General features: G+C 41.0%; 4 protein-coding genes and 3 long non-coding RNA genes across 12 annotated transcripts in view; 3 read left to right on the forward strand and 4 right to left on the reverse strand.

Annotated features, from left to right (window-relative positions):
• Positions 1 to 8377: 8377 nt before the first annotated feature.
• Positions 8378 to 14511, reverse strand: LOC148644203 (uncharacterized). Of its 2 annotated transcripts, none has more exons than XR_015928710.1 (4): positions 14240 to 14511; positions 13754 to 13844; positions 12709 to 12917; positions 8378 to 11076 (listed from the first exon to the last, which is right to left on the reverse strand). It is a non-coding gene; the product is annotated as an uncharacterized LOC148644203 (long non-coding RNA). The 2 variants fall into 2 exon arrangements; XR_015928709.1 differs by having other exon boundaries at positions 13754 to 13858.
• A 1985-nt stretch (positions 14512 to 16496) lies between these two features.
• On the reverse strand, positions 16497 to 36476 carry LOC148644204 (uncharacterized). Of its 4 annotated transcripts, none has more exons than XR_015928648.1 (5): positions 35662 to 36476; positions 22240 to 22296; positions 20502 to 20673; positions 19700 to 19805; positions 16497 to 18633 (listed from the first exon to the last, which is right to left on the reverse strand). It is a non-coding gene; the product is annotated as an uncharacterized LOC148644204 (long non-coding RNA). The 4 variants fall into 4 exon arrangements; XR_015928646.1 differs by adding an exon at positions 21445 to 21535 and having other exon boundaries at positions 19700 to 20673; XR_015928647.1 differs by lacking the exon at positions 20502 to 20673.
• Positions 36477 to 36628: 152 nt separating this feature from the next.
• foxf1 (forkhead box F1) lies at positions 36629 to 42110 on the forward strand. The gene is made up of 2 exons (XM_088613682.1): positions 36629 to 37957; positions 40790 to 42110. Exons 1-2 carry the CDS (start codon positions 36973 to 36975, stop codon positions 40948 to 40950), a joined length of 1146 nt encoding a protein of 381 aa, XP_088469808.1. The 5' UTR covers positions 36629 to 36972; the 3' UTR covers positions 40951 to 42110.
• Positions 42111 to 46398: 4288 nt separating this feature from the next.
• mthfsd (methenyltetrahydrofolate synthetase domain containing) lies at positions 46399 to 51329 on the reverse strand. Of its 2 annotated transcripts, none has more exons than XM_088613742.1 (8): positions 51189 to 51329; positions 50932 to 51035; positions 50484 to 50597; positions 49810 to 49923; positions 49139 to 49229; positions 48763 to 48875; positions 48247 to 48372; positions 46399 to 48027 (listed from the first exon to the last, which is right to left on the reverse strand). In XM_088613742.1, the coding sequence occupies exons 1-8, from the start codon at positions 51214 to 51216 to the stop codon at positions 46915 to 46917; spliced, it is 1803 nt and encodes a 600-aa protein (XP_088469868.1). In that variant the 5' UTR covers positions 51217 to 51329; the 3' UTR covers positions 46399 to 46914. The 2 variants fall into 2 exon arrangements, with proteins under 2 accessions (XP_088469868.1, XP_088469869.1); XM_088613743.1 differs by lacking the exon at positions 50484 to 50597 and adding an exon at positions 50635 to 50748.
• Positions 50640 to 52177, forward strand: LOC148644207 (uncharacterized). Its single transcript, XR_015928660.1, has 2 exons — positions 50640 to 50778; positions 51113 to 52177. It is a non-coding gene; the product is annotated as an uncharacterized LOC148644207 (long non-coding RNA).
• A 400-nt stretch (positions 52178 to 52577) lies between these two features.
• Positions 52578 to 60089, reverse strand: drc4 (dynein regulatory complex subunit 4). The gene is made up of 11 exons (XM_088613744.1): positions 59961 to 60089; positions 59455 to 59553; positions 58740 to 58937; positions 57493 to 57699; positions 57295 to 57349; positions 56388 to 56593; positions 55735 to 55902; positions 54667 to 54753; positions 54019 to 54228; positions 53694 to 53759; positions 52578 to 53197 (listed from the first exon to the last, which is right to left on the reverse strand). The coding sequence occupies exons 1-11, from the start codon at positions 59961 to 59963 to the stop codon at positions 53048 to 53050; spliced, it is 1449 nt and encodes a 482-aa protein (XP_088469870.1). The 5' UTR covers positions 59964 to 60089; the 3' UTR covers positions 52578 to 53047.
• Positions 60090 to 63017: 2928 nt separating this feature from the next.
• The window catches only part of dbndd1 (dysbindin domain containing 1), a 25226-nt gene continuing 17019 nt past the window's right edge, over positions 63018 to 71224 (forward strand). The window contains exons 1-2 of the mRNA XM_088614320.1: positions 63018 to 63391; positions 68823 to 68963. Of these exons, the coding sequence (XP_088470446.1) occupies positions 63361 to 63391; positions 68823 to 68963 (172 nt within the window). The 5' untranslated portion in view covers positions 63018 to 63360. The remainder of the gene's footprint in view (positions 63392 to 68822; positions 68964 to 71224) is intronic.

Genomic DNA, 71224 nt, shown 5'->3' on the forward strand with positions numbered 1-71224 from the left:
GCTGATTGTGAAGAAATGACTGAAGTCCTTTCAAATTCCATAAATAGAGTGTTGGGTAATGAAGTCTGTTCGCCTGTGGTGTGATCTGGGCCAGGTCTTTTAACAGAGTGATCTGAAACATCTGAACTGTGCAGGTGTTCCCAGATCTCCTTTCCGTGCCTCCTTCTGTCATCTGTTTGGGGAAATTGAGAGTGAATTACAGAATTCACAGGATGTTTAGCCTCACAGAGCCAGCAACTTGGCTTTTAGGGGAAAAAAAAGATGGCAGAAACGGTGAGCTCTGAATTCTCCTTCAAAGAAATGCAGGGTGTATTTAGCAAAGCATGTACAGTTGTTCTTCATCTTCACTTATAATGAATAATGGATGTTTGAAACACTATTTGTCATTTGAATGCATTTTGTCTGCAATGTGTTAATTGTACTTGTGTGGGACCTGGTGGAAGAATGCTTTCTTGCTAGACTTTCTCAGCAGGCGTAGCTTTGTAAGTCTTGAGGGAAATTCAGCTTCATTTTCTAATGCAATTAGCCCTTTAAGTCTCATTCCAGAGATCCCAAACAAGACATGGAGAAAGATTGTGAATTCCTGTCTAATGCAATTAAATGCCTTATCCTAGCATAGGACTATGTGTTGGTGCTACCCTTGCACTGTGGATTGAAGTTTAAAAGGGCAAAATAAATATATATATATCTTTTAAACTTATGAGATGGAGTTTTTTAAACAAATTTAAAAGTATCATTGCAGTTTACGTCTAATTTCAACCTAAACATTTGACTGGCTTTCATAACCACTTTTCTACATTTTATCATTAACTGCATGGATATTTTTTTCTTTTAATTTTTATTTTTTAATAAAAGAAAGAAGTCACTGTTGACTTTTTATCTGATAATCTAAATCTGTTATTTATATCTATAGTATATCTATCTATATAAGAATTAGATAATCAGAGGCTACAGACTTCATGCAGAGCCCAGGAAAATCTGATTGTTAAGAAGGCCTGTAGTGCAAATTTCATGAGCTTCTTTTTTTCTTTCATAAGCGATAATGCCAATTGATTTGGATTAATGTTTGAACTGAGAAATACACAAATATCAGGCACATCTGCACTCCATAACACAGTTTTCTGGGCCAAAACCAACTTAAATTAATTCATATGAAGCACAAAAGAGGACATTAAAATCAATTGTTTGAAATGAAAGCAAGGGTCAAAACCAAAGATGCTTAACTGATGCCCCTGAGAAGGTTGTTTTAGTTCAGATCTGTCGGAGGAGTTGTAAAGAGGCCAGAGCCGACCTCCCTCAGCTACTCTCGCTGTGCTGTGCGTTGCATCTACAGCTCACCCCTGTCAGTGGATTTCACATCTGGTTTTACAACGCCATTCGGGCCTGAGCCGACAAATGGAATTTAGCAGTGAATTCATTTACAGTTCCCCTAAGTAACATTAACTTGTTAAAGGTATTAACCCTAAGACTTTACAGTTAAAAAAGGAGTTTGGTTTATTGTTTTCATCCTAGGGAGAAAACCTGCAGAAAGACACTCAGGAGGAAAGCAGGGGGTCAAAGGTCATGCAAACATTGATTTTCAAGATGGCTGCACACGTCAGGGGAGTCCAAGCCTATTATGAGAACCAGACAGCTCAGATCTACCTGGTGTTGCTCACTTGCTTTATGAGCAGGAACCCTATTGTTTTCAATTATACAGTATCTGAGGCATGCAGTGCCAAATAAAACTTTATAGCCTGACATTTACACATTCTCGACTGGGTTTATGTTGGGAGTTTTTTTACTGAATTACAAAATCACAGAAGAAGTTCGTGCTGCAGCTCACTGTGTGATCCTGGTTTGCTGTCCAGAATGGTAAACAGAGTAAAGCTCTTTGATTTATTTCTTACAGTGTACCCTGACATGTCAAAATGAAGGAAGGCCTTTTCACCTTTTTCTTTCCTGTGATCAGTTAAGGAGCAGACATGGGGCTGAACACAGACCAAGGATTTGTTTTTAAGTGTGAAACAAACTCAATTGGTCTTGTTTGCCAAACTATTAATCTGAAAGCAGTGCATTCAGTATTGGGAGTTACTATTAAACTGTATCACAATACAGACTCTGGGCTTCTGGCTTTTGTCTCTGCACAGATATAAAAATACTTCTAAAAACAGGGAAAACTCCGTTTAAAGACACTCCAGTCTGGATTAAGGCTAACAACTACAAAAAAATAAACATTTTGGTTATGTGTTGGTTATAAAAATCTAGATATTTTTATAGAAATGCATAGAACATAGAATATATCTTATTTAAAGTAAAGTAAAGCAATAAGGACCTTCTAAAGATAATTAAGGATAAGAACTCCAAAAGAATAATTCAGTTGCATGTGAATCTCCAAAGTAAAGACTCCTATGAAATGTTTTATGATTATTTCCACATGTTCAAAATGTCAAGATTATTCAGCACCCTTTGGCACATGAACACAAATTATTTAATACTTTGTGCTGCGTAAACCTAGATCTTGTGCTTTTATATAAAAAAGGAAAATTCTGTAGTATGCTGCTGAGCAATACATACTAAATGTGGCATGCACCCTTGTATAAATAAACTCAATATATACATTTAGTCTAATAATCTCATTAAGTTACAGAAAAGAGCCAAGTGTGTAACCCTAAGATCCAAGTGGTACTCATCTCTCGATACACATGGGTGCTATTCTGGGGAACTGATTGCTACTGCATTAAGGACACAATTAATGGTTTCCAAGATGTCCCACTGAAATCAGCCTCAGGCTCAGCGAGCCACCCATTCCAGGATTCCAGCTCCAGCACATGTCGAACACTGCAGCCTGCGTGCTGACTCCCATCCTTTCCTTTGACCTCATTATCACACCTGCCAATCTCAGGCTTCTTAAACCCACAATTAATATTTCCTTTCTTTTATCGGCCGTGTCCAGCAAGAAGTGGGAAATATCATCTTAGTCAGACATTTAAAAAAAATCACAAGAATGTAATATGAAACACAAAGAGAAACGGACGTCAAGGACTACATTAAACTCAGGCCAGAAAAAAGAACCTCTCGGAGAGGAAAAAACCCCAAACAAACTTTACACTGAGACCTAACAATGATATCTGTATTATGTGTAACATTAGAGAGATTATTCATAAACTCTGCTGGCTGTACTCCAGCAGTCCTGGAAATACAGTAGTGACTCATGTGTTTGACACAAACTCATTATATTTATTTTATAAAAATTACACTGTTTTGCATTGCATTTAAAAGAAATACACCTGTTGTGGGACCATTCTGACTGCGGGAACTATACATTAAAGCATTAAAAGTAAATTAAATATTAAATATTTTAAGAATCTGGGAAAAGAGAAAGCACGGTCTATTTCACAAAATGGGAGAGAAAACAGAGAATCACTAGTTAGACGATCTTTGTTATCTCCAGGTATAGAGAAGCCCGGCTACACCAAATTCTCACATTCCCCAAAGATTAGTATCCTATCTCATCAAAGACTCAGCCTATGGGATACTGTCAGACAGTGTGTATTCCTGATTCTTTTTTATTTTGAATGTATGAGTAGTTGAGGTGCATATTAATAACCATGACTTTTAACATACTCTGAGTGTTGGAGGCATTACTGTGAATTATTATCTACAATGTTATTTTTTAAAAACCTGCCACAAAGTGGTTTATTCCCTTTACTGTTCTTTAAAGATACAATGCCACTGAGTACCTACTATTCTAGAAATATATTTTCCATTTTTGGGGGTCCCATACTTAAAGATGTGTTATCCAGTAAACATGGAAGTATTTTCCTGAAGGAATCCTCCCATGTCTCATGCAGAGAAGAAAACTAGAATATCTTTTTGTCACTTCTGTCTCCTGGGCCTTGTTGAAAAGCTCTGTTCTCAACTAATTTCATTGTGAAACTTAATCTAATATTAACCACTCCTTTGTATTATTAGCTCTAACATCCCGGGCAATTTGACTTCTCATATTAAAGCGTAGTACTGAAATCCCCCAGAATCCAAAGCTTGCTGAAGGTGCCTTTGCGTTGCTCACCTCTCAACACAGAGAAACAAGGTGAGAAAAGTACAGGACATGAACAAAGGGCTCTGCAATGAGATTTCATATTGCAATTTCAATTTCAAACTTTATTTAATCCAAAAACAAAATGCATTTGTTTAACCGTGGCCTGGACAATTTCAAAATCTCAACTCACTGCCAACAGGAAATCCTACATGTGTCACTCAGCACTGGAAGCTTCCTGCACCCAAAGAATGGAAAGTGGACATCGGGGCTCAGTTTTAGAAATCTGTTATTGTTGAACTGGTGAATTTTTTTATTTTAACCTGGGCCAGGGTCTTTGCATTACTGGACTAAGAAAATGTTTTTGCTGACATTTACTACACTAATCTTACCCTTAGAAGTCTTCAGTTTGAGGATTCGAGTTTTGAATAAAATATTAAAGTTAAAAAATACACATACATTATTTTCTATGAAATACAGTGAAAAGTGTTGAATTGACTGTAAATCAAACTGCAAGTCTACATGCACTACTACAATCTCATTAAGAATATGGTGTATGGTTTTGGTTGTGATGTTTGAAAAAGACACATTGCTACTCTGGCTTTAATTTAACTAAGAGAAGAAGTTAAAGAACTGCCAGACAGAGACAGCTTAAATGAACTAAATATCTTTAGTCTAGAGCTAAGCACATCACAAGCATTACAAGGGGACCTGAAACAAGTTTTAGACTCTCACAAGCTGTGGACAAAGGGAGTCCAGAGAACTGCTTCGGGATCAACAGTTAAATAATGCATAAAGGACAGAAATGAAAATAAGAAGTTACTGAAGTGAAAACAGGAGGCACTATTGTCTCAGGGACATCTTAGCCAAACTAAGAACCCAGTTCCTAGAATCCTTTAGGAAACAGCTGAGGTCATTTAACTACCAGCAGCTAAACAAGCAAGATGCTCTAATGGCCTCCTCTGGTTTGGAATCTTTAGGTTCTTAAGAAATCAGAAATGAATTGGTGTTTGGTGAACAACAGGAATGCCACTCTCCTGTATCAATGACGAGAGAATCTATGGATCCGCTTCAGCTCTGCTATTTTACAAATACCCTAATTACTGGAGTAATTAGAACACTTGGGCTTTCGTTTCCCGGCTACAGTGAATTAATTGACCTGCATGAGAGGCACATGATCTATGAAGCTGGGCACAAATGCAGGCCTTGCCTGCTTCACAGCTACAAGATAAACTCTAAAAGACATAAAACCCCCCAGGGTAAATCTCGGACTTTCCCTGTCTAAAGGCTCTATTTCCTGGCTAGAAATTCGAATGAGCTGCTGGCATTTCTGTGAGGGCACCGGGCTCACTCCAGGGCCACTGGACCCACCAGCGTGTCTCTGGACAGCGAGAGGAAACCGGAGCACCTGGAGGACACCCACTCAAACACAGGGAGAACATGCAGACTCCACACACAGAGCGCCCCAGGTCTGGATGTGAACCCGGGGCTCCAGCACTGTGCAGCAGTAACACTGGCCACTGCGCCACCGGGCTGCCAAGCCACAGCGATTATACAAAACTGACCACCGCCTCTCTGCATCCATGCACGTACAGTCGCGTGGGTCGCATGACCCCCGAGTGAAACAAACTCATCAGCTGATGATGTCACGAAAAGGTTTGTCTGTGGAGACAGGTGTTTATCTTGTCCTGGCTGTTTTGTTTATGCAACCTTTGGCCCCAAGTGGAAACCACTAGGCAAAAAAAAGACCCAAGAAACTCAAACTCCATTCTGGTAAACAGACACAGGGTATATTAAACATTCATATGAAAGGTCAGGGGATGAGTCATTAAGGAAATATTTGCCTGTACAGTCTGAGCCAGCATGACTTCTCCCACTCTCACTCTCTCTCCATCAGCATATTTGCTCTGTCACTGCAGTTTTAAAGCTTCAATACCACAGGGGTTAGAAAAGGGAGCACTGTTTCTCCACCAATACTAAATTATAAGCATCAGGTTCCCAGTGGGCTAGCCCTGCAACGTGTGGGGTCTTGCGTGCAGTGCTGGGCTGACTATCGATTTTCAAGCAGAAAGCAGGAATATTGTCCAGGTTTTGTTGTAAAGCTCGCCAAATTATTCCCTTTTTTTCTCTTTTCTTTTCTTTTTCCCATCCAGATGTGGGAAGGCTGATCACGGAGAGGCATGACCTTTTGAAATGACAGTGCTGGAGCCAGTGTGAGAGCCTGGACAGGTACTCCTGTCGTGAGCCGATATGGTGAAGAGATTCACTTCCAGGTGGAGGTGAAGACAGGTGTGATTAGTAAAGGTCAGGGAAGATTGCAATCCTTACGAATCTTGAGGAATTAAATATTCCAATGCTCATAATATATATTTAATGGCTTAAAAAAAACAAATTCAGCATAGTAAACCTATTCAATATTTTTAACCTTTCTATGTATTTCTGTTAGAAAATATTCCATTAACCTTCACTTTTTCCTTGGCTTTTTTTTCAAATAACAGATCTTTAACGAATCGAAAGTTAACATAAAAGTAAAGAACACTCAAACAATTTCTTTTAATAATTCAAGCCTCTTCTAGCACCAAATGTTAAAAATGAATGTGTTTATTTGTTTATAGTATTGCATACACCCTTTGAGAAATTGTTTTAATGAAAACATCACTCTGATCAAAGTAAGTGTAAAAAAAACAAAAGTGAATGCAGATGTGAAAAACTGCTCAAAGAGCTTTGATACAGAACTGGTAGGCTAGTTTGAGAGACGTTTACTTGTAATGAGGAAAACCCGAGTCTTTGGAACTTAAAATGTTCTGTTAGAAAGTACAAGAGTGGAATGCAGAGTTACAAATTACAAACCAAACAGAGAGACTAAGAAACCTTTCAATAATTCTTTCATCCACCAGATAAGTCAGTTGATAAAAAGATTCTCATCTGCAATATGGCCTGGTGCTTATTTCATTGCTGTAAGAAGAGATCATCGCAATGAAAAGTAAATAAGACAACAGGATGTGCCAGGTTTTACAGGAGGGCTCAACAGAGTAATGTAATAAGTTACGACTGGAAGAAGTTGCCATTTCAAGAGCTGTAAATGAACTTAAACCAGTGAAATCAGGAGTCAATTTAAAGCTCCTCCGACCTTTTATTGTCATCTCAGTGTCTTGATGTTTTATAGCTAAAAAAGTCACAGACATCAAATGTAGACTGAAGCCAATCAGCAAAAATGTTTTTAAATTCCCAGCTGAGCGTTAACTAATGGTTGCACTACACATACACATGCTGGACACAGAAAATATTGAAAGGTCCAAATTGTTTCAGACAAAACTAAGTTTCACCTGCAATGTGAAACACGTTAGGGTGCATCACCTTCCACTCATCAAGCATGGTAACTCATTTCACTGTTTTCTCACTCCTACACTATTAATGCAACTGTGTTGTGTAGCAGTAGCCCTGTGTGTTATTTAGATGAATATTGAAAGAGAATATGGAATGTAGGAAGTAATTTTTAAAATACAGGAAACCATTTGCCTTTCCAATTAGAAATATGTTTCTGTGTTGCTGGAGATATTACAAATATTTTGCGAGCTTCTGGTTCAATCCAACCTGTAGCACAACAGTTTCATAGCACCTTAATGCTATAGTATTAACATTTGGATCCTTTATACTTATACTACTGTATGTTATGCATTCTATAGTCTTTTCACTGGAACATAAAAGTCAAAGAAATATAAACTGACTAGTCTCCTAAAGGGCTTCAGAACGTAGTTGAAAGAACCTGCTGAAAGGCTGTGGTTGTTCAGCAGATTCAGTGTGCCAGTAATAACATTTCGCAGCCTGTTGTAAAAAAATGCAAGTATTAGACATTCCAAATTGCCCAGCCACTCAACCCCTTAGTAAAACTGAGGCTGCTTCATCCAGAAATCTGAAGAAAAATGCCTTTATAATTGTTAGAATTTCTATAGTGCTTTTTAATTGTAAATGCCCCCAAAGATTTTCGCATATAGTTGAGAACCCACCTCACCCACTATAGAAGAATAGCAACCACCTGGCAACCTCATGGCAGGCATTGTCCACCTGGGAGGAACACCTCCTACTGGTCCACCAGCATCGCCCAGCCCCTTCCCAGTTTAAAACCCTGAAATGGAACGGATGTCACTGAGCATTCACTTAATGCACACATCTTTCACTCTTTGCTGGCTTACACTTAGCACAGTCTCAAACAGCATGTTTTAAACACAGCGGGATGGCATTTAAGATTTTTTCAATAAAAGATCAATTAAATGCAAAATCTTTTAATAATCAATGAGATATGAAAACCATTCACCAATATATTTCAGATAAAAAAGTTACCCTTTCTTAAAAGATGAGTTATAACATTTAAAACTTAGTTTATTACAAGAATATATACAAAGATTTTGTAGGGTGATATAAGGTAACACCTTCTTACCATGGCATTCTTCCTTCTTAGTACTAAAAAACAGATCTTAAGAATACAAGATATTTTGGTCAACAACAGAGATGATAAGAGTTTCATAAATAATAGAATTTACCATTTGCACCTCAGGGACATAGATGTGATTTCAGTTAAATGTATGATAGTGGAGTTAATTGGAAACAACAACAACAGCAGCAGTACTGTTTGCATGGGCAGACACAGGTCCTCGCACCTCCGTGATCAGCTGAGCAACTGAAGTACCCAGATCTTGTGCTGCTAATCAGTGGAACAGATTATCTTGCATTTTTTTTGAACGCCTTTAACACAAAAGCTGTCCAAAGCCTGAATTCTTCATTCTGCCAAATTAAACACATCTTTCTGAATAGGTTTGTTTACTCTACAATTTACAGATTTTTCTGCGATTTCTTAGAAGTTAGCTTAGCCGTAATTACAGTTGGCCTGAGCTCCCAGTCTCTCCTGTGGCACAGACTCATTCACTTTTCCAAAACGGGTGCAGTTACACAAGGCCTGGTCTCCTTTGTTAGTCTGCAGCTGGCTTGACTTTTATGTGATTTTCCCAGGGTCTTCAGAGTGAGTGAAATGCTGCTGTTTCTTGACTCGTTACGACACAAAATCTACTGTGTCTTATCAACAAAACTGAACTAATTTATCATTTTAAGTCAAAAACAGAAAAACCAGCAAATAAATATTCACAAGCACAGAAGCATGATTTGTAAAAGAAGACAATTTTGAAGACACAGAGTAAGTCTGAATAAGTGAGAGACCAAGTGTACAGTCTCTTTAACTTTATTAATTCGGGAGTGTGGAATGCAAATCTATTCATAGTTCTGAAACTTACTGAACACTTAACTCTCCTCCACTTAAAAAGTATAAATGGCAACAGACATACCAAAAGCATTTAAATGCTGAACTGCCAATCAGTGTGTGATCTGCAGTTTAGCATTTAATCTAGTGACTTACCAAAAAATTAAAAAAAGATACTTCTGTACCACACGTACTACGTTCTGTTCTGCTGCAAAGTGACTCAGCAACAAGCAATACAGGAGGAGTCAGAACTTATACTTCACAAAAGCATTGTAAATAAGTAATCCAAAGTGCTCTTCACCCTTATTTCCATGCTGTAGATACTCATTTTCACACACAGCCGACAGAATGTCTTGGGCTATTGTTCACCTCAGATGTGCGAGCGTCTGACATCATGGATGTGTAGAACTACAGGCATTCCCCAGTGGCCCTTTCGCTCAGTTTCAAACTTTCATCATGCAATTGTCTTCTGATTGCATTTTTCCAGACGGCATGCAAACCCATAGGTATACTTCAAAACCGGGAAAGTCCTCAGAACAACAAAGCTTCTGTCTGCTGCTTGCGTTTTGTGCCTACAAGTATGTGGGACAGTGGCAAGTGCCACATGAGAAAGAGACCATCCACATCGCCTAATTGCAAGTGGTCCGTGATTAAAAGAGAAGAAAAGAATCATGGCTCATTCGAACCTACACGTCCTGGGTCTCAGCTTTCCCATGTGCTCTGGGCAGCCCCATGACTCAGGCCGACTGCTCTCACATGAGCTGCTCTCTGTGGAGCCCTGATGGCACAGGGATCCTCCTCACCACAACAAGGCAACTTGCTGGTCTGTGGTTTCCTAACTACAGCAGCTAATAATTAAAGGCACATGAAAACATGACTCACTCCGCTATGCTCCTGGCTTTGTGCGATTCGTCTTTTACAGATTTCCATCGGAGCACATTCACTAAAATTAACGCATCTATCCTGAAACAGTCTATCCTGCACGCTGATGTGAATTTGCATGCTTGTGCTTGCCATGGAGGTTATTAGTTTCATTGATCAGCGATTCCCAATGATGACTTATCGCTTTAGTAACAGATCAAATGTGGGGCAGAAGACACTATGATTTACTAGCTCACAAAGCCATGTCAGTGCTCTCACAGGGGTCACTGTATCATAACAACAGTAAAATTGTAAAAGCAAACTCATACAGTTTTGCAAGGATAACAAAACATCTGTTTTCTATGGTTTTGTCATCACCCATTAGGCATAAAATGGAAATAAATGTAGCAATTTCTCTAGATTACCCAAAAGAAATGAAAATGTGAAAAGCAACAGAATAAACACAGCTGTGGGCAAAACTGTACAAATTCTATGTCTCACTCATGATCATGTAATCACTAACGAGGCAATGTCAAGGTGTACAGATATCGCCCTTCAGATTCATTCATTCCACTGATGAAACAGGAACAAAATCCATCATTTAACTGAAAGATTTACAGATCTTTGCTTAAATTCTAAATATGCTACAGTGTATTGCATTGCAGAGAGCAAAGTTATATGTATCATAAATAATTGATGTAGTCCAGGAAGCACGAGGTTCACATTTATTTGCAGCCCTGCCGTTAGTATTTTGCCAATCCTGCTGTGACCAGGATCTCACTGACAAGGTGCCTCCAGTGTGTGCTGAGAGACTCTGGCCGTCTCCTGCTGCGGTCTGTGACCATTCCTCCAGCCAGAATTGCTCTGCATCCTTCAGACCCCTTCGGTTTCCATTGGTGAACTGCCTTCTTGAGTTTGAACCACAAATGTTCAACTGGATTGAAGTCTGGAAGTGAACAGGAAAGTTGAGAACGTTTATTTTGTGTGCAGTTAACCATCTGTTTGTCGATTTGGATGTGTGCTTTGGATCATTGTCATGCTGGAATGTCCATTTTCAGCCAAGCTTGAGCTTCTTGGCAGTGTGAACCAGGTGTTTGGCCAAAATACCCTAGAATACGTTTGAAGTTCATGATTCTCCCTATCTTAACACGGGCTCCCAGACTCATAGATGTAAAACACCCCCACCAGACAATAGACCTCCCAGCACAATTCACAACAGGCATCTACGGTCTTTTCAACACCAGCTTCACTCTCTGTCCTGAAGATACGGGAGATCAGCTGTTGCTGGAGTGGTATTTGCCCCCTGAATTATTTCTCTCACAGCCGGGGGTGACCCAGTCCACTTGCATCCTCTTCCTGGCAGGGCTGCCACTAAACCTTATAGTTCTTCATCATGGACAAAACAAAAGGAAAAAGGGGCAGAATCTGCTGTTTGTGGCTTCTTTTATAGCCATCCCCCCAACTTCCAAAGGGCAAAGACCGTTTACTGCCACTCTTTTGAGTGCTCTCTGACCCTCGAAAATTTGAAACCTTAGGGGCCCTGTATAGTTCCAGATGCTTGCATTGCTCTTCCAAATAGCAGAATGTTATTTTGGATTTGTTTTCGTCAGATTCTATTTACAGGAGTGCTGACCTGGGGGTAGCACAGTGGCGCAGTGCTCAGCATTGCTGCCTTGCAGCGCTGGGGCCCCGGGTTCAATTCCTGGGGTGCTGTCTGTGTGGAGTCTGCATGTTCTCCCTGCGCTCCCATTTCCTCCCACAGTCCAGAGACACACCAGTATGAGAATAGATTTCTGGAAAAATGGTCCTGTGGCTCTGATGTGTGTGTTTGTGTGCCCTCTAACGGAGTGGTGTCCTATCCAGGGTGTACCCTGCCTTGCTGGGATAAGCTCCACCTCCCCCATGCCCCTGTATTAGATACAGCAGATAAATCAATGGAAAAACTTATCTAGATCTTGTTATCAGGATTTCAATTCATTACTTATGACAAATATGACTTGACTCTGTGTAATGCTATTATTATGATTACAGCATAATTAACAATTAATATTAATTATCAAAATATAAAGAACATCCAAATAATTCACACTGTTTATGAGCATCTGCTTCAAGAAAATAAGGTACACAGGTTTTGAACACTGATTATGTTTTGATTTTTCCATTATGATGGATTATTCACAACTGACTGATACAAGTGACTGTCATCTCCTTAGGCAGATAGCTGATTGTGCACAGGGGATGAGGCGATTTCACTTTTTGAATATCAAGCCAGTGAATCAAGACAGAAAACACAGAAAGGAACCAACATGCTCCATGTGTCTAGAGAACAATGGCTTTGGGCCTCTGCTCTCTCACCGTCTCTCTCAACCTGGCAAGACATTGCAGGCAACCACAATCTGTCAATGACAGGCATGATGCGGGAAACCACAAGTCAAGATGCCACACCGAGATCATGTGATGGCCGGGGCAGGAGTGTCTGGCCGCTGCATTGACCGAGTCACGTGACCTTTGGTCCCGCTAGGACAGCGTTCCAGATGTGCCTAGTGAGCCCTCAACTGACCGTGTGGCAACAGCTTACTTGAGGTGAGAGTGTGACAGCTGTGCTGAGGAGGCCTGTGGCAGGAACCAGTCGACAGGCACGTGCTTGACCAGGCCCAGCAAGCAGAATCCCTCCGAGGCAGCATTTTCAACCAGAAAGAGATCCATCACAGATCACAGCTCACAGCTTGTGTTGCTTCCAAGGATGGACACATACGCTACTAATCGATGATTTCCACAGTAAGCCTCCTGTTGATAACAGAAGCGATCCAGATTGATTCATATACCTACAGTACGTCTTGTCTGTTCATTAGAGTGTCGGTGCACCTACTCTAGCACAAAAAACAATGTGGTCATTTTCTCTGCTAACTTGAATGTGTGGCAGCTGCAAGTGATAAGGTTCAGTTGGTGTGCAGTATGTTAACTATATTAAAAATTATTTTCAAACTATTTTAAAAGGCAAGCGCTTCATGGGAAGAACATTTATCTCACATATTTGCAATCCGCCATATGAATGCTGTACTCCTTAGGCAGATAGTGAATCACTAAGAATGAAAGCATTTGAAGGTTATGTGTGCGAGTGAATTGTACATGTTTATAGCAATCACGAAAATAATTACTGGTCTTTTCCCTGCAAGGTAACCAATTAAATCATGAGCCTTCAGAAATAATTACAATGTATAGTTGGAGAAGCGCCCTGCTTTCTACATGAAAAGTTTAAAGTGTCCTGAAACGCCAGTTTATTTATTTTGCCCTCCTGTGGTGACTGCAGATCGCCAAAGTAGCAGAAGCTTCAATATGCATCAAGTGTCGAGTTTCACGACCCGCATTTATAACCGTTCATCAAACCACTGGAATCAACACTGCTTTGCACAACTGGCTACGTTTAGCTCATATAAAACGCGGGAGGGCTTTTTTCTGTTCTAATCTTTCTCTGTAAATGGGTTCTATGTGGTCACAGGTACCCCTTTGTGTTGAGTAAAGGCTGGACCATGTGATGAATCGTCCTTTTTTAAGTGCCTGTATAAACACGGGACCACCATAAAGATACATTTACGTTTGAGATATGCGAGATAAATGTTTACCTTAATCCTAAACACCTGCGGAGCTCAGAGATCAGTCTTCCCCAGCAGAGCTTGTCTTCTGTCAGATGTTGAAGTGATTCTTTGTTAAGGGCTGTAAACAAATTGCTTTATTTTTCAAAAAGAGTGAAATATGAAGAACAGTATTAAAACAAAACAGGCTGATTGAACTCGGTTTTGCCAGTTACGTCTAATCATATTGATTGCACAGTATTTAGTGTTTAGTATATTGTTTCTGAAGTATGGAGAAGCCTTACATCTTTCAGATGTCGAAGAAACTCTAATTTAAAAAAAAAACAATTAAGAATCCCAGCGAATGAAACTCACAGCTGACTTGGAACTTGAAAAATGCAATGGTTACTTTTTGCTTGACTTACTTTTTTTGACCTGACTAAAATGTTTATTTTAATATAAATATTTTTATGTTTTGCACTCTGTGGGTGTACGTTACAACAAAAAGGTAAAAACAAGACATTATATGAAACTTACCCTAGTAAGATTCCCTATAATTGTAGCCCTGCAGCTTCCTATATCCATGGAACTCTGTCCATGCTGGTCTCCGATGGGCACATATGTCAGCCACCAAACTGTCAGAACCACAGACAACTGTTTCTTAAGCCTTCATTTCACGTGGAATGACAAACACCCAAGACTAAAGCGTCATGGAGCGAAATTGTGACTTAACCCGCTTAGCTGAGGGCTGACCTCCCAGCCAGAGGAGACCGGGACCCCCTGCTGCTGCTACAGAGGTGGAGGTGGGATGCAAGAAACGCGCAAGAGAGGGAGGGATCTGTTAGGCATTTGTAGCGTTTGGTAGAGGAATGGATTGTCAGGAGCGATTGCTAATTACTGACAGCTGATTCTGATTGAGCTTGGTTGTTGTCATCTCTCCCGAACTTTTGTTATAAACTCTATTTTGCAGGACTGGTAGCTAAGATGGACAACAAAAATTTTGTTTTATAGCCGTAGGCTCTTGACCACCATAGATAAACCTATACAGACCTTCTGAAAGTCAGTGTTCTTTCAAGAAAAAAAAAACACAAGGAGGCACGTTCTTAAGAGGCACGTTTCCTTAAAGATATAGTAAAGATACTGAGAGAAATAAAACGGGGAACTGTGGAAGAAAACTAATGGCTTTACCACAGAATATGGGGCGCGTTTTAAAGATGAGGTTTGTCTGCTATTCACCTTCATCAAACTTGGTCGTAAAATCGCAGGCTGTCTTCATTGTGTTGTGAACATGTGCACTCTAATTCACAGTCCATACAAAAGTTTTTATTCTCAAAATGTATATTTTAAAAAGGAAACGTCTCTATCAACTGGAATTAACAGATTTCATCCGTTCACTTAGTAGCAATAGTCTAATGTCCTGATATTAACAGGCAAAACCTGCGCATACCTAATTTTTTCATTTTCTACTTTATCGTTCTTCGTCTAAACTATGGTTCACACTAGTGAGTAAATTATCCAAAAACAAAAATATAAAAGTTGTGGAACTACGAGTGGGAAAGATATAAACAATACTTATAATCAACTAATTTTAAATCGGTAAAAGTAGTATCCGCGATTACGCCAAGGGAATGACGAGTTCTGCTACTGTATCCTGGTACCTGTGGAGACATTTGATCTTTTAATTTGAGCTTTTGTGACAGGGCTTTTTTGTAGTGTAATTACGTTTATTTTTGTTCCTTGTTTTCCGTACATAAATCTGGTTCGGGTGTTGACAAATTGCGATTGCTTTTCTGGTAGCGTGTCCTCACGGCTCTTACTGAAAGCACAGTGTGGAGATGTGCTTAGGGCGGGGGACCTGTAGAGAAAGGTTGTGGGTCCAAATCGTGGCTGGGGCACAGCCGTTGACTTGTTCAGCAAGTCCTTCACTCAGACCACTCCAGGAAAATGAGCAGCTGTACAAAAGAGCAGATCACACTTCCAGATATAGGCTGCCCTGCTACCCTGGATTAAAGTGTCAGTCAAACAAACAAAAAAAATAATAATGATAAGTGTCTGTGTGTCTGTGTGTCCAGTGATGGACTGGTGTCCTATCCAGGGTGTCCTGCCTTGCTCCTGTTGCTTGCTGGGATAGGCTTCAGCTCTCCCATGACTCTGAATTGGATTAAACAGAAGATTCTTAGATGGATAATAACGCTGTGCACAGACAGAAAAATGTCATGTACCTGTACACATCATGCTTTCCACTTCCACAAGTACGGTGCTTATTCCAGTTCACTCAAATATTTTAGCATCATAATAGTCACCAGATTTAACAAGAATAACTGTTTAATTACAATCGCTACCTTTTGGAAGAACATGGGACCATCTCCACTTTTCAATTATCTACTTTTCAATCTGACCAAGATATAAGGCAGACCTACAAGAGACTATGACACAAGCAGTGTAAAACTGATCTTGGGACATTATGCATTTCAGATTTCAGAGTCGTGCTTGCTGTAATACAAATGTGCAGACCTCACCTGATGCTTTTTGGATGAAAGTGTTTGTATTTAAAAAGCCAGTCTATATGAACAATAAATAATGCCCCCATGGTGATTGAAGAAAAGGGAAATAAATCTTCTGCTGTCAAATATATGAACATCATGTGTCATTTATGAGAGTCTTAAAAATATCTTATTCTGTCTAAAGATGCTGATAATTAAATAGTGATGTCCAGGATATTCATCCAAGTCATATATCTATACATTTGTGCAGAAAAAAAAAATTAAAAAATCCAAAATGAGGACAAACTCCATGATTTGAAATATTTTTATTGTATTTTCTGAAGGCTTTACATCTAAAACAAAACAGTTTTCCCAGGTCTTTAGTCACATCAAAATCTTAACCTTTTCACTGGAATTAAGGGTTCCGAGGATGAGACACAGCGAGTGTTGATTTCTAAATCACATGTTGACAAATAAATCTACAGTATCGATCAGCTGTCTTGACTTAGGTCAAGGACATGAGCTGATTGCTCTCTCACTACAGGAGTACGGCACGGTTGGCTAATATGAGCATGAGGCAGATACCCTCCTGAAGTTCCCTGGAAGCAATCTACCCAAAGAATGAGCTGGATATACAAAGTGCTTATTTTTCAAATGACCTTTCGAATTCCCAGAAGTTTGGCAATGTTCAACAGTATACTAAAAGAGATTATTATATATTGTTTATGGATGAAAATAATTAGTAATTCCATTTATAAGGTACTGTAGCTGGTTACTACATATAGTTGCTATGGCTGTGTCATTTACAGTATAAAGTGCCTAAGAACATGTGAAATATTAAATATCATACACACTTTTATTTTACTGTTTGTAAGTCTTGCAGCTGTCAAGACACATGAAGTACTGTGGAAAACCAGCCTTCTTTATCTATATGAAACACCTCAGCAAGAATATGCTCCTCTAGAATGTAACTGATTACACACATTTCCAGATCTAGAGAAGTCTAAAGTATATTCATTTTCTTTATAATGGCAGAGACATGCTACAGTGACTCCTCTGTAATAGTTCGGTGTATTTGCAGCTGAATGTACACAGAAAACAGGCAAAGCAAAACGTCGTTTGAATGAGTGCAAGGCTGATTTCCAGATTTGCCACTGAAGATGGTTTGTAGAGAGTAATGTTTATCTACATTACTAAATTCAAAAATCCTCCAAAGGTAAAGAGTGTGAAATATGCAAAGCGAGGAACATTGTTGTGTAATTATGATAACATTTTAAAACAGTATGAAACGCAGTCTATGTTTAATTAAATGGTAGATCTAGTAATTAAGAAATATTCAACATTTGGTCTCAACATTTGCAAGTCTGGTTTTGTGCAGTATCGTTATTCTTTTCAATGCTCTGTATGGGATTAGGGGCTTACTATGAAGTTTCTATTTTCAAAGCCTCAAGATTTTATTGTACTTTAGAGATTTTTTGATAAGGAAATCCACTGATTCAGCCAATTCCTGTGTTCTGGTTTTTATATTGAAAACAGTGGCAAATTTAAGCAAAGTGAGAGTTAAGTAAACTGCAACTACTGGGACAGATTTATTTAGGTTACAAATACTCTTTGCCAAAATAAAATATTTCTTTATTTCTTTTCATTAGATAATTGAATTCTCAGTTCATTGCTTAGTCTTCCTTAATTTGGATTTTCATCATAATAAAAATGACTATTTCAGACCTGAATTTTAGAATCCACTTCTAAAAGCACAACTTGTCATAATAAGTTTGATCTTTTTTTACTTTTTGACCACAAGATTGATTTTCTGTTAATCTGCTTGTAAACCGGCAAATATGAGTGCAATATCCATATTCCACATATTATATTTAACATTTCTGTTGTTGTGTGTTTAATGTGTAAAATATAGTAAATATTTTGTGCGTAAAAAATCAGGAAATTCTGTTGGAAAAATTCAGAACAAGATATTCAGATTAATCATTTGTTATAAACAAGGTTAGGAGTCTTTTGGCAGAGAAAAACACAGGTATATAATAACAGACTGAATGTATCAAAATCACATGAAGGACAAATAAATATTTTACGTTTTATTTATGACAGTCCTATTCATGTGAAAGGGAAAAACAAAACGGTATGAATGACCGAAGAATGCCATAAAAGTACAGTGCAGACTCCTCTCAAGGTAAACATCATAAACTTCCTGTGGCTGATTTAAAACTAGACCCCTACAAAGACAGCAAGAAAAGAAGTATTCATGTGAACCAGGAGACCAACTGATAAAATATGTCAATTTGCAACATGAAGATCTGTCCTTTTCAAACTTGGTTGTTTTTTCCCTTTCTCGGTTCCCTCTTTGCAATATCTAGAACATTTCCAGGACTCCTTGATTCATCTGGATGCTCTCCCGAATTTCAAGTGGCTGTTTTTAAACTTGAATGTTTTATCCTTCACAAGAAAGAAAAATACAAAAGGGATACATTTTAAGGATAACACTATGCCCTAATGTTAGATTACTGTTAGATTAGATCATATTAGATTGATGTGTTAGAATATGCATTCTCCTAGAACAACACAAAGTTTCTCAACAGAGCAGGGAAGAGAGTGAAAAGAGACTGAACATTATTATTCTGCTGAAATGCCACTCTGGACTGCTTAGTCAAAACTCATTCCAATTGGTGGCCTAAATTATTCTTTAGTAGTTTCTATACAAAGTCTATAGATTATAAAAAATAAGAACTTTCTTTCGCTCCTCTGAATGACTGGTGTTGGTTTAATATTTACTTACTTTAATTGTCCCAAATGGGAAATTTGTTTTGCAAGCAGGTAAACGACATAACACACCACACAATACTTTTAACACAACATGAAACCTGTGATTTAGTGGTATTGCATTTGACTGTGTGCAGTCCCAGATGGAAGGTACTGTGCGTGGGGTTCATTCCATTTTCTCTCACTTATTTTTTCACTGCAACAGTCTTGGGTGATTTCCCTCCTCAAAACATCCAATGGCATATGTAGTGCCAGAAAACGACTAATCCAAAACTCAGTTTTGCATTTTTTTGTCTACTGACTTAAACAATCAGGGCTTCAGAACCAAAATGTTAAAGTAATAACACTCTCAGAAAATGTCCTGAAATACGTAGGGCTAGGACATTTTCTAGGTACTGCACCCAAATTATTTTTGTAAAATACACATCGTGATAAATAGGTGAATATCGAAGTCACTTTGGATGAAAACCTCAACTAAATAAATTAGTAATAATTCAACACAAAACATGCAAGATGACCCCACTGTATGCTTATCCTGTTTACAGATGGGCAGCTGCGTCAGCATGCGTAGGCTGCAAAGGAACAAGTAATAGGTTAATTCCTGCTGAAAAGAGAAGAAAGAAAACACAACATTTTGGCTGTGACACCCGAAGAAGGCTCCACGGCCGAAAACGTTGTGTTTTCTTTCTTCTCTTTTCAGCATGGAATAAACCTATTACTTGTTCCTATACTGTATACATACCCTTAGAAGCAAATGAAGAACGTTGATATGAACAATTTCAAAGGAATACACAGCTTGCATGGTCCTGAATGAGGAAACACACTGACCACACATCTTTCAATCCACTCTAAATGACAAAAAAAGAAAGCACATATTTAAAATGATGAATCATTCTTTAGCAGACTTGGGGAAATGGAAAGCACGCAAGTCAGACTGGCTGCTAGAGTCTCTTTCTGCTGGAGTCTTTTATCCCAAATGAAAAGTGTGGGTGAACTTGGGGTGGAGAGGTTCGGTTTCGAAGGAGCAGTATAAATTAGGTTTATCCTGTTCCATGTAGTGCTGAATTGATTTACGAGTAGTGAAAATCTTGTTTACATTAGCTTGCCAAGTTGCTTTTTTTCTGGGGAATGGCACTTTCGTGTAAGACATTTTTTAAAAGTACTGATCAGCACTTTGCTTTCTTTAAAGCCGTACTTTAAGGGGAAATATGCTGCTTCCTTTTGGTTTACATCTGAGAAAAAGCCAAACACAGTCCTGTATTAATCTAGCAACTGTCATGTGACACTCTCATACTTTTCCACTTCCATTGTTAGAGATTGTCCAACGGAAAGAGGAATAAGCAGGTGGAAATAAAAAGCCTTTTGACAATATCAAGAAAGATTCCCTGTGAGCTCCTTTCAACATTTATATAAGCTCCTGGGAGCAGGCTCTGGCTGTGGAACAAAAATGAAGTCCAAGGCAGGAGATGACATTATATCAGTTTCTCTGCAGCCTGGCCTGAAGGCAGTGTTGTTTTATCCTATTGTCTTCTTCTAGAGCACACCTCCTTCCAGGCCCAGAGCACCGAGGATCCCGGTTTGATTCCAGGAAATCGTCTTCTTTTTTTTTTCGTAAAGGCAGAACTAACTGGGATTTTTCAAAGTTTTGATGCAGGGATACAATCGCTTACAGGACAACTTCCCAAGTGAGTGGGCAGCTGGGTCAGCAAGCGTAGGCTGCAAAGGAACAAGTCATGGGTTTATTCCTGCTGAAAAGAGAAGTAAGAAAACACAACATTTTGGCCGTGGAGCAAAGTCAAAACTCTGCACGGCCAGGACTCTAGCAGTATGACAGGGATGGACTGTCCCAGGGTCATGGATCATTTTATACGCATATTAGTTTTTCCTGATGCTTCACTGAGACCCCCCTTGAGCTGTTTGAACTGTGCACATTCTCTTGATCCAGTGAGACAGCTAGTGGAGTCTACTGTATATAACACTGCCACATGACAAAGTGGATGCAACACGCCTGTTTCTGACAAACGAAATGGCAGCCACTTGCCCCAAAGGAAGGGAGGATGTCTCTGAATTTCAAGGCTCTGAAAGGTTCAGAAACAAAAATACAGGACCAGCTTGCATCTTGCTCAGCTGGAACCGAGTTGCACTTAAAAACAGCAAGAAGCATTTGTTTAAGAGCACCACAAATTGAAATTAACTCAAAATCTTGCCACCCACTGACCACCTCCTCTAATTTTCTTGGCGGTTTGTAGTAGGTGGCTTTACTGTGGCTTAAAATATCCTTAACTTTACAGAAGATTCCCATGGCCAGAACTGACTTTGAAAACAGACACATTGTGTTCAGTATTTACACCATGGAAATTCTAAATTGGATTTTTAATAGTTTTCCTTTATGTGTATTTGTGAGCAAAGGGAATTATGTAGATATCCATGTAAATGTTTTTTTTCTGTGCAAAGTGAGATCACTTTCAAAGCAGTCTGCAAACTAACCTGCGCCAGAAGTTGTGGTTTTATACGTTCAGGTTGAATTCATGCTTATGATGTTTTACTCCTGATCCATAATTAGCTGACATGAATAGGCCTTTTTGTAGTTAAAGAGGGAAACAAACAGAAATCACAACGATTTCCTTCAGCCAACACTCCATGACCATGTGTTGAGCTAAAGAGCCTGTGTGCAGTGCGTGAGAAGGAAAATGGTAATTTTATAGTGGTTTCTCTGGTATTTTGCAGGAGGAGAGACTATGACCCTACCCAATCGTTTGAATCCATACCTCTCAATTATCATTAGCAGTGTCTGTAGAGAATACTGACAGACTGAGAGGATCCTACAAGGAGTATCCATGACAACTTATCCTTTCCCTGGTAAACTGTTTTCATACTTGCACTGCGAGTTGATGGGAACAAATTTGGTTGAAATCTGAGCTCAGGCTAAACCTAGCTGGCTTAGCAACCTTCTTCCGAAATCAGGATGTCACAGAACTGTCTGGGGCAGCTCAATCAGCTGTAATTGGACATGTACGGCGGTCCTGTGAATCCAGCCTGGCAGAAATGACCGTGCTTTAAAAAACAATAAAACTAACCATATTCAGGAAGCAAATTACTTCTAGAAGAAACAGTTCTGACAAGTGATTACAAGACATTTTAACTTAATTTAGTATGTTTTTTTATAAAGCCCAACTGTGCTAAAAAATGTTTTCCAACATACAAAATATTGTAACATATTTTGGAACATTTTAAGTGTTTAGTGATATCTATGTGAGAAAAGCACTAATCAGGTGTTATTACCTTGTTTTCACTTCCTGGCTAGGTGAAGTTATTTCTTCACATGAACTTTCCATCAATCTACAAAAAAGTGAGAGAGTCATGTTTCAGTACTTTCAGAAAAGGGAAGAATATTTACAATTATTAAAGAAAGGTATCACTACTTGGAGTTAGCTTATTGAAAAATCAACATTAATTATAGTGATAATACCCATCTATTGTAATAAAGCAGTTTATTCCTGTTGAGAGTCACAGTAATCTGGATCATATCCCATACGCACAGGGGACAAGGGAAGACAGCACCCTGGATGGGACACCAGTCCAACACAGAGCACATAGGGACACCATGCAAACTCCACATAGAATGTGCCCATCCCAGAGTCGAACCCGGGATCCCAAGACCTGTAGGGCAGCAGCTCTAACAGGCAAGCCATTGTGCACCCCTAATGATTAAATAAAGATCTAAAAGAGAGAATGAAAGTATACTCCTTTCAAAGGGCATTTTAATATGAGACCACAACTGCTACCTAGATGTTAATATTCAACATTATCAACCTCCAACCACTTGGAAAATAGTACTTGTTAAATCAGTCAAGTCCTCCAACCAGCATTTCTGCCCTTGAGAAACTGTACACTAAAGCACTTTTGCTATAACTTCACTTGTAGCAGCGAGAAGACAAAACAGTGTCCATTGAACTGTGAGCTGTGAAACAACAGAAATAGAAAAGATAAAACTAAAATTGCAAAAATAATTATTTATCAATACAAATATTGCATCTTCTATCATATCTTCTTTGAACAGAAAATGAGCTTACAAGGAACAGAATTCATGCTGAATTCCAGTATTTATTTTCTGAAAGGTCCTGTTCCCTATATTTTATTTGGCATTTAAACAGGATTGTCGGGGCTGGATATCACACCTTCTCTTATATATAATGTATATGTATGTTTGGTCTAGTCTGGTACTAACTTATTTAACAAACATTAATTGAAACTAATAGATTTACTTTACAGTAAAAAAAAATCCTTTATATAGTGGAATTATTAAGCTTTTAAAATTATTGCATTAGTATCATTCATGTTATATTAACTAAGGTTATTATTGTTGTTAGAAATCACATAATTACAGTTCCATCACACTGTCCCACATTAGTCTTCTCTTTGTTTTGTTTTTTTTACACTTGTTTTACAATCGAGAGACTTTCTGTAAGTAAGAATTCCATTGTACCAGCACCGGTTACATATGGCAATAAAGTTCAAGTCAAGTCAAGTCTCTAAATGGAGGGATGTATCTTTGGAAGCACCCACAAAGCACTGAAGGGGAAACAGGAAAATTGCACAAGTATAATACGCTACATTTACCGGTGTTTCTGTTGCCTGAAATGCTTCAAAGCCTTAGTAGTGTCAGAATGTATTTAAATGTAGTTTGTGAATGGAGCCACCTTTCCAGACCGGTGCTGAAGCAGGTTTAGCTACAGTATTATCTGTGCTGAGGTACTGCAGTACTCCTCTCCCCGCAGGAACGATACAAACTGTAAGACAGCCCCGCACTCCATCATCATCCCATTTGTTTCGAATAATTGTTGGTGTGCTATGACCAGGCGCTTCATTAGTCTGACAGCTCAGATAAGATCAACTGTGATAAAATAAAACCGCAGTATGATCTCCAGAGGAGGGGGGGGGTGTTCACCACGAACACTCCTTCTCAAAATATGACAACGGGTTCATACTGAGATCTAGCAAATGCCCCATATAAAAACTAAAAAGGAAAATACGAACAAGAAGGTGAGGCAGCGTATGCTGAAATGACAATAAATAATAACAAACGTTCTCATCATTCTGTTTGAGAGTCTTTTCTTCAATGCGTGCTCATGTCTTGTTCAAAGGAAATGAAGAGAAACGTCTACAAAGTCGCCGTCGTCCCCCCTCCGAGGCTAGGAAAAAAGACACCTGTTTTGTGATAAATGTTTAAAGTTTCAAGACACAATCTTGGTGAGCGATTGCGAATAATTAGTTGTCATTACGTGAAATGTCTGCATTTTGAAATGCGCCCTTTGAACCCTTCTGGAAAGGGGGGAAATTAAGTGCCTTTGAACACTCTTAAGCTAAACTGAATTGAAATGTTGATTAATCACGAAGCCACGGCACGGAACGCACCCGCCCCTGTCGCGGGGAGCAGCGCTGTTTGTTTGCCCTGCCGGTGCGAGCGCGCACGGTGACGGACGCGCTGGGGTCGCGCTCTCCCCCGGCAGGTATTCCGACAAGATGGAAAGTCCTGCCTCGTGAAACTAGGACGGAAGTAATGAATCCACCACTTCAACCACTGACTATTAATCAATCCTAATAATAAACAGTCCCCTAGTCACAGACCCCAAATGCATCCAATAGGTTATGCTGACAAATTCTGTTCTGCTGACTTTACGGTTCTGCGGTATTTTGTGGGCGTTGAATACATCTTGGGATGCTCTTCGCATCCGCAATAGCGATTACCCTCGTCATAATTTGGGCTTTTATTATTCTTTAAAATAAATAAACCGAAGCTTTCTAGTAGTCTATACTGTAAATGGAGGAGATTAGAAAATTAACTTAATCTTGGCGCTTTTTTATAGATAGAATTTTACCTGTTGACAGTAAATTCAACCTGTTTTAGTTCGGGATTTAACTCCGTTTGCTAAAAATCAGAGGTGATATTTTTTTATGTTTATTATGTGTCAGTTCCTGTATTATTTGTTGCACTTTCATGCAACATTTCTTCAAATAGAACATTGTCTTACATATTGTTTGCATATTTCTGAAGCGAAATACCAATGGGTATACAGGCGAAAGAACCTTTCTATTCATGTGCATGCAGGTCGCGCTGGTTAAAACGACCTAACAAGTACATTAACACTGCAAACTTAAAGCTGTAGAGCTAAAAATTTTAATGTATTGTCAATTAATAGTCTATTGCAAGTATACCGTAGCTATTGAAACGAATCTGACACATTATTATTATTTTCGAAGCTTTTTAATAGAAGTATTAATAACCTTTTTCTCGCAGTTTATGCAGAATATTTACATGCGATTATTGCGCTTTTTTACAACTTCAGTGCCAAATGGCGAAGGAACACGTGCACTCGGGGCTGCAGTTGTGTGCTGGTAAGTGATTTCGGCTAAAGGGACAAATGCATGATAGTTTAAAATAATAAACCAGGTTTAGGGAAATCTTCTGTGAGGGCAGGGCTCTGGGACTCTGCTGCCTCGTAAACAATAAACATCGCAACACTTCGCTGTAAATTACCTCTCTGGAGTTCGACAAGGCGATAGTTCGATATATCGGTCGCCTGAGCCAGATACGCCAGGTGATGGCGGACAGTGAAGCAGAGCCCCCGAGTCACTGTCACGGTAACTCCTCCCGGCCAGCGTGTTTTTGACACCGTGACGTGGAAACGTCATCGGACACCTGCCGAATCCACTGCGCGCGGACAGATTCCTCGCCAAGATGAATGCGCGCAGCTCGTGGGGCGCAAGTGCTACGTGACACGTGATTCTTCCCATTCACATCTGGCTCCAAGCAGATGTCTACACCTGTAAGAAGACGTTGATGCATTTCTACCAGCTTGTACATCATGCCCGATCGTGAAGAGTGTTGTTTGGTTTTTAGGGTTAAACATGATCCCAAAGCGAGCTCAAACACGCAGCCCGTTTTCAGTGCTGGGACGATGAACACTGTATCAGAGAGTAAAATATATACGACATGAACAAAGAGCCCTGCCTAATATAATAAAAGAAAATGAATTCATTAGGACACACAAATTCAAGGCTACAGTGAAAATAAATCTGAGCAGAGATAAGAGTTGATTTTCGTTTACAAGCAGGCAGCAGAGCCTCTCATCTGCACAGACACGTTGTCCCGCATTGACTTGGCGCTCATGTTTTCGGTTCATTCCTAATGAGGTCACCATTAGCTGTGCACGTCGCAGACATACATGTAGGAGTCCGTTTTCCCCCTGTAAATGATCGCGGATCCAAACACTTCCATTTCAGACGCGCACAACATCCCCCGATTGCGACTTCGAGCAGTGGGGTCTTTACAGCAAACCTCTCTACAGCCTTGTGTGCGGTGCACTACGTGTACATGTAGCATATAGGCGTCTCTTCCTTCATACATATGTCTGAATTGGTCTAATTATGGAAATCCCGTTTAAATATACCTCTGATTGTAAAAACTAAAGGGGACCGAATTCCATTACATCCTCTCATGCGATGCATCACGAAGCCACATCCTTAATGAAAATAATCATAAACCAAATCAGAAACATTTTGTATTTAGGCGTCCAGAGGAGTTTTAATACGTTAAACGTTTTTGTTAATAGCAACTTCACCCACAACAATACGCAGTAATAACAAGCATGTTTCCATGAAAAACAAATCTTGCTCAGAGCAATAACTTGTGTGGGATTTTAACTCAGAAAATTGTTGCTTATCGTATGCATTGTGGAAACCATTTGATTCTGAAATTCTTCCGGAGAGCCTGTTTTTCTGTCAATGATATAACAAAAACACAAGTGATTTTTTGTATCTGTTTAGGCAATGCGAATATGCATTATAACAACCCACTTATTTCAAAACGTAACAATTACTGTCTCAAGACTACGTCTTGATAAGGTCATGACACATTCTCTGGACTTTAAACCAGACCCGCAAGTTTCGTCTCACGTATGTGTATAAGCACATATGACCCAGCCTATATGTGATGATAATACCTACACATAGGACATACATGTTCAGTTCTGGGGGACTCGCTGCAAAGGCATGTAGATAACGCCACTGTATACAAGTTTGTAAAAATGTCCTAATTTGCTGGCGATGTTTTAAAATCTGTATTTAATTTTAACAGCACAGGTCTTTCAAATAAACCTGCTATTTTATATGTATATACATGAATGCAAATTCAGCATTATGCTAAAGCGTCACTAAAGCGTGACTCAGAGTTTACGTCCTCGATTGATTGCAGTTACCTCAAAGGGATACTTTAATACAGGCAAAAGGGATTTTGTCCCTCTGCTTTACACAAAACAATGTGCCACGGAGGTCTAAACTCTAGTTTTTGCCAGAAGAATTAAAAAACCATATAGCAAGATTCTAGTGCTGTTGATTACATGAAAGGGTGGGGTCGGTAAATACACGGTTCAACTCAATCTAACAGTCCAATCAGTGGTCTGTTTGTAATCTCATCCTTTTTCATTAACATAAACACCACTTGAACAAAAATATACACGGCCACCTACTAAGCAAGTAAAAGTGATGAGTGCGTGCCCGTGCTTTTATTTTTTGCTGTTTTCAATTATATGACAACAATACAGTAAAAACAGTACGACCCAGTCCAGTCCTGCTCTGTAACCAAAACAGATCAATTTAAATTCCCGATTCACAACAACAACTTCGATATTTTAAAAATCGATTATATTCAGCAAGTAGATATAAGGAGGAATAAGACCTACAAATTAAAAACCGAGTGCAGAGAGGTGCGACACATTAGGCTGTAACGGACGCTATAACACACAGCGACACTTAGAGTCATCCTAAGTTTTAAGGTACAGCAGTATGGCCGGCCTCTGGAAGAAATAACAATATAATCACATTATTTATTTGTGCGCTTGCTGGCGCGCTTTTTACGCACGTAGAGCGATGGTGGGCTAATGTACAAAGATAATAATTTAAACTACTATGATTATGACTAAACATTTTTTTTCAAATGCAAAATTCACGCTATTGGAAAAACGAACGAACGAACGAACCACGCCAAGCCTCATGTGGTCAGGCACAGCGGATCTTGTATTTTCGACAACAATTTTGTTTTGATTCAAATTAGCCAACAACGTGGTAATTTAAGATTAGGAAGTCAAAATGCATCCAGTCGTTCAAAGCAAACTGTTAATTATAAAACGATTCAATTTAATTACAGTTATGAATTAATATTTTATGGATTTACACAAAGGACTGTGGGAGACTGGAAGAAGCTATACTCTTGATTTCGATATTAAGGGTTATTTCACCAAACATACTGCTGACATTCTCTAATCAATTAGCTACTAACAACCAGGCGAGCTCGACGGGTCACATGTCTCTCGTCTGAAAAGGGACCCTTTCTTATGTTCTTATCAATCATAGCAACTACTATTGCTAACAAAGAAACCATACACTGGTGAAAAACACTGAGAGATTTAAACTAGACTTTTAATTTTGAATATAATGAAGTACACTCATCAGTTTTCAATAACTGCAGAGTCGCTGTAATAAAGCATATTGCTATTCAAATCGTTTATGAAATTAAGCATTTCTATTTAATAATAAAATATGACAAATATATAGTAGATGTATAATACTCCATATTTATGCAATAGAAAATAATTAGGTATGATATTTTCACGTTATTATACAGACTAAATAAATATCTTGAAGTCTCACATTTGTAAAGTATTTGTATTTATCAGATCTGCTTGTGGCAACTAGTTTACAAACACCTGTATTAAAAGGTCAAGAGATGGACAGGATTGCTCGAATGAATGTATATTTTAAGTCAGTACTCTGTCCCATGCTACAAATGCAGCAATATAGCTACAGTTCAGAAACAAAAATACTGTGGAGACAAAATCTTATCTTCAAAAAATGATGACTGTCCCGTAAAAAGCTGTGATCTTATTTATATAAGACGTCACATATTATTTGTTTGTTTTTTTCAAACCGTACTGGGAGTTATAGTTCTATGGTTCCAGAAAAATACCCACCTTAATGGTGTTTTATAAAAGCGGTTCCAGTCGTTAGTGATGAATCAGTTTCGTTGACGTGGGATCAGTGTTGGACTCGATTCCTGCCTTTCAGTTCCACACACGCGGCTCGGAACCGGGGAGACCGAGCTGTGGAACATCCTCTCTGCTCAGATTAGCTCTGGCAAGACAGTCAGCCCTTTTCAGACCATGTCCTTGACCTACTTTTGCACAAAGCTTGTAATGCCATATCTCTGACTTTATCAGTCTGTGTGTGTGGATCTCTTTCCTATTTTGCTTTAGTTTTGTTTTATTGTAAAGTGTCTGGGGATGGGATGTCACGAAGGTCGCGATATAAAAAAACATATATCGCGACCTTTAAAAAAAAATATTGCTACTGTTATCTATATCTCTAGAACAGGATGTGGACGGCAGATAATATGTATGTTGGAGGTTTATTCCCTTTGTCAAGATTTCTGAGAATCTGCTGTCACCACAGCAGGGCTACAACGATTCCTTCCACAGTTATTCCTTGGGCAAAATATTTATAGGTAGCCTGACTAATCTAAGACAGTAAATGTGTCATTTAGACCGGTTCTGCAAGGAAACAAGGGAATTAATATAAAAAACACAGACGGCCCTTGGAGTGTCGTGAACAGTGCTGAGTACAGTTATCTTTCATTTTCTAGCACAACATTTAATGAGAAGCAACGGTGGAAACAAGGGACTGCAAAAAATTAAACTTTTCTTAATATAAAGCATACAGACCCCTAACACACCTTTTAGATAAATTCTAATTCAAAATACAACTCATTGAATTCAATTGGATCGGGATGTCCAGATTGCACTCCGAGGAAGAAAATACAATAACCACAGCATAAAGCTAAAATTCCCCTTTCTCTGTTAGTAGACAGAAAGCTTAACCTACCTATTTTTTCTCAGCTATTTTGGTTTGGCGAAGTAGCATTTAATTATAACCTTGAGTGTAACCTGGTCAGCACAGCTCCTCTGTTATTCTGCAATTAAAGGATGTGATGGACTTCACTTTCCTGCCGCATGCAAAGCTCCAATTTTAATTGTAAACCATCTAATTTCGGAGATTAATTCACTGCAATTAAACTCATTGTCCGACTTTGTATGTACGTCTATAGAGATATTGCACAGACGTTTAAAAATATCCAGAAATAATAAACGATGTTTGAGCATCATGCCGTAAGATCTTCAGCAGCAGCCTCTATAAATGTGTATATTATGGCCTATATATTTGGAGGAAGGAATGCTTATCCCAGATTAAATGGTGGACTATCTCTTAAACGTGAATATTAAAAAAAAAATTACAGCCACAAACATTTAATGTATTATTTATGTATACCAATCTTGCATATGCCGTACTGTACTTCCCCTTCGATTTAACTTCAGATTCAAATGGAAAGCCATTTTCAACACTAAAATGTAAGAACTAATAATAAAAAATCTGGAGCTGGACCGGCCGTCCTGCCACGGATATGACAATGACCGAAACCCGAATTCCTCGCGCTGGCTGGGGTCAGGATCTCTGACCTTCCCAGCTCGTGACCATTACATGGCTTTTGACCGATTTGACACGGTATTTTCCTTCTATAAACAAGCAACGTGTTCCACGAACGGGGCTTGTGGAAAATATACACAACGAATGGATTTTAAGTCCAAGATATTATTTTCCTTTGTTGAAGGATTTTTAGCTCTTAGAAAACTTAAGTCTTGGCTGTGGTTGTACTACTTGAACATCGCAAAGTATAACCTAAACATTTAATGTCAATAGATTTGACCACACAAACGAGATTCTGTGAACCAACGGTAGCTAATTTAAATATACACATATAGAGTTATGGATATAATATATCCCGTGTATTAGCTGGAATTAATATTAATGTGGGTTAAGCTACAAATCCAGGAATGTAATGGAAATACATCTTAATTTTATTTCTCGAGGCTTGTAGTAATTCCATAATTTTGTTAATCTTGAACTTGAAATGCCCCCCAAAATGCATTTAGTAATTGTTTGAAAAGTCTCGCAACACATTGGATAATATCACATATAATATAAAAACTTTCTCATCTTCGCTGTTCGAATCGGGCAATGCATCGTTGACATATTAACCTATACATGCCTTTCCAAATGTAAAAAATATAGTTAAATTCTTCCATCCCTCTAAAAGCGTGACGTGCTGAAATCAGCCTGCTCTGGTTTACCCCATAGCGGAGGAGTGAGGACTTTGAAAGATCGCCCTTTCACTTGCAAGCGAGTGTATTCACTACATTATTTCAAGGAAATATTGTAAAATCTAACATTACTATATCTGTATGGGGTATATACTGTGTTTGCAAGTAAGATAAAACAATTTAAATTATTGCGATTCTCGTTTTTGAGCCAAATGCTAGTTAAATCTTTTAAGCCCGATTTCGTGAAAACACTTGTTTCTGCTCGTTCGTTGCTAACAGGCCGTAGTTAGTGGGTGTGGGCTCTCAGAGGCGCCTTGACTCCGCACTGCACTGCTTTGCGAGCAGGCCGGTGTGATACATTGGGCTGGATTGTAGCGTGCCACAGCGACGCTGCCTCCGATTTATAAAAATCTAGAGCACTGGCATCTGTTTCTTGAGCGTTGCAACAACTCCAACTCCCACACTCAAAACAATGATTTTGAAAAAAAAAAAACAAATCGAGTGCTGGAACAAGAACGATGTACATCTTGTGTTAAAATCAACAATCAACACCACAGCGATATGCTTTTGTTAATATAGGGATTATTAAAACATTCTTATGTTATAAAAATACATTATGTTGTCATATATTGGCTATACCACACAATTCAGTAGTCCCCTTTTTGAACAAAAGATTATTTTCAACACATTCTGTGAATGCCAGTACCGAGACTGCATTTTGCAAGAGGCCCGCTTAATTTAAAATGTGCGCCCATGCTACACAGCACCACAGTGCTCGCAGCAATGAAATATGATTGTCAACGGGACAGTATTTTTGTTGTGATAAAATCAAAACAAAATTATAATTAGACGGTTTTAATACAATCATATTAACCAAACACACCATTGTGCCGCCGTGTGCTCAGATCTCACGCGTCGTGATTTGTATCATGTCATTTGTGTCCCCCATCACCCTTACTGGGGTTTATTTTTAATAAATATGATTTCACTAGATTAAAATCTATTTTCTTAAACGCTATAAAATACAAATTCGGCTTGAAGGTGCGGATAAAATCTGCACTAATTCATTGAACTCAAGTTACTGACGTGGTGACTGGGGACAAAAGACAGTGTTTCGCTGTTTTGACCTGATTTCCTTTGGGAGAGAGCTGAAAGATGAATGTAAAGTTCCTTATTTTTCGAGCAGATCTCAGACAAACCCAAAAGGCTGTTTCAGAGCCTTAATATTATTTCATGAAGATACTTTAATATCGGAAAGTATTGTTATAAGCGGGCACCGTTACATACTCGTATTTTGTCAGTTAATTCGTGCTTTTAACTGAAAACTAATAACGAGACACATGACGCAATTTAAATTGTTAAATATCTGTTATTATGTTAAGTCCACAAAAGAAGTTTAAATACCCGAGCCAAGGTTATCTAACACACGCGTTACATGTACAGTAGGACACAAATTGTGAAGTTTCTCAGTAAGATACTACGTTAATCAATATATATACTCAAAGTGGTAAAATATTATCCGAAATATGCAACTGATCTGCTTCATAGGTACAAGTAAAAAGTGATTGTAGGTGCATTTCTGACGTTGCGGGTTTTAGATAGCATCGTCTGGGTTATGGGACTCAAGGTGTATTCAAAATCCGTGCTGGGCATTTCATTTTAAACAAAGATGTTTGTATCTGATAGGCTCCCCAGGCTGGATTAAAGGATTGCAGACCCAAGTATTATGTGAGAAAAGAGAACGACTACGAGCAACCGTGGGTCAAGGAATGTATTTGGAACGTAGTTCAACTTCATGACTAATGCGCACGCAGCTGATGCCAAACGCTGAAGAATTCTCCCAGCAAAGTGGTCGTAAATTCCAAGAGATGCAATGTTGTCAAATATTTCATTGAACAACGTCATGGAAAATGTGTGTACTTTCAACTGAAAGGGCCAACTGGAAAGAAGCAACTTCAGGACGCTATGAAGAAAAAATGACTTAGGTATGACCATGAAATGACCTTGTAAAATATTACCAGAGGAACCTACATGCACACATTTCAATGAAGCTCTTTCCTATCCTCTTCACTGATGGTAAAAATGTGAAAAAATTACATTTGAATGCATTTTCGTGTAAAATACCTCTCCTTCGCTAATATTTAAAAGCAACATGTGTCTCCTTAACGTATTTAGCTTCTTCGACGTAGCGCCTAAATTACTCGCTTTTTCATTTCCACTTGCTTAATTGCCAAATTGGAGCATTATATATTCAATTAAAAGCTTGTTTCACGTTATATAAAACATGTAAAAGCTAGCAGGTAGGAATCTAAAGGGCCAAATACGCGCTAGCTTGGTTTTAACCACAACACGTGCGACTTTTCCACTGCGCAAAATTCAGGAGCGTCTGCGATTGTGGAAGTCGGCGGAGATCGCTTGCGATAACTCTGGAGCCGCAATACAGAAAAATAACAGCGTGATTGACCGGCTACCCTGGCGCGGCGGTGGTACTCTGCTAATACCGGCTATGCGTCCACAGCAACCAAAACGCCAAAGGTGTCCAGAATACAGCGCGCTGACCTGTCAACACCTTTTACTTGGAACATTTACAAGGTAACAAAACGCCAGTCTTCTCGTCTTGTACCCCCCTTACCAAATGGCGGAGTCGCTGCTGTCGCTCCCCTTCTGGTTTGTGTAAACGTTTAGAGATCAATTTGCAGAAGACTACGGATTCTAGAGCGCAGGCGGGGAAGCGAGGGGGGCGGGCGGGCGGGGGGGTTCGGAGCTGGAGCTGGGGCGAGGGGTCTTCTCGGAATGAAGTCATCAGCGTTAATTAAAAGCAGGGGAGAGGAGACGGGCGCGCGCCTGCCCCTGCCCTCGCGCGCTGGGTGGTCTGCTCTCCTGATAAATTCGTGGGCCTCCCTTCCCCACCGGGGCGCCCACTGCAGAGGCTGGCTAAAACAATACTCCCCATGCCCACCTCGGCACTCGGGTTACGGGCTCGGTCGAGCCGCGGAGCTGGCCTCGCTTGCGCCGGTGCCCGAGCAGGGGGCACACAGATCGCTGGGTCACGCACAGTTTATGAAGCAGAACAAAAATAAAATATTTTTTTAAAACCAGACGTGACAGCATGTGAGTGAAAAGGGATTATGAATAAATACAACTGACATTACATCCCAAGAACCGCATATTTGAGGTACTTCAGGTTGGTATAAGCGTACTGTTACTTAGGTCACATATTTTTTCATTATATATGGACCTGATATTTCCGTTTTAATGGGGTCTATTAAAAATGTGGATTTTCCATCACACTATGTCCTCAATTTAGAAGCTTTACTAAATATTTTCAATAAAGGAAATTAAAACAAATATTGACTCTTCAACGAAGACTGTTCGTGAAATTTCAATTAAAAGCTGTTTTCAAGCGATGAAATATATTTAATATATTTCTGTACCATGTAAAATATAAAACACAAAGCTACAAAAACGAAATTAAAAACAGATTGTATAAAGCTGTAGTGTTTTAAAGATAGATTTTTAAAAATAATTCCAGCTATACATAAATTATCCTCGAATCTATTCGAAATACGAAGGACGCGTTTAGCATCCAGCAACTCAGGAGTCCGAGTCGAGCCAATTTCCAGGTTTAAGGTCAATGCTTCGTGGACACTGCTAGTAATCCAGGAGGCTACTTGCCTCTGAGCGATGGTGCTGTAGGTACAAAGTGCCTGTTTTCTGGAAAGCCATGAAATGTATTTCTAGATTTCGCTTTCACGTACAGTGCTTCGAAAGGCAAATTGAAAAAGTATTTGAGAGCACGGGCGCACCAGCTGTAGACAAATACACGTATGAAGAATTTGCACATGTGCATAAAAGAATAATCCTGCAGCACCATACTCAGCAGATGTTTGTACATGTGAATAGTGGTGTTAAAGGGATTTTCCCCGTGAAATGAACCGCACATCACCGCAAGAAAGATGCGTTTGTTTTCTAGGCCAGTTATTAAGAGTTTTGCCAATCGACAAAATTCATATACTTTCAGCCACGGAATGCGTCATACTGCTGCTTCATTAAATATAGAGCTATATTAATGACATGCCACGGTTATTGTTCATATCTCTCAACAAAAACGTTTTTACTGTCTCTTTTTTCTGCTTGTTTTTAAAACAATGCATGTTTTTCTTTAAAGTGAAGTTCATGTAGGGGATCCCATCGATGTCTTTATATCTCTAATGTGACCTATTAATTTATTCATACATAATCTCTATATACACAGACCTGCCAGTTTTGCTTTTAATCACAATTTATGTAGTTTGATCATAACGCAACATGTTATATAATTTACATAGGCCTGCGTAACCGAGTCCGAAGGGGCGCTTTGATCCTGCGTTTCCACAGTGAGCCACTGCTTTGATCAGACGAGAAAGACGCGGAATGCGTTCTGACACCTCGGTACTCGTCTTTGCGAGAGCGGGCTGTCATTTCTGGAGAGTGACAAGAGTTGAAAGTGACTTACCTTGATTTGTGGATGACATCTGATGAAGGAGAGGACGCCAGGCGCCTCTTACAAATCCCCTCCGAGTTCGCAGCGCAGACACGGCGCATCGCCCGGCCGAGGGGATGCTTTTCCCTCTCTTTGGAAGAAAGCAGCGTTTCAGAAACAGCTTGAAAGCCTTTCTGCAATTATTTTCAAAAGTCAAATCCAAACACACGACGGCCTCTAAAACGAACATTTTCAATGCATCGGAAAGGGGCATTCGCTGATCTAGCAGGAGTTTTGCTTGATTTTTTATTTAAAGAAGCCCAGCGATTATGTTTACATTTTGCTGTATAAACATCCTGCCCATGTTCCTGTCTATCTTGAAAAGAAATCAGGAACGGGGATTTTAAATGGATATGCCTTTTTCATATTAAATCACGATTTGGCGTATCAACACATTATTTTCTATATTTAATTAACTTTAATCAGCCAGATAGTGTTGTAGTAGTCTATAAAGAGGGGCACCTTTCTTAAACATCATTTTGTAGGACAGCAACATTCAAAACTTTGTTATTCATTTTCCAATTAAAATACAGCAATTTGAGCGATAACCGAAATGTAAAAAAATTACACTAGTGCAATGCTTATTTATACGCAAAAAAAAACTTTAAAAGCAAAGTAATGGGAGAAGGAAAGATTAAATGTTTTGAGTATGAAATTCTACGCAAAAATGCTTGAACATTCCCACTTTCTACCCTCACCATCCATTCTTAAACTTTAAGAAGTGTTTTAATTGTAGATACTGCTCATTTCGGGCACAGATGTATCGTGTGTCTGGTACTAGAAGAAAAAAAACCATCCGAGTGGAGTTGAAGGCGGGCGGTGCGGAGTCGGGCAGCGCAGCGCTCCGAGTGGGAGGAGGCTGGGCGGGCTCTTGGCTTCTGACGCTTCTGACGGTCAAGAGCCCCTAGAAGCTGATGACAAGAGATAAGTAAAAGGCGATCTCCTTAGGAAGGAAGAGAACAGACCAACAACGTTGAAAAGCGATTCCCCGTGTGTGCCCACCAACTTCGGACACCAGCACAGACACGGCCAGCCTAGGAGAAGGGAGAACGTGTTTACGCATGCCATTTCGGGACCAAAAAAAAAAAAGAACTTTATACCCAGTGCTGTGCTGATATTAGTTTTGATACTTTTTTTTTATCAACCTTAATTTCTACTTAAGATAACAGCTCGAGAGCGCGGACTTTTTTTGCACTCCTGAAGGCAAACGCGTTTTTTACATCCTGTGCAGGAAACCTTGGGGTTCTGGATTCAAGGAGCCTGAAGTTGCGCGACGGACTGTAAATGACGGCAGAGGTTCAGCAACCATTGCAGACTCCTGCACAGAGTAGCCCGATGTCTGCTGCGCCGGAAAAACCGAACGGACAGACTTCAGTGATGGAAACCGCCTCCTCTACAACTAAAACCAAGAAGACCAATGCCGGAATCCGGAGACCGGAGAAGCCTCCTTATTCCTACATAGCTCTGATAGTCATGGCCATCCAGAGCTCCCCAACGAAGCGGCTGACGCTGAGCGAAATCTACCAGTTTCTCCAAAGCCGCTTCCCGTTTTTCAGAGGCTCCTACCAGGGATGGAAGAACTCCGTGCGTCACAACTTGTCCTTGAATGAGTGCTTCATCAAGCTGCCGAAGGGGCTCGGCAGGCCGGGGAAGGGACACTACTGGACTATCGACCCCGCCAGCGAGTTCATGTTCGAGGAGGGGTCGTTCCGCAGGAGGCCCAGAGGATTTCGGCGAAAGTGCCAGGCGCTCAAGCCCATGTACAGCATGATGAACAGCCTGGGCTTCAACCACATCCCCGAGTCCTACAACTTTCAGGGCGCCGGGGGAGCGCTCGGCTGCCCCCCCAACAGCCTGTCTCTGGACAGCGGGATCGGCATGATGAACGGGCACTTGGCGAGCAACGTGGAAGGGATGGGTTTACCGGGACATTCGGTGTCGCATCTGTCTGCCAACACTGGACACTCCTACATGGGGAGCTGCACGGGCTCGTCGGGGGCCGACTACCCCCACCACGACAACTCGGTGCCGGCCTCGCCGCTGCTCACCAGCGGGGGCGTGATGGAGCCTCACTCCGTCTACTCCAGCGCTGCCTCGGCGTGGGCCCCCGCGGCTTCAGCCTCTTTAAATAACGGCGCTTCCTATATCAAACAGCAGCCCCTGTCGCCTTGCAATCCCGGAGCGAACCCCCTGCAGCCCAGTTTACCGACACACTCCCTAGACCAGTCGTACCTTCATCAAAACGGCCACAGTACCACAGAACTGCAAGGTATCGTACCACTGATCTGCGCTTATATTACAACTGTGAATTGTATTTTAACAGGGTTGATGAAGTTCACAACTAAAGTTGTTCCTCCCTAAAACAATCCCGGTTAGTGTAATAAGGGTAAATCGAAACGTGCAATTGAAAATTCCACTTTTCTAACGCGGTACAATAAACGGTTTAATTCGTTTTCGGGAAGACTAGAGCAAACTTGACACAGAAGCAAACCTTTGTTTAAAAACAGATTTATCCACGTTCCATTGCAATGCACGCTCTGCGACATTACTAACCTGCGAACATCGAAAACATTTGGCCGTAGTTGGCACGGGTTTATAGAAATCTTCTGTCTCAAACCTCAACAATGAGCGCCAAACTATTGCAATAATCTGTTGCATTGCATGTGTTAAAACATTTTTAAAACGCTTTAAAATTTCAAATCGAGTTTCAGAAAAACAGTGAAAAGTTGGAACATTACACTTTGACAGTGTCCGCAGAAAGTGAGATAGTGCTTGTGTTTCATGAGCATATAGTGTGGTCAATGTTATTATTTCAGTATGTTAAAATTATCTACTTAACAAAGACAAAAACAGAGCTGGATAGTCTAATTAGCCCATAGCAAGGAAGTTAAGTGCTTCGGCTTCCTGTCCTCGTTTAACTGGGCAAGGACTCGACTAAATAACAAACAGAGGGTTTAACCCTGCCTCTGTTTTCCTAATAAATTCCTGGGGGTGGTTACAGAAAGCACGCTGAGGGCATCTCTGTGGGGAGAGCGTGTTGAACCGTGCCAATGATCGGCAAGAACAACAGCCCCAGCGCGGCCGGTCTGCGCTCCCCGCTGCACCGGGTCCCGAGGGATTAGCGTGTCCGCTGTCAATTAAGCCCGACCCGGCCCGGACTGCTCAGACATCCTCATTCCCCACCCTTCTTCAACACAACCGGGGGAGAACGACAGCTCTGCCTAATAGCTCCTCATTTTCACAGGCCACTTCTCACCGCCCTGTAGAGTTTTATTAGTATTTCTTAGGTGACGCGGCTATATCTGCTAAAATTGTCTTGCCGACACGAAACGCGATATTATACCTAATTCGTTTACCCCGATAGTACAAATATAACATATTTAAACGTGTTATATTAATATACAGAAAACTTAAAACAAATATTCACCAATTGCAGGATGTTCATGATGATTGTATTCCCAAAAGAGAGAAGGTTTACCCGCCACTTCTTCGTCTTTTGCGTGTTACATAATTTGACAAAATTGGTCTAAAAGTTTGCAACTATTTTAAATAGCTCACATTAATGTCATGTCGTCGTATTTCACAATATCTGTCACTAACGTGTAAGTGATGTAGGCCGCCCAGCAGTTCCGAAGGCCCTTTAAAATTCCTATTAACTCTTCTAGAAAACATTTCTAAAGCATCTCGTTAATCTCCCCTTTTAAAACCTGGATGTCAGTGGGAATTGAGATATATATATATATTCAGAATAAATCGACATTTATGATTGAAAATGGATGATCAACGTCAAGCACTGAACCGCAGAGGGTTATAAGAATGTATTAATACGAGTTGTAGAGCTACTGTACCTAAGCGCGCTTTGTCTACAAAACAACAATTAAAGGTTATTTCCAGGCTGAAATTAGGGAGAAAGACTCACACCTGAAGAAATCTCAGCAAACAAGATGATGTGCTTTTTCGTTCTACTTTTTAGCGAGGAAAGTGTGGAATTCATCAAGCATTTGTTCTTTATTAATGTCGGACATATTCATGTTTTGACAATTTCTAGTAAAAAAAACCTCAAACAGAACAATGTGTTAAATTAATTGAAAGAATGAAATTGAAAAACGTTAACAGCGATAAAGGGTCCGTTCGTACTAATTATAAATTGCCCAATCTCATTACGCAACATTCCTTCAAACAGATAAGCAGAATGTTTTGCTAAATTTTACAAACTTAAAAAAATGTTTTCTTTTTTATTAACGAAACGCAGGGTGTCATTTGACGATTGTTCCATTAAAACTAAAATTATTTTATAAAACCTTCTAATAATTAGTACAAAATAAGGTCTAACAAAATCTAAAGAACTGTAACTCGCATACAATTTCAAAAGTCACATATTTTTGAATAATTATTTAAGTGGCCTGGTGATTATATGACTATTATTCTATAACAAAATATCCTATTTTCACTTTTATGAACTGTTTTTTTTTAACAAAAGTATTTTCATATTTTTCTGCGAAAGCCAAGTCTACACAGAGAGCCTCAAGGCTCACAGTCAATGAGTCACCGTGCTGTTTGACTTTAAAAATACAAAAAGGATTGGACTTCTGCTGCCTGAAAAAAAGACGGAATAGATCCATAAAAACAATAGTTTTGTTGTTTCGATCTCTTTTTATGGAAATGTGGGTGGAAATATGTAGCTTTTACGTCCGCAAAATACATATAACGTAAAAAAAAGATTATCTGATTTTAATTTGTGTACAGTTTTACAATTAAAATGCTATGCTAATTTTTAAAGTACTTTTAAAAAACATAAACGTTTTTTTTTTTAAATTGGCGGACGCTTTGTGTAACAGTCTAGGCATTTCAAGATTCAACATCTAACAAAGCTTGATACCCAAAAGCTAATTTCAGGAAGCTGTTCTTGAGCGCGCATATAAAGTAAATTCTAATCAGAAACACACATCTTGTCTCTACAATCTGTCGACTGAAATATGCCCATTTCTTGGACATATGGTTCTACTGTGACTCTGCCAAGATAGCAGCATTTTATACAAATGTAAACCATAGCCCGCATTGCTATTCTGACCATAAACCCGTTCTATATGTTTTCTGACAGGCATACCACGGTATCACTCTCAGTCGCCCAGCGTGTGCGACAGAAAGGAGTTCGTCTTCTCTTTCAACGCCATGACATCGTCGGCGATGCACTCGACTGGCGGTGGGTCCTACTATCACCAGCAAATGGCTTATCAAGACATCAAGCCCTGCGTAATGTGACAGTGCCGGACAGCAGCTGCAGCCAATCGGTCTGAACACTGCCAAAAGCCAGCACACTGCTTTGGAGACCGGAGGGGAGGTAAACACTAGGTCAGCGAGAGGAAAATAAGGACTTGCATAGGTTAAGCATACCCCAGCAATAACAGTTCAACTAATCGGCCATATTTCTGCACTTTGCAAGATGCCGAGTTCACGGGAGTGCAGAACTCGAACAGTTGGTCTGTCTCAGCCTGGCCTCTTACATGCCACACAAGGAGCCCGTTCAAGAAAGCAACAAAAACAGCTCCCATTTACCTAAAAACTGATTGCTGCGTGGGGAACTCTTGGAACCGCTTCCGATCACCGAAGTACAGTACGAAGATTTCGTGAATTCTGGAGACGTAACGTGACACTATGGAGCGACAAGATGTGATTAAATTTTAGAACTTGCGACCAACCTACAGAAAAGCGAAGCCAAGCCCGCCCCTCCCCCATGAGGAAGGCTTCTGGTACTAAATCTGCTGGCGGAAGACCCACCACTTTTATACATTAATACACGCTACTTTAAAAAGCAAAAGACAAAAAGAGATAAACAACTTTTTTTTCTTCATTTTTACCCTTTGTTTCAGCCCATTAGGTTGATAAAACTCAAAGTTTTTATGATTTTTTTTAAACGGGAGACTTTGTCCCCAGGAATATGATATATATGACAATGAAAACGATCTTTGACTTTATCTTGAAATACACGGACATGCGATTTTAAAGACAGCGGAGAAATTAAGGCACTTTTATAGCAAAGCGCAACCTCTTATTTATTCTGCGTATACTTAACTGTAAAAACATAGTCTCAGTATTAAACGGTTTACTTTATTGGCAATATTTGCCATGAAGAACTTTTTTTAAATAATGCGATGTAAGCAAGGTTTAAGGATAATCGGTAACTTAATGCCAGTTACGTTATGTTTTAATGTGTATATATCCGTATTGACTATTGACACTCATGTTATTGTGTTCTGCACTGTATAAATTGTACATGTTGTAATGTCTTTTGTGTACGTTTCTGATTGAACAAAAGTCCTTAGTCTGTAAATAGACACACTATTTGTATTATAAAACTAAAATATTGGCATGCAGTTTGAGTGAAACTGTTAGAAACACCTATAAACATTTTTTTCAAAATATATTTAGCCTCTTTATTAACTATTTAACCCTTGGTTTCATATATAGCGGTATATTTCTCTTTGACAAGAAAGATAAATACGGGAAGGATGTACGGTGCATATAGAATATTATGACATTAACAGGGAAATAAAATTCAAGAAAACTAGATAGAGGTCCGTCAACACATTACTCCCCTTAGCTTAGAATGAAATAAAAGGATGAAAAACGTATTCGTTTTGAATAAAACTACCCCGGATTGTAATGATTAAGGTGCAAAGTGCAATTTATATTTAAGGATGGCAACACGGATTGTCTAATACCAACAAATACTAAGCGTTATACTGACACGATGTTATCTTAACACAAATCTTTATTTAAAAAAGATGTTCTTTCTGTTTTAGGGATTGTAAAATGTTCGGAAAAATGGGTTTGTTCAGGTCCACGTCGAACTGTTTCATGTATATACAGCGAACGTTATTAGATATTTTGGTAATCAAAAATTCTTATTTTTTTCCCTAATAAAGCACCGTTTTAATTTTTAAAATCTCTCTGAACCGAACATGCAGCTGTCCCCCAGAAAGCGTTTTCAATGGCGAGGACAAATTACTCAATATATATTATATATACGCAGAAGAACCTATAGAGGTTTTCAGGAAACACATCATGGAATCTTTTAACATTTTAAATTGTTTAATAAGGAATACAATGCCCGGACGAATGTTCCCGATGTACGACGTTTTCTTCAGTGTGACGTTCAGATAGGAACTAGAGTTACCGGTGCAGAGAGGCTGCAATTATCCAGGTACAAACCAGCTCAATCGGTAAATGCGCGAATGGGTAGCAAAATGAGTTCATACCGGATTCTGTTTTATGCTAAAAGTGAGAAAGAACTTGACCACCTACAGCTGCTCGGTTTGTGCTCTCGCAACAGAATGTCTCCTTAGGAACTGTTTCTTTTCAAACTTGACATTTTGGACGTGGAGTTTGTTTTTAAAATATGTATTTCTCCGTGAGGGGAGGGTTTTCTTCACATAAAAAAAAAATCATCACGATAAATCAAAAACAACTGTTTTAATATTTTCCCTAGAAATTCGTTCATTTTCAATTACTCTGTATTAAAGAGAAAAAAAACTTGTCGTTTGGTGAACATCATATATAGTACCAGTCTCTACATATGAAAGACGGATAGTCATTTGTTTTAGAAAACGCATTCAAATAAAATTTATCCTACTGTCATACATTTAAAATGTAAATGATGAGAAGTAAAACTTAAAAAACACAGTTGGGCTCTGCGTGCGAGCTGCAAAGGAACAAACAGGTTAATTAATTCAACGAAGAAACCTGAAATGAAAAGGGAAAAAAGCGGTTATTCGACTGAAAAAGGTTAAATTAAAATAAAATAAACTCTCACAGTTCAGCTTTTTTTCTGTATTTCTAAATGCAACCACTTTGAAAATAAAATCCTTAGAAACGACGATAGTTGATCGCGTCGCGGGGGTTAGCGGTCGATGCTGTTGGGAGAAAGAAACCTCCTATATCGGCAAACAAGAAAAATGATTAACCCTATGGCAAGGCGATTGTGAAAACCGTACATAGAACCTGAATTCGCACTTGAAAATGATTTTAAAAACACAATCATATCTTCAAGATAGCTTTTGACAGACACCGGAGGAATTTGTCAGATATACTGAGGTTGTGGTTCACTCTCTGTTAGCGGCACCTAGCGGCACCTACCTGTAACGACCTTTCATCCAGGTCTATCGCTCACACGCTTCACCTATCCACCGCGATTTGGACAAGGAACAGGAACAGGAACAGGAAAACTTTGGGAGTGTTCCTTATTAAATAATAAAAAAAAACTGGTCACAATATGAACAAGTAATATAATTCAAGAATCTTTAGACCGTAGCCACAGAGACTATGCAGGTGTTTCTATACAAATAAATAATAGGTTCCCTTTTTATCACACAAAAAGAACGAGACACTACCAATATTTTATAATCTGAAGAGTGCTGTACGTTCTTTCAAAATGACATTCCCAAATAACACTTTAAATGACGAGTCTTTGAGACCTCCATATTATTAGCAACTTTAGCAATTAAAAATAATAAATTATATGTACGATGCCTGAAAACCGACGTACATATACAGTATATATATGCATATATATGAATATCAAATATTCTGAATATCAAATATTCTGAATATCAAAGATTATCAGAAGTTCTTTCCATGGTTTTAAAATTAATATTTCTAGGTAAGCATTTCTACGTACATGAAGTCAGATAATTAGTTAAAACAGAAATACAACATTTAAAAAAGAACTTTCCTGTTTGTCTGTTTTAGAAGTTATAACAATGACTGATCAACCTATATATATATATTCACCAGATTGGCTGATCTGCATTCCTGGTTACCACAAGCTTGTACTTGACTGAAAAATTGATATTTTGATTATAATTTGTACTTCTATGTCAGGCACTTGTCTTAAGGATTACTGAACTACTACAGATACTGACCATTTGCTGAACTTCTGGAAAAAAAAAACGTTCAGTTCCACGAAGGCTGTCCAAGTTTCTCTGCGATGTGAGGACCACACATTTGCTGGCTGATGACGTTAGACAGAGCAACTTGGCCGCGCCGGAGGGTGAAATTCCTTTTCCAGCCCACAGCTGTTCAGATGACGATTTTATCAAACTGGCCTTGTTTAGGTAAGAACACATGCAATCTGCTCATCCGTTAGCCTCCGTCTAAAGCACAGACTCTAGAAACTTCCCTGGGTTCAGGTATCCAAGCACGAGAGAGAACAGCGCCCCCCGGTGTTAGTGCACAGCACAGTCCCAACACCTCCGTTACTCCCTCTTAAACTTCCACTGCAGGGTAACGTCTCCACTGCGCTGATCTACGCCCGAGTCAAGAGAAGACTTTATGAAGTTTATCTCCCGGCTGTGACGATGGTGGCAGTGTTTTCAGTCTGACATCTCCATGGGACCTAAAGCCCTCACACTCCAGGTACTCCAGCCCTTGTTGTAGCACACAAGCTCCCTCATCAATGGAAAGTGAGGGACAATCTAACTGGTCTCTAAAAGTGCTCAAATACTGGGTTACTCTCAAACGGACAACACATAGCACACAGGCTATTCCTAAAGTGCAACCAATTCAATTGTATGTAGATGAAATATATCTATAAATAGCCAGGGTGCACTGAAAGAACAGCACCATGAAATACAGTCAGGAAGCTTCAGTCAGCGGCAGTAAACAAATCAGGTCAAAACACAAATGAAACTTATTCCATTAAAAATTCTGCACAGTTTTCTCTTCATGATGGGCTGCTTTATACCTAAACAGAGAGTTATAACATCATTAAGCAATAGTTGGGTCATTTGAATATGTGATTAAACTGTTCAGTACTATTAGTGGAGCACGTTGTGTGGTAACCTGTGGAGTTGTTTGCAGTAACAGGGTTAATAAGCCATATCACCATGCACAATTGGCAGCCCACAGAGGCTAAGTGGGTGTGAGCCTGGCCAGTACCTGGATAGGAGACTCCTGGGAAAACTAAGGCTGCTGCTGGAAGAGGTGTTAGTGGGGCCAGTAGGGGGCGCTCTCCCTGCGGTCCATGTGGGTTCTAAAGCCCCAGTATAGAGAGGGGAGCACTATACTGTAAAAAGACACCGTCCTTCAGATGAAACATAAAATCAATTTCCTGACTCTCTGTGATCACTAAAAATCCCAGGGCATCTCTAGAAAAGAGTAGGGGTGTTACCCTGGTGTCCTGGCCACCAGTCATGGCCTCCTAATAATCTGCATATCCGACCTGGCTTAATCACTCTGCTCTCCTCCCCACCGAGAGTTGGTCTGTGGGGAACGTACTGGCGCACTATGGCTGCTGTCGCCAGGTGGGGCTGCACACTGGTGGTGGTGGAGGGGATCCCCATTACCTGTAAAGCGCTTTGAGTGGAGTGTCCAGAAAAGAGCTACATAAGTGCAAGGAATTATTATTAATAATAATGGGGCATGCTGTGCAGTAATCTGGGATCTGTACTGGGAATATTAAACAGGCCTAACAGCAGAGCTCAGCTGCTTCCGAGTCAGACCGAGCTGCACGATTGATGCCAGTGATGTTGAACCTGGGCACAATTATGTGATGAACAGGTGAATAATTCCATATATTCATAAACTACAGTTAAATTATGAATATATAAATCGTCTAACAATACACAGAGTATGGCGTCTGTACTGAGGCACAACTATAACTGTAGAACAACTGAAAATAAAGAACACTTCATCTAACAAACAAAAACAAAGTTCAATTCAACTTAAGTTTATTTTTTACTGCGCCCAAGAATGCTTTCATGTCTTAAAACATTCTGTCAAACGTAACAAGTTTTACCAATAACTACAATAATGAAAAGACTTCCCCATCTGCTTGTCCTAAGTCACGTTCTGTTTTAAACTGGTATGTGCTAGATGGTAACTAGCGATAGAGCTATTCCGATTACAATATTCACTCCAAGTAATCAAAAACACAGTTGCTGTAATATGGTACGGCCTCAACACAGTTCAACATGCTCTGGTTGTGCAGATCTACCTTCATCACCCAGAAATTCGATTATTCCATTTCGTCCTCCACAACATCAAAGATAAACGTCATCCTGTTCCAGTTCAACATTGCATGATACGGTGGTGTTAACGAAAGTTAAGCAAGGAAAAACCCTAATGAAAACCTCCTGGAAAAGGAAGGGTTCTCTGAAAAACAAATAAGCTCTTCACACTGTACATCCTGACTGCCATCCCTCCTGCACTGCTGAAAAAACCCTGCATTCATGGAAGACCCTGGATTTCAGCACCACCTTCAGTGCTTGTTGTTCTGGGTCGTCTGAGAACTTGGCCTGTTCTCCAGCTGTTTCTCTGACTCGCTGCCAGTTCAGCGCGGATGCTGTTCCCGTTTATACAAAACCCCTGCAGAACAGCCAGAACTCTCTCTGCGGTCTGCTGGTCGCTGTAATCCAGGAAGGCCCTGCGCTGTGCTCCCTGCCAGTTCAGACGTACAGGCACGGCGCCGCGCTCCCTCAGGGCGCTCTTCAGCTCTCTCACTCGCAGGCTGGGAGGAAGGCTGCCAATGTAAATGGTGGAGGTCCTATCCTGCCCGGGGTTTTTCACCTTGGAGTCCGAATCCCTGCCTCTGTCCCTCGGCCCTGGAGCGGTGTCTCTGTCCCCCGGCCCTGGAGCGGTGTCTCTGTCCCCCGGCCCTGGAGCGGAGTCTCTGTCCCCCGGCCCTGGAGCGGAGTCTCTGTCCCCCGGCCCTGGAGCGGAGTCCCTGTCCCTCGGCCCTGGAGCGGAGTCCCTGTCCCTCGGCCCTGGAGCGGAGTCTCTGTCCCCCGGCCCTGGAGCGGAGTCTCTGTCCCCCGGCCCTGGAGCGGAGTCCCTGTCCCTCGGCCCTGGAGCGGAGTCTCTGTCCCCCGGCCCTGGAGCGGAGTCTCTGTCCCTCGGCCCAGGAGCGGAGTCCCTGTCCCTCGGCCCTGGAGCGGAGTCCCTGTCCCCCGGCCCTGGAGCGGAGTCTCTGTCCCCCGGCCCTGGAGCGGAGTCTCTGTCCCTCGGCCCTGGAGCGGAGTCTCTGTCCCTCGGCCCTGGAGCGGAGTCTCTGTCCCTCGGCCCTGGAGCGGAGTCCCTGTCCCTCGGCCCTGGAGCGGAGTCTCTGTCCCTCGGCCCTGGAGCGGTGTCTCTGTCCCCCGGCCCTGGAGCGGAGTCCCTGTCCCTCGGCCCTGGAGCGGAGTCTCTGCCCTCAGAGCTGTGGGTGAGGACACCAGATGGCCTCTCCCCTAAGGCAGCAGTCCCGGAAAGCATCTTCTTCAGTGTCACATCTTTCCCTGCCTTCTGTTCCATGTAGCGGAGTTTCTTCAGGATCGGTATCTTATCCAACATGTCCGAATCCAGCTGGAGGAGGACAAAAAGCCCATAGCATAGCATAGCATAGCATAGAGGAAGACTCCCCCACTGAGCTACTGGGAAAGATGGGTTCAGGGTCACATGGGTGATTTCCATAAAAAAATAAACAACCTGACATCAGCATTTGCGACAATGCACACAAGGAAAAGGACACTTCTTCCTCAGTACTGAAGTCATTATTCTTAAAGAAATATAAACAAACTGTACCTTAGCCCAAAAAATTCCTTGTGGTTTGGGCCGAGAGCAACCTGTTTTGATCACGCGGCTCGGAGTGAGGATGTAGTCCACAGTAAGGTCGTGGCCTTCCACCAGCTCCTCGGGAAGATCAACAACCTGCAACACACATCAACAAGCACATTTGGAAACACTCGGTTAACCACTGGCCTTGTAAAACACTCGAAGACATTATGGCTGACTGAATTGTTTATGTCACCAACAAGTGTTTTTTTTACATCCTTTTGAAATCTCTACTTTTTTTATGAGCTCTAACACCACAACTCTTAAATAATCCTTACTCCACAGGAACTAACACAAACTGAGGAAAAGGTAACCAGAGAAGTAAGGATATATTACTGATTCTATTGCTAAGAGTTGAAAAGTATTTACAGAGCTGTCAAACAGACTACTGATTTTGACAGTGTCCAGATTGAAAATCAAATGGACAACAAGGTGAGGAATTACTCCTCTACAGGTCCACATGTCTGTGAAGAATTCAGTACTAACCTGACAGTCATGGACAACAGTAACGATGATTGTAGAATCATTAACTGCTCCCATTGAAACCATCATGGCGTATTCCATATCGGCAAACCCTTCTCCTTTCCCAATACGATACCCTGGATAAAAAAGATGAGGAGCTCAGAGGCTGCAGGCAAGGAACATCTCTGTAGGTAGTAATGTCTGAGGACAGAAAAAGTCCACTGGGAACCTAAAACAAACATGTGGGTCACAACTCAACAGACAAAAATATTTTGCTGACAACGTAGCAGAAGGTAGTAACTTCATTCCAAAAAAAAGGGCCTACAGGGGGTGGCATGGGACACGACTGTTAACATAGCGTACTGACTTTGAGTCTAGCAGTAATTCAAATCTAACTGACCTTTCTCAGATACTGCTACAGACCCCACCACCACCAAGTCCACATGTACTTTAGCATCCAGACCAACAGGCACACTGTACTGCTTCACACCCTGCAAAACAAAGAGTGGCAAGCAGTCAAGTTACAGGCACAGACACTGGCCATTGCAAACCACCAGAAAGAGAGCTGGCTCGAGACAGCCAAACGGAAACGACTGTCAGAGGACATCATTTTTAATATCACATGAAGTCAGTCAGCACATATGCTATAATTACTCATTGTTCAGCTGATGCCAATTGCACAATGGCTTTTATTATTTTTTAAAAAAGCACCGAACTACAAAGTGCAAGAACTGCTTAATATAGAGAGTAGGAACAAAAAGATTACAAAATTAAAAACATTTCAAAACGTACAAACCTGGGAGTCCATTCAGTTATTAAAGATCACTGTCTTCATTGCAGCATGAAGCAGAGTTTTGAAAGACTCTACCATACTGGTCTTCATAAAATGGCTTTTTGCTGCACTGCAGTCTTCTTCTATCATGCCTTTTACCTGTGTTAGCTGTGTGAAAGTCACCGAGACACTACATGGAAATGAGTGTGGGATCTTCCCTGCCCTGCTTATGTGACACGGGACAGGTGCAGGAACGCCGAGCCCATCGGACACAGGAGAAACATGCAGGCAGAGGTCACCTGGGAAGTGGAGCAGATGCGGAGGTCTTCTTTGGTGGCTCTTTGGGGAGGAACAATCCTATTGAACAGCCCAGTCCTGAGGCGTGGGGTGGGGACCAGCAAGGTTTTGCCTGCCTGAAATAAAAAGGCACTTTGTTGTGGTCAGAGTCAAAACCCTTTCCTTCTAGGCCAGGGGTGTCGCCCACAAGAACCTGTTCTATGCTAAGCTCCGCCAGGAGGAGCAACAGCTTCACTGATAAATACACGTCCATTTCAAATCATTTCATCCACAGTGTCCAGATGTCCCCAAGGATACCTCTACTCTACCTGAACTCACATCAATCATAAACACAGGACAGAATTCAGACAGCAATTGCCACAGTTACTCTCATACAATGCCACGACTGGCTAGTGCTGTTACAGATTTAACTTCTCGAAAGTGACGCCTGCGCTTGCCCTCACTTTAAAAAAAAAATGTCAACATACAGAATTCTTTCAAGAGATTAAAAAATACTGTACAGAATGATGAGGAAGAGACCGGATGATGTGTACCAATATGAGCAGCACCATGATGGGGATCTGTAGAACACAAGGTTATATTCGACTTGCCTGGCACGGATGTTAAGGTTAAGAAAACAGTGCTAAGCATTCTCTGTGTCCAGTTTCCCCCTCGATCCTCCTCAACAGTAGGTTACCTGCAGGACAGCGAGACGAGCTCCCTCTAGTGGCTTATCGGGGTCCACCTTAACTTCGCTCGCATGCTGGAGGACCCCCAGACTTGCGAGCTGGTCGCAGGAGCGGTAGGCCCCCTGGAGCAGACAGAGACAGCGATGAAACGGGACTTACGTCCAGGGTAATAAAGCGAGCTTGCTCCTGGGGTTTGTCTGGGTTGACTTTGATCACCCTGCCGGCCCTGAACTCCTGCAAGCCGGACAGCCTGTGTCCAGCGTGGGCGGCGCCCTGTCCGAGTGAGAAACAGACGCAGGACCGGTGAGATGTTTGCTCGGTACCTTGCGGCCATCAAAACACACTTGAAAACTGAACCCATACTTTAGAAAATTTAAATATTTGAAAGCATTTGCTCTATAACTCTTTTGGTGCCATATCTGATGCATAACACTAAATAACGTCGTGTAACACTACCTTAAAGTTGGGGATCCTGTGATGAACCGGTCGTGGAAAGTTAGCTAAATTATTGGCTTCTATGTAATCCCACACCTTCTGCCGAATATCCCATTTCGTAACGCCTAAAGTAGACAGAAAAAAACATAAGAAATTATGTTCCGTGTATGTAAGTTTTGCGACGTGTACAATGTACTTTCAGAGTATATCGATGTGGAAGGAGTTAAACGGTGTCAGTACTGTACTGCCCGAAGACCTCAACTTGATCAAAGAAATACCAGGTTTTAACTGGACAGCAGGATCCATTCTTCGTTCAGCTTTGCTTTTCTTACTGCCTCTGGAAACCGGCTACACCTATGCAGGTATCGGGTCTGGACAACGAGAGCCCAGGACCGCTCGGGTCTGTTGTGGGGTCACACTGAACCGCAGCCCGACCCCCCACAAGCGCTACGGCGGCCCACGAAAGACAAACTGCTCGCCGGCGACAACGCGCCTGCGCGGCTTTCCGCAATCGGGGTGCCTGTCTCGACTTCACAGTGTGTACACTATATCGCAGTACATTGGTGCTTCAGACAAACCACCCGAGTGTTAGATCACATTTAATAAACAACTACTTAGAGGGATGTATGCGTTTTTAGCTTCAAGTGAAATGAAACATGACGCCATCATATCCATTCAATAGTGTTTCATCATGTAAGAATGTGTAAAGCAATGCTATTTAATTTCAGTACTACATAAATGTCAACTGAGCACTAATTGTTAGATCCAAAAGGTTTGGACACATTTGCCTCAGTCTGTCTGCAAGCTCCTCCAGCATGTATTGTTCTAAACCACAAGGATATGAAGACCTTGCAAACAGCCACTGAGCTCAATACTTCGTTCAAGTGATAAGTAATATCTACATCATATACAGTACAGGAGCCCACTGACCCCAGATCCTTTCTTGACTGGGAGGTATGAGGCATGACCGTGTAGAGGCCTATGTGAAAGAGTCTCCAGCACAGTAAAGTAACCAGAAGAAGGCAGACTGTCTCTGTGAAGGAGTGGGAACTGTTCATGTGAATGAGATCTGAAGAGGTGTGAAGAGGCCACATTTGAATTGAGAAAATGGGTCTGTCTGTGTTCTTCTAAGTGTGAAAATGTTCCTCTTTGTTGTACTGTCTTGTGTTTATTAGGTACAGGAAGAAAATGTTCTTTCCAATTTATGGTCATTTTAAGATTTTTCCTGAGTACTTTCTTTTATTGTAGAAGAACTGTTCCAACTTTCTGTTGCTGAATTTCTCTCTCATTCAGATGCATTCTCATTTGTGATCTGGTGTTTAAAAACCATTTACCAGTGAAGTTAAGTCTTTAACTTCGTTGTTCATACTTCTTTACAGTTGAAATTTAGGTATCTAGTTGTGTTCATGAATCTGCTTTAACATCAGCTCCAGCACACCTTCCACATCAAAGTTTGGTTCACATTACATTGAAACAGAAATAATCTGCTTGTAAGTGAAGCCACCTCTGGATACTGATAAAACTGAGTAACGAGTAAATATGTGTGTCACTATAATTAATTTTGCTACACACTGTTAACAAGGAACTACTGGAAATTCATGAATGTAGCAAAACCATTCTGGTATGAAAAAATGTTGTTTTTAAATAATGAAGAACAGAAAACTTAATTGAGTTCAAGAGGTTCCTTGACTATGCAATAACAGTTTCAGATGTTTCAGAAATAAAACTAATTAACGTGTGTGGGAATTCACAAGCACACTATCCTCTTAAAGAAAAATCTCATCTTTCAGTCGGTTTTGCTTCAGAACACAGGTTTAAACTGAATCCATATAAGCCTTCAGGTATTAAAACCATCTCAGCAAAAGAGGATTTAAAATGAGCTGAATCTGAAAAAGAAAACATTTTTGTTTCAGATAAATATATTCTTCATTTTCTGATAACAGATAGCATGATAATATGAATACTGAAAAGTATAAAATGAGGGCCATTGGTTGGTTTCTCATAAAAACTTTGCCTCTAGAGAGTGGATCAAAGGCTATAGTTTTACAAAGCAAGGCTGCAGCGATATTCAAGATTCAAGAAGAAACTTAGACGTCCTCTGTTTTATCAATGTCCAGCAACATCTCTGACAGTTTTTTTATGTTGGGGAAGAAACCAGTCCTGCTGGCCCCTTCCCAAGAGTCTGTCCTGCCACTGTGCTCTCCAGCGGTTTGAATCCCAGCTCATCCACTGGAATCCCAAAAGCATGCAGCTTAGCTTCATATGTCCGCAGCAAATCATTGTGAGCCTAAAATTTTTTAAAAACACAAACGTAAGGTACTGTACTTCATTGTACATTCATTCTCAAAACAAATAACTGTGGAGTGATGATCTAAGTTCTCAAAATCTGTTAAAACTCCCATTGCTACAGTATATAGCCCGAAAAGCTAAAAGGAATACATTCCAGAGCACCCTTTTCCCAGAATCATATCTATATCATCATATACCTACATGCAGCACAGGTATAAATGAAGCACAGTATAAGTGAAACAATCAGAATTCTTTGGCTGTTATAATTCATAATTATCAACAGTTTAATAACTATAAACTATACTTTTTCAGAAGAAATCAAATATACAAGATTTGTAAAATTATAATGCATGTGAACAGAACACTTAGAATTCAAGGAAATAGTTGAGTTTTCTAAGTAGGTACCTCAAAATGAATTCTTTTGAATTCTTTAAAATTAAGCCATTTTTTAATGTATTTATCCCATTACCCCTAAAAGATATGACCATTCCTACCTTACAAACTCTAGCCAGCTCATACTGTAAATCTTTAATAGCAACATTCTTGGAGTCCAAAACATCCTTTAAAAGAAAAAAAAAACATTTCAGATAATATCTTTCTTCTACATCTTCACAAAATAGGCAAACTGTGCTCAGTGGCTGCTCAGACAAGTGATGTCTACAGTAGATCACAGACATGCTCAGTTGACACCCCAGGTAGGGTTAGGGTTAGCATTCACACACTATTTACACAATTTTCAGGCTCAGCGCTGGATTTTGGGGCCCAAATCAGGTTACGGACGGGTTTTCAAGGGGGGGGGGGGGGGGTTTAAGAGCATACCTCCAGTTTGCGTGTTACAATGGTCAGTGCTGTTGGGTCGAGGTTGGATGCAGAAAGGACCTCATTCAGCTGAGCCTCCTTCTTCTCCAGTGTTTCGGTGAGAGCACTGAGCTTTCTTTCCAACAGGAGGTTCTTGAAGCCACTCTTCTGTTGGACCTCCTGAATAGCTTTCACAAACTTCTGGTACAGCTCATCTCGCTCAGCCTGAGCCTGGATGCACCGAGAACAATGATGAGACAGAAGCACAGTCTACAGAACAGTCATGCAACAATCTCAATCCAGCAATCTGGTGTCCTGTGGTGTCCTGTCCAGGGTGTGTGTGTGTCTGTGTGTGCCCTGCGATGGACTGGTGTCCTGTCCAGGGTGTGTGTGTGTCTGTGTGTGCCCTGCGATGGACTGGTGTCCTGTCCAGGGTGTACCCCCGCTTGCTGAGATAGACTCCGGCTCCACCGTGACCCTGAACTGGACAAAGCGGGTAGAAGACAGATGGATGGACAGTGAAATTCTGCTCAGAGTGTACAACACAGAACAATCCACTGATCCGCCAATGATTCCAGACTGCGTTTATGTTGTATAAAAAGAGGAATGAGGAAAGGTTTATACTTCCAGGTGAAGGAGTGTTGATTTTATGAACTGTAACTGTGTTACCTTGCTGAACCGCTGTTCCAGTACTTCATGCTCCCATTTCAAGTCTTTCATTTCCTTGTCTGCCACCTTCAAACGCGCCTTGGCCCCCTGACAAAAAATAACATTATTAACCTTATGTTAACATTGTTAACATTATTAACCCTGACTATTTTATTTGTCTATTTGTTTTTACAAAGAAGAGATACTTTTTAAAAGTTAATGCGTTCTCTACATGCAATAGACTTCAAAAAAGAATGAACAGAAAATCATCTAAGGTCTGAACAAATAACCCATGGTTAGAAAAATAGTCACATCGTGTTAGTTCCCTGAAAAACACCATCCTTACTGCATTAGTGCTGAAAGGGTGAACTGTATCCTTTAGGTAAATATATTTACAAGGCCTTGTAAACATTTTAACAGAACAAGCAGTGTCACGTTTATACCACTACAAATACAGTTTCAAAAAGTTCAATTGCACTTTATTATTCCAAACTGTAATAATCAAACTCAATTCTGTTATTTTGAAGGTTGAATATGGACAAAACCTAAAAATAAATATAAAATTATACTTGCACAAGTCTTCAACCACCCTACACCAGTACTTCATAGACACACCATTTTTGAATAGGTGTCTACCAACTTAACACAGTGGTTAAATTTCCCATGTTTAGTGGTCTGTTCATTGCCGTGCTAAAATGATGAAGGTTTGATGAAGGTTTTGAGCCAACCAGGTTTCCCTCTAGAGTTCACTTGGCATTTGCCAAGCTGCCAGGCCCGGCTGATGAGAAGTGTCCTCATGGCAGCGTGCAGCTAGCCGGGACACAGCTGATCATGTGTTGTGCTGGGCTTGTACCTAGACTCAACGCTTTAAATTTAGACCAAAACATTTCATCGTTACCTTCTGACCCTTCTGCCACATGTTTTCTGTATCATTCAAGTGCTTTGTCATAAACACTGCAACTGCTTCTTTCTTACCTCTCTCCTGCATAGGCCAGTGGGGACAAAGACATTGTCGAGATCTAATCACACCCACCTCAGACACAGACTCAAACTCTGCAGAAATTTGGATGGTTTGTATGAGACACATACCGCTAGGGAAACCTTATCCTTCTCATAATTGGCCAGCTGCTTCTGGAGCTCAGCCACCTCCTCCTTCGCCCTTTGCAGGGGCTCTGTGAGTCTCTTGTTCTGGAGCAGCACCTCCGCCATCTCCTTCTCCATTCGCTCCTCCTTGCGCTTCATCTCCTCCACCTGCTCCTGCACGCAAGACAGACATTCGAGAATCAACCCCCGCAGGCTCCTGCTGAGGAATGTCCTGCCGGGGTCACTGCGACACAATCAGGACATTGACGGGGCCGAGGGTACAAGATCAATGCAAAGTTTGCACAAGCCTGAAAATGAGGGGGACCGAAGCATTGGTCAAAGGCAAAGGAGGTCCTGTATCCCTCCAGACACAGACTAGAGTTCACGAAGAGCTATCAGAAATGTAAAAATTAAATCAAAGCTGAAACGAAATAGTGTTTTTGTTGTTATTATTATTAACTGTCATTCCTAAAAGTGGAAGTAAAGCTACAAATGTTTTAATATGAGCACCGAAGATTTCCAAAAACCTGAAGTATTTTGGCTTACAAATGGGATTCAAACTGTCCTCCACCTCAGTGTGTTTCACAGCACAAGGACAAGAGATCTCAGCCGGTCGGGAGCCTGGCCGCGAGAGGCACTTTGTGCTCCTCATTCCTTACTTTCAGCGAGTTGATCAGGGCCAGGTTGTTGAGGGTGATGTCGTTGTAGTAATTCTTGATGTCGCTGAAAGCCTTCTCGTGGTTCTTCATCAGCGTGTTGATCTGGCTGTTCTTCCTCTCCTCAATCTCGTGGATCTCCGTCTTCCGCCTGAGCTCCAGCTCCTCCCGCAACACCTGCATCTTCTTCTCATACTTTGCTTCTATTTCTGCTCAACGGGAAGTAAAGGAAAAAGGGCCTTTAAGAGGGATTATTAAACAATTAATATGAAGCAATTAATCAATTAATAAAGCAATTAAAAAATAAAACTTAATTCATATTTATTTTAGTTAAAACCAAAAGGAACATTCACATATTTTGAAAGTACCCATCACAGACATCTAACTAGCAAGTTATCGGTTTGCCATACACAGAATATTAAATGAATATTAAAGAATTTTAGACTATGTATCAAGGGAAAAAATAATGAAGGCAACATCTACATTCGAAGCACATAAGCTATTTCTTTAACCATCCATCCATTTTCACTCTGCTTTTCCTGACGAGGGTTGTAAACTCCAGCAAAGAGTATTTTATTTTGTTTTTCATTCAAGATGCAGAGAATGGCAAACAATGACATTCTCATTTATCATCTAATGAAATACATTAGTCAGAGACAATGAATTCAGAGCTGTCTCTGTCTCGTGTTTCAGCACAAAGGCAGTAAGTCTCTGTCCAACAGTGAATATGAAAACACACAGCAATATTCTGACTGTTACTGATCTACATCACTAGGTGGAGCTATACATCAAGACTACAAGCGAAACAGTAAAATACAAATACACAAACACAAATCCCAGTTTATTACTCATATCTATTGGCCTCTTAACTTGTAGAAGGGAAATGGCATTATTGAAAAGGAAGTTGTACCTCGCACTTGTCTTTCAAAATCATTCCTCAGTTTGGAAATTTCTTCATCGTGTTTCTGTTCAGGTTGTAAGTGGAGAAAAAAGCTTAAATTAAGACTCGATCTTCCAGTTAAACACAGAGGACAATTAAAATGAAATATATATACAAACATATATATGATATATATTTTTAAATACATTTAAAAAAATGTCCACATACCAGTTTCAAGCTCTTGACCAAATTCTCATTGGCGAGTTCCTGCTCTTTTATATCCACCTTGAGCGTGCGCATACCCTTCCGCAGCGCGTCCTCCTTCTCGCTCTGCTCCTTCTGCATCAGCTTCGCAGAGATGACCCCTTCCGCCTTCAGCTCGGAGGTGCTGTTCTGATGTTCGTACAGCAGGTGCTTCACCTTCTGTTTGTACACCTGCCGAAACAATCCACAATATTCTGCAGCAGCACAAAAAGGACTACTATCAATGCAAACGAGTTCTGAAACAATAACCACATGAAAAGTAATCAGAGTGAAATTATATTAATTACTCCCCTGGGGATGAATGAAGTATTTTTTAACTGAATTATTGTTATTAATTATTCAGGTAACCTATTGTTTTTTTACAGGCACCCACCATTCTCTTCAATGTTAAGGAAAATTGTAAGGTTATTATGATTGCATCTTGAAGTCATCAGGGCTATAATACACTCTGAGCATTTTGCTTAGAGACATAGATGTTCATAAAAAAAGAAAATCATTTGATGCACAATGTAAAATTTCAGCAATGATTTTGGATTGGAAGCCCTCTTCTAGGCCTTTATGGACTATGACAGAAACTGGGCACAAATAACGATCCTCACAGAAAACCGAGGCCAACAATCATACCAGTGATACTCTGTAAACCTTCATAAAACGACAAATCTGCCCTTAGTGGACGACATGTAACCACTAAAAGCCCTCAACACTCTTTACCAGCTCTATTTCATCCCATTATGAAGTGCACTCCTTGGTTGAGGGAGCTCAGGGCTCAAGGGAACGTCCCACGCAGGCTGAAGGACCAGAACCCTTCTCGGGGAGACCTGACCCAGGTGTTCAAACTCAGCACAGGTTTGATGCCCTTAACCCAGCGACCGTCTTCAGATAGAGCACCGATACATGAACCAGAGGAAACGGACGGAAGCGCATTTAGAAATGAGAACAGGAGCCCCTTCTTTACCCAAAGAGTGGTGGGAGTGTGAAACAAGCTGCCCGGCCACGTTGTTGAAGCCGATGCTCCGGCTTCTTTCAAGAAACAGCTGGATGAGACCCTGGGATCAATTAGCTACTGACTACCAAACAGACCAGATGGGCTGAAAGACCTCCTCTCAGTTGTCCTTTCTTACAGTATGTTCTTACCTTAAGTCATGTTTGTTCAATATTGGTAGGGGAAAAAAAATATTAGCAAGCCAAACAGAGCAGACAGCCCTCCTAACCTTGATTTCTACTTGGTGCCGCTCCTCGGAGTCCTCCATCTCCCGGTCCTTGTTCCTCAGCTCCGCCTTCTTCTCCTCCAGCTGGCGCTTGGTGATGTCCCAGAAGGTGTGGATCTTGTCCCTCTCCAGCTGGAAGTAGTTGCGCTCCTCCCTCTCCCGGTCCAGCTCCTCTCGCAGGCGGACAATGTGCTCCTCCAGCTGCACACAAGTAGCCACAGACTTCGAGGTGAGCCGAGCCTTGGGGCTGGAAACAGAGCGAGTGGACGCTTGCACAGGTGTAGCAGAGCCCGCTCGCCTCACGCCTGCGCAGGTGCGCCAGAGCCCGCCTCACGCCTGCGCAGCTGCGCCAGAGCCCGCCTCACGCCTGCGCAGGTGCGCCAGAGCCCGCCTCACGCCTGCGCAGGTGCGCCAGTGACAGGGAACGTGCTTCTCAGACTCTGCCAGGGACAAAATCTTGGACTCTCCTCAAATGCAAAGTCAAAACTCACCTTTTTACCACTGTCTGTGTCTGCCCGACACTGTCTGTCTGTCTTTACACACGTGTTTATGGTCGTTTATTTTTTTCTTTATTATTATTTAGTATGATTATTTATTATATTACTTTCTATACAATGTTTTATTTGGCAATTTAATGTCACATGTGCCTTTCTTTTAAACATTCTGAAACATAATACAACACGTCGCGACAGCGCACGAGTATATCGCCACAGCTCACCTGCTCCTTGGACATTTCCTCCGTGGAAATCCCGTCCACCACAGTGGGGCTCTTCCCCTTGGCCGACCCCTTCTTCCCTCCTTTCTTCTTCTTGGGGGGCTGGGAATAAGAGACGCGCTTCAGCCTTTTAAAACCTCCTATCAGATTTACTACTGAGTCCTCAGAACTCAAGATCAACAGCAGCAGCGTCCACAACACCACACACACACCACACAACACAATACACACAACACAACACACACCCCACAGAGCAAAACACAAAATACACACAGCACACACACACAACACACAATACACACACAGTAGCACGACGTCACGTCTGTCCAAAAGCTGAGTTGTTTAACAAAAGCATCTTAAACTATTCGACTGCATTATTACGCATAAAATCAATTCACTTGGACGCTTAGTTTTCACAGCCACGATCGTCAACCCCAAGGTGATCCTCATAAATCATGTTTCCAAAGCTACCGTAAGTAAAAATAAAAGTAAAATACATGCAGACTTACCATTTTCAAGAAACTATTGATTCTGAGTAAAAGGCAGGGGTGAAAATATTTTGCTGTTCTAGCAGAGCTGCTGTCGCGATTTGCAGCATCGGCCTACAGAGCAACACAGCGGTCTCCTGGCAACGGCCGTGCTCTCGCGAGAAGGACACGGAGCAGGAAACGCGCGTTTCCTGGCAACGCCAATAAACAAAATATGGAGATGAAATCGATTTGCATACAGTACATGTGACTGAAGGACAAGTACTGTAGTCGTCTCCACTGTACCTCGTTAAAGGTTTGTTATGCGAATCAACACAAATAAATTCAGCATTTTTATGCTGGCACAAAAATGAGGAATGTTGTCTGCTGCAGACAACAGATAAGACACGTTTAGAAGACATGATTCGTTCAAATAGGTCTGTTTTAGTAATAGATGATGAAGTGAGAAGACAGAAGTCTCCATTAATTTGATATTGCCGCTTAGGTACCAAGTGTGGCCTGACAAAACAGCAGGTCCCTATGAATGGAAAAAATAAAAAGTATCTGAAGTAATCTTTTTCCATTTTTACTTGATGGGATGGTGCAGTGACACAGTGGTTAGACTGTGCTGCCTTGCAGCACTGGGTCCCTGAGTTCAGCTCCTGGGGTATATATGCATGGAGCTTGTCTCGTCTCCCTGTGTTCGCATGTGTTTCCTCCAGGTGCCCTGGTTTCTTCCCCCAGTCCAAAGACACCCTTGTAGGCTAATTGGCCATGGTGTGAGTGTTAGTGTGCACTGTGACGGATTGCTGGGATAGGGTTCGGCTCCCCTCAGCCCTAAACTGAAAGATGGAAGGAAATGTGTCTTGATTAAATCCTAATTTTTCCTCTGGCTACCCATCAAAGGCATTAATCTGTGAAAGAAATGGTGCATACACAAGTACTTCTATAATCAGCAGGCTGAGAAAATTAGGACAATAGTAGGAAAGACAATGTTAACGACAGCTTGTAAATAAAGATGGCTTCAAAAGACAAGTACGTTCAAATGAAGATGAAAAACTTTTAGATATCTACAGTACGTGTACTACAGTCAACCAATGTGAAAATATTTCATGTATTTATTAAAGATAAATACATAAACATATTTATTTATCCATAATCCTGTACGAAAATAAACATCAACCTTGGCTTTCATTTTAAAGAGTAAACAGATAAAAGAGGAGATTGGGCTGCCTTAGACATCGCGTTATTAACTAAAACCACAGCAAGATAATAAAATGTAATCCCAGTGATTTCAGTGATGTAGCTGTCCTGACAGTGCCCCAGAAATCCAATGAAAATCTAATTTTGATAAGAGAAATGTCAGATATTTCCAGCTCCTCCATTCACATTTCCCAAAATGAACATATGTCCAGACTCTTTAGCCTATTTTCACATAGAATTTAAAAGAAAATCCGTATTAGCATTATTTTTTCTACGAATAATATGATAATATGAGTGACAAATAGCCAGCATGCATTTCAGATTTCATTTGTATTTTATTCACTTTCCCAGTGAATTAAGAGCACATTCGTTACACCTTTATGACTATGTGGGCCCCAGATGGTGAGCTTTACAGATTTATTGCATAAAATGAAGTTAATTTATATAAGAATAATACTATAATTCTGCTTTTCCAAGCATACGTGTGCCTCAAAATGTCAGTTAAATGTGAAATATATTTCTAAAACATCCTGTATTAAACAATTTACACAGGTGTTCAATTTTAGAAACTTTTCATAGTGTTTCCTTTTAGGGTATTATTTTTGTTAAGAAAATGTAGGAAAAAAATTGAAAGAAGAAAAGGTCATCATAAACTGCAAAGCCACACCCCCTGATTTCTGCAGTACAAACGCTGTTTCACTCCATGTAAACATACAGTACATGTTCTGTGGTGGCTGTGTTTCTTTCAGGTCTCCACTTAACAATGAGAGCACAGTATCTCCTCCAAATCGTACCAGCTATTCAGTACAGGACCCCTAACCTTTTCTTTTCATAGAGCAGGAGATTACAATCTGGAGGGTGACAAATTATTTTTAGGATGTGATGCAATCACATGCTGTGATATGTCCAATCCCAGTCCACTATCCAGTCAAATACTGTACATTTCACTTCCTGGTAGATTCAATAATTCAGCAAGATCTGTGATGGAGTGGCGTCTCCTGTCCAAGGCATATCCCGCATTGCGCCGGTGGTTAGAAAATGGAGTCCTGTGGGATTAGTTTACAGGGTGTCACTGCTCCATGGCCTTCATTTCTTCATGCCTACAAGTGACACCCACCCAGGCACATTTTCACCACTGTCTTTAAAAGAACACAAAATACACACCCTAACCCTAACCCTAACCCTTTAAAAGAACACCACATCATATCACTGTATCACCAGTTGTTCATACTACTAGCAAACATCTGCACCTTCGTGATGAGCTGTATGTGTATTGTTGAGCAAAGAATAAGTTTTCTAGCATTTAATTGGACTGAGTTGCAGTGACTTCATTTCTGAAGCTTTTCAATTATTTAAAATTATTCTGAATGTGTTATTCCAGTTCTGTTCCAATGCTAGTTTTTTGCTGTTTTCCAGTGTGTACAATATTTAAGATATTAACTCCACAGAATGCCTTTAAGAATAAAGAATGAACACTACTTGTCTATTGAAGAATCACTCAAAAAACAAAGGGTACTCAGAGAGCCCTAATCTCATGCATGTGTTTAACTCTTATGAAAATTTTATAGCAGAGAAAAACCATGTCAGAAGAGCTGAATGCATAATGGGGAATTTCCCTCAGGCTACCTTCAAATGGGAACATCTGAAAAAATCAAACTTTCATTTCAACAGCAAGCACTTAAGGTTTAAACCTTGATGGGAAGAATCGGGCGTTAGGTTTTGTGCAAATTGGATGGTGTCTTCCAGCCCTACATGAATAGCTTTACTCCACGCTTACAGGAAGTGGATGGATGATTTCCTCTTTGATTTAGGTGTGGCTCAGTGCTAAACACACAAAACCCTGAGCTCGCACTCCACACCCCTCCCACCACCCCCCCATCCAGATCTGGATGATCGCCAGTGTGTCTTGCATTCTGCTCTCTCTCTCTCTCTCACTCTGCTTTTTTTCTGCAGTCTCCCTTCCCGAGCTCATTTACAATGCAATGCTTACAGTGTAGCGTGGCTCTGCAATTTGCAAAGTGATCTTTGCTTGCATGGCAACGTGTTTGTGCTGGTGCAATGCCCAGGGTGGTGATTTTGCGGGGATACTCCGGCTGTGAGGATCGGTGAGGGTGTTGCTGGTGTCTGATGCCGTGGAGAGTGCAGCCAGCGCCTCGCTCTGCCTTGCTGTCTCCTTCCCTTTCTCTCTTCCTGTCTCATGCTGCTGCCTTAGACAGCCCCGGACACACCACCTGCCTGGATGGACGCACAAGGAGGGGCAGGTACCCCAGGTGGGTGCACCGCGTTTCAGTTTCACAGACCGGTAGATCTTAGAGCGATCCGAAACATTTCCTTTCAGTACAAGAAACTTGCTGCTGCTGTCTGGCTCTGGTTGTAGGGCTCTCGGGGACTTCACGTGTACATTTGTGAAGAAAAGAGCATAAACCGTCTGTTTTAATGGTAAATGTTGCAGCTCACTTGTGTGTTTCTGCAGAGGTCTTAGCGTGCTTTGAAAGCTACATCACTACACTGAAAAACACAGGACTCTTCTGTGCTGATTTTGTTTTGGCTGGAATATTCATCTCTGTCACTGTAAAAACTGCAGAGCCAGTAAGCTGGTCCGGGATCTCAGGATCAGCTCATTTAAATGGGCGACTCACCAGGAGCCCAGTGTCATGGTGCAGAGGTCCCATGTGCTCAGACAGACGGGACCACAAAGCTTAGTACTGGCCTGACACACAAAATTGTTTCCTCTGACAGGCAGGTCAACACAAAGACTTGAGGAACCAGGGAGAAACCACCCTCCCCTCCCCACCCCCTCCAAGCACAGGTCTTGCTGCAGACCCCGAGCGTTTTGAATAATATGAATACTGGAAGAGTCAAAAGTCAGGATCACCATGAAAATGACCAGCAGAGAAGAAAACAAAAACGCCCAAAACAAAGCGTTTGCTACATTCAGTTGTCAGCTCAGGGACACAATGTGCAATCGTTTCCAAACTAGGAAACAGTCCCATCATTAGATCTTTATCTTTATAGGTTAACTGTAGAGATCACAAGAGTACAGTAGAAAAAAGGTCTCAAGGATTTCCACATTAATACGAATTACTTAATAGTGCCCCTTCAAAGAATTTTGTGAATGTTAGAGAATTATAATACAATTGCCATGCTGATTACAACTCCTAGTCCCAAAAGATCTTTTCTTAATATTGTGACAGATTCTGTCAGGGAAGAAAGGAAACCATGAGCTCCAGCATAAACAGACTTATACATTCAGTAGTAAAGTACAGTATGTAAAATGGATGGAAAACAAATTACTTTATACTCGCACCATTATTTATGTATATAGCAGTATTCAAGATACTTAAGAGAGCTTTATCGTCCTATCAAACGGTTACAAATATCAATATCGTTATCAGTACGGTGGCCTTGTTGTTAGGATTTGTTACCGAGCTTAATGTTTCGGGTATTTAGAAATGAGAAGCGTTTATTTAGATCCCGAGTCTGAGCTGTCCCACCTATGTGTCTTCCAGCTAGAGCTCACAACAAACCAATGTCCTTCCAAAGTAAAGAAAAAAAAACATATAATTTAAATGAGAGGCTATGCAATTTTCGATCTCCCGTGGTTTACCGTAACGTGAACTGCGTCAAAAGCGTTGTGTCACTGCAAAAGTATTGGACAAAATGTTTTAAGAAGACGAGTAACATTACACCTGTAACTTACCATAATTAGTTAACACTGCAATAAAATCCATAATTAAAGTGTGGCTTGACTCGCTGTGCCTGTTCTAAGGGTTAAAAAGCTATTGTGTTGTGTGGTGAGGGACTCTCGTTACAGTGAAACCAGAGCCCAGCGTGTTTAGACTGCGCTTGCTTTCACTTATCCTGGACTCGCAAATTCGCCCTCGGTCTGGCACGGTTTACAACTCCCACAGCCATGAGCGACATCACTTTCCTCCGAAACGCGTCCACAAATCATTTTCGGCCGGAGTGTAGTGTCCGCTCCGCCGCCTGTTGCAGCAGAAGCACTGGTGTTGTTCCCGAGTCGGACCGGAGACGGTTCAGCTCGAGAGATCGCAGCGGCACTTGCGGTCTCTGACCAGCCGATGCAGCAAAAGGTGAGGACAACTCCGATAAAGAACCGCAGGGCATTATTATTCATGCCCTTTCTGACCAAGAAGCACTGCAGTTTCCTTTCAGGACAAGACAACATCATATTCCATTAGTTACCTACTCTAGTGACTAAATGTTGTGTCACCAAATTTCCTAGCGAATTTTCCAGAGAACCTAACCATCAGCAAACAAGAAGAATACACAAACATTGAACATAAATGACTCAATTTTAACGGGAAAAAAAGTTTATATTAAATTAAGCTCTTCCTAAATCATGGATCTCTGGCTCTAGCTTCTGCTGTTCCTAATGTGACAGAACTACACTGCAAATACTGACATACAACATACTGTGTACTGTTTAACGGGGCTCACAGTTTAAGGGTTTATTTCAATTTTTTAAATTGCATTCATGTTGAAAAAATAACAAGACTTTTTTTCGTGGGTGACAAATGTCCTATGAAATGTACCTCTGTCCTCAGAATGGTATGTTCACTAGCAATGCAAAATGCTGTCTTGTCTCCAGTCTGAGAGCTTGCCCTGGGTGACACGCTGCAGGAAATTATAACAGAATATGGCAGCACATTTATGGATGAATCTTGTTATCTCGGTGTGTGGCAGTCTTCCCTCTGTCCAGATTTACCACTGACAGTTCTCCAGATGTTTACTCTAATTTTCCTGGTTACGATAGTTAGGATAAAATCTGTCATGTGTTTCAGATGATTGTTGCAGGGAGAGCTCAAAAGGCAAGAGGCAAACTTTGTGGGTTATCCACAACGTGTACCTCATGGGTGAGGAAGACTGTTTCATTATTCACCATAGTCACCAGCCTGACGTCAGCAGTCACTTCTGAGGGTTATGGGTACTTTTATAACAGAACAACGCAGGACAGACCCTTTCTGCAGCAACGCTCGGACCGGCTGTCGTGTCTGAAGTTGTGAGCTCAGAGAGCAGCCCTCTGAGGAGCAGGGCATCACCGTGCCCGTGTGCAGTTGAACCCCACCCCTTCGCAGTCTGGATCGCACACCCCGGGGCAATGTCAGTCTGAGCCCACCAGGGCATCCGCCCCGGTGACAACACAGGAGCGGCTCAGGGAGACAGCTGACATCACCTACCATCACCACAGGAAGCAGTGTGTGGGCCTGCAAGGAGAGAGTAAAATCCAAAAGCTTTCCAACACCTACAGGTTTTTCCCAGATGTAAGAGGATTGGGTGGATTTTCTCTGTATTTCCTGACTTACCTATTATTACAGAAAATAATGGATAAATGTTAAACACTGTATACTCACAAACCCAGCTGTGAGATTCGCAGTCGCATGTCAATGTGACAACAGGAAGTGCTCTCAGTATGTGACAGATGCTCTGGCCGAGGTGGTCAAACAAATTAGCAGGACTGGAGTTCACCTGTGACATCATTTCCAGGAACGTTCAGGAGATAATGACCAATTTCACTTTTGGAAGATTTACAGGCCTTGTAAAAGTTAAAGATGAAAATATTTGTATCCATTAGTATTTACCAAGCCAACAAACAGACTCGTAAACCTTGTAATTCTCTGTTACAATCTGCATGCGTTCTGTTCTGTTTATTAGCAAGCAAACAGTATTCCTGCAGCTTACTTTCAGAGAAAATGGGGTTCCTGTTTTATACAATACCATGACATTTTGCCAGGTAAAAAACTGGAAGGACAGGGCACAGAATATTTCCCATTTCAATTTCAGTCTCCCGCACCTTCGAACAGGATAAATAGAAAAAATAATGACAGACAATGAAAAACACTCTTGGAATATTGCTTATTACTATGATACTTCACTATGATACGTTAGCCCAAACATTTTTTTCCTGCAGACTCTGCTGACTCGGATAGTAATTCATTCAGTACCAAGGCAGTACGATCATTATTTTTTAGTGTTATGACAACTTTTTTTTCAATAAAAAAATCCTTTACTCTTCATTTTCTTTAAGAACAGTTATTTAATCCGGGATGATACAGATCAGTTGAAAAGCATTCTAAGCATACTGTACATGCTTCCCATATTTGTTGAGCAACAATAATTCATTTTAAGGCTCTAAATCATCCAAACTAAATTGTGGGGGTTACTGTTTTTCACAGCTTAAAAGAAGTGAACATCATTTATCTATTTTTTTATCTTTTACGAAACGCTCAGGAGAGTATAGTTTTTCTGGGGCTCATAATATGCCAGTCTCTCTACTGCAGTATTAACGAGTCTGACAAGACACCTCTGATGTAAGGCTGCTTTATAGTAACGTCACTGTATAAACCACCATCTCCTTGTGAGCCTCTGGAACCCGCTGCCCCATGAGTTCGTAAGAAGGGGTGACCTTTGCTTCAGGTCATAGTCAGAGGACAGCATTGTCCACCACAGAGATGAATCCATCCATTTTCTAACCACTGTATCCAATTCAAGGTTGGGGGGGCTGGAGTCTATCCCAGCAAGCAACGGGCACAAGGCAGGGTACCCCCTGGATGGGACCTCAGTCTGCCGCAGGGCACACACTGACATAAACACACCCAGAAGCCAATGAACCTATCAATATGTCTTTGGACTTAAATTTCATTTTTTAATTGTTTCCAGAATAAAAAGAAAAGGTCAACTACAAAAAAGGACATAGTTCATTTAGATAAACGCAGCTGGATAGCTGGTGTCTAAAGGGCTTTATTATTTCATGCTGATTGTCCGCCTGTGAAGATTAATGCACTAGAGTCAGTATCTTTCAATACCTTTGGAAGATTTGTAATTATCAGTAGTTTATATACAATATTTACATAGTCCATTCTACATAGACAGATAAATGTCATGGCTGGAATTTACAAGGGTACAGAGGCAAACACATATTGTAGATTCATAAACATATCAATACAGTATCTAAATATTGCTTTGCAATTTCTGCTTTAGGACAGCATAGCACCATATTTGCTTTTATACCTCTTAATTCTAGAAGAGCTGAAAATACTCAGCTTATATTGAAGCTACCTTTGTTAATAATGCATAAGCCATGAATTAACAATTAATAGGTTTTCCATGTTGTTAAATGATAACAAGAAAAGTCAATTATTTGGGCAATAAGCCTGGAGTAAAAAATTAAAATTTAATTTCACAAGAAAGCAAAACTAAAAAGTACCTTCCTCAGATCCAGCACAACAACATGCTAATCAATTTGCTGTGATGTTTGTGATCAAATCTCTGGGACTGCAGACATTTCTGAAAGTTTCCTGCTCAGCACAGCCACCTAAGTTTTCCCGTCTAGCCACCTAAATCTGAACGGGGTTCTCCAGATCGTCTGCAGCACTTCTGTGTTCCCAGCATCAGTCTCCGCTGTCGGCATGAGTGCTACAAGCCAGTTTCTGGTTTATTTGGCTCACGTGTTTATGCAGAGTGACTTACATCTGTACCCATTCCTACAGCTGGGAATCTCGCGGTTCAGGGAAGCACCTTGCCCAGGGGCCCGGCTGCAGGTGCGAGTCCAGGACCCCCGGCCCTGCCCTGCTGCGGCTCCGCCACCCTGCCAGCTCTCGCCCTGTCCGGGGAGGAGATCCGCCTGCCGGTGTGTTTTGATCCCCGGGAATCACACGCTGTTTTGCTTTTTGTTGGCAGAACCCATCAAAGATGCGCAGAGCCTGCTGAAGCCCTCTGGTTCGGGCGACCTGGCCGCAGAGCAGAGCCACAGCCCTCCGGGAGAGGAGGGGGGGATCCCCATTCCCAACTCCGGGCTGCTGCAGGTCGCTGAGAGGCGGCGTAAGTCTGGGCTCTCGGGGGGACGGGAAGAGACTGAAGTGTTGTGATGTCGTGTTATGAGATACAAGACTCAGCAGCATTATCCAGAATGCCATGTAGGAGTATTTAAAAGCCACACCACACAACATCTTCTCAGTGGAGTAATGCTCAAGGGCTCGATTATCCTGGACTGAGCCAGACGCCCATTCATTCCTCTTGGAAGACCGGTGGCTTGTTAGATCATGAGGCCATGGAGCAGAACCATTTTCCAGTGCAAACAATGTTAAAATCATTAGGATCGACATCATTTACATCATCTACCATTCAAGGTATGTGAAATGTTAGACTAAAACAAATTCATTTTAGTCTAACATTTCCATTACTTGTTTTAACAATGTAGTTATAGAAGGAGGCACTTCCGTATGAGGAGGGTTTGGGGAGCATGAAAGAAAATACTCAGCCATGCCGCTGAAGCCGGTACCCTGCCTTCTTCCAAGAACCCGCTGGATGACATGATGACATGCTTGGATTGATTAGATCCTAACAACCAGGAGGGCCGGATGGGCTGAACGGCTTTCTTTTATTTGTAACCTTTCTTCTGTTCTTAGATCGCCCTCTCTCTTAACTTTGCAACACAATCATTTGCTTTTTCCGAACACTTGTGCAGTTGCTCGTGACCAGGCTGATCGTGAGCCCAGTGGGAATGTACTTCATTAGTGCGCTATTTAAAAGCCGTATCAGCTCAAATCTGGCAAGATGAATGTATCTCTCCACAACCTTGTGCCCTGAACACACCACATCTCAGCAGCCCGGTGCTGCAGACACATCCTTGGAAAGTATTCTGGAAAAAAAGAGCCACGAAACCTCAGCTGTGAGGACACTGTGTGGCGGCCATTGTCTTTTGTTTGTCTGGGACATGTGGGGTGAAGTGAAAAGCAGCATTATGTTTCACTTCCGAAGAAGAAGCTCTGTTTGTTCGGGCTCTCCAGCATGGACAGTGTTGTGATTGAGCCTCTTCCCAGTTTCAGGGAGCGAGTAGCCACAAGCACCACACAAGGGACCAGTTATACCAGGGGCCTCAATGCACAATCGAGACTGAGGCCCTGAAGGTGACTGTGTTCCCAAGGCGGGTGGGAGGCGGGAGCTGCAGTGTAGCCAAACCTGGCAGACAGTGGCACCACAGAGAAGTCAGGAATGTGCTGCCAGTCGCACTCAGTGGACCTGTGAGGGCTTCAGTTTTGAGTGTGACTGATACAAGCGCGGCACTGTTATCATTGTGAAGATAAGTGGTGGATTCATCTCGCCACGCACCCCATTCCCACTTTCTCTACCCATCAAAAGCACCGACCTGCTCGATTTCTCCCCTGTGGAGTTTCCTCTGATGACTTTTTAATTCTCCCTTCAGACTAGACAGCTACCCATTATATTAGACAGTTAACCTACTAGTCAGCTGTTTTGTCACTCCAACAACTCTTTAAATAAGACGTAATAATATTTAATGATATTATAATGTTTAATAATATATACAACTCTTTGAAAATGCAATTATAAAATATCGTGATGTGAAAGTAATTTCTCCTATCGCTAATTTCCTGGTTATACGCATCGTGAAGCCTGTCTGGGACAGCAGTCTGAATGTCCAGTACTGATAACTGTGGTCCTGCAGGTTTTATAGGGAACATCAAGAGGCCAGAGACGAGAGATCTGCACAGCAGGTTAACTTAACTCTTAGTTAGGTAACTGACCAGTTTAGACAACAAGAACTCAGGAACAGAAGCCAGAAAACACTCCTTTGCGGGCCGTCGGTAGCAGTATAATTATTTAAAACAGATCAAACTGCAGAACAAAAAGGATAGAATTACAAGAATACATCAAATTCCAGATCCAAAAAAACTGAAGCACAAATACAGGCAGCATCACGTTGTTGGTGTTAAGGGTGTCCTGAAATAAATAGGACAGCAAACTCTCTATGACAAAGTTTAGATAACCGAGCCACAAGCTGGTCTCCATGACTGATAAGAACAAGGAGCTCTCACATGGCACAAGCTCAGAGGAAGCTGAGTATGATGGTGTGTCTTCTGCTCTCTGTGTCTGCTCTGTTTCTCGGTCTTCCTCTGATTCTCATACTCTATCTGCTGCCCTTGTCTGTTTATGTTGTGTTTCTTTAAGAGCGCTAATGATTTAGCATGAAGTTAATTAACCAGAGTGAACCAGAAAATCCCTTTTGATCATCTGTGTTTACTTGTCTCTCAGCCCACCTGCAGCTAGGTGGGCACATCAAA

Source organism: Lepisosteus platostomus, chromosome 20 (assembly GCF_059453375.1).
Source record: "Lepisosteus platostomus isolate fLepPlt1 chromosome 20, fLepPlt1.hap1, whole genome shotgun sequence".
Lineage (NCBI taxonomy): Eukaryota > Metazoa > Chordata > Actinopteri > Semionotiformes > Lepisosteidae > Lepisosteus > Lepisosteus platostomus.

Coding starts and splice junctions, on each gene's coding strand:
- mthfsd (XM_088613742.1), bottom strand. CDS start 51,216: ATGGATCCTGCTGTCCAGTTAAAACCTG. Junction 49,230..49,809: donor GCATCTGCTCCACTTCCCAG/GTGACCTCTGCC, acceptor TTTGTTTTGCAG/GGTGTGAAGCAGTACAGTGT. Junction 48,373..48,762: donor CTGTTGTCCATGACTGTCAG/GTTAGTACTGAA, acceptor TGTGTGTTGCAG/GTTGTTGATCTTCCCGAGGA.
- drc4 (XM_088613744.1), bottom strand. Junction 58,938..59,454: donor AGGAAATGTCCAAGGAGCAG/GTGAGCTGTGGC, acceptor ACTTGTGTGCAG/CTGGAGGAGCACATTGTCCG. Junction 55,903..56,387: donor CCCTGATCAACTCGCTGAAA/GTAAGGAATGAG, acceptor TCTTGCGTGCAG/GAGCAGGTGGAGGAGATGAA.
- foxf1 (XM_088613682.1), top strand. CDS start 36,973: ATGACGGCAGAGGTTCAGCAACCATTGCAGACTCCTGCACAGAGTAGC. Junction 37,958..40,789: donor CAGTACCACAGAACTGCAAG/GTATCGTACCAC, acceptor GTTTTCTGACAG/GCATACCACGGTATCACTCT.